Source organism: Somniosus microcephalus, unplaced genomic scaffold (genome assembly GCF_052327205.1).
Source record: "Somniosus microcephalus isolate GS21.2 unplaced genomic scaffold, FLI_Smic_1.0 unresolved_chr9, whole genome shotgun sequence".
Lineage (NCBI taxonomy): Eukaryota > Metazoa > Chordata > Chondrichthyes > Squaliformes > Somniosidae > Somniosus > Somniosus microcephalus.
Window position 1 is genome coordinate 34,631,702 of NW_028225187.1, and position 72,089 is coordinate 34,703,790.

A 72,089-nucleotide genomic window follows, 5' to 3' on the forward strand; every position below is an offset into this window, starting at 1 on the left:
GATGTGCATGTACATAGATCCCTGAAGTCAGCAGGAAAGGCAGATGAGGTGTTTGAAAAGGCATATGGGATACTTGCCTTCATTAGCCGAGGCATAGAATATAAGAGCAGGGAGGTTATGATGGAGCTGTATAAAATGCTAGTTAGGCCACAGCTAGAATACTGTGTGCAGTTCTGGTCGCCAAACTATAGGAGGGATGTGATTGCATTGGAGAGGGTGCAGAGGACATTCACCAGGATGTTACCTGGGCTGGAGCACTTCAGCTATGAAGAGAGACTGGACAGGCTGGGGTTGTTTTCCTGAGAGCAGAAAAGGCTGACGGGGGACCTGATTGAGGTGTACAAATTTATGAGGGGCATAGATAGGGTAGATAGAAAGGAACTTTTCCCATAGTGGAGGGGCCAATAACCAGGGGGCATAGATTCAAGGTAAGGGGCAGGAAGTTTAGAGGGGATATGAGGAAAAACTTTTTCACCCACAGGGTGGTTGGAATCTGGAACTCACTGCCTGAAAGGAAGGTAGAGGCAGGAACCCTTACAACATTCAAGAAGCATTTAGATGAGCACTTGAAACGCCATAGCTTGCAAGGCTACGGACCAAGTGCTGGAAAATGGGATTAGAATAGACAGGGCTTGATGGCCGTCGTGGACACGATGGGCCGAAGGGCCTCTTTCTGTGCTGTACACTCTATGACTCTATAACAGAAACAGCTTCCGGGTTCGAAACGTTCATCACAAAGACTGGATTTTAATGTTAATATTGATGGAGTTGTTACTCACTGAATAACAGGAACAATCAATAAACTCTGTTACTTCTAGGCTTGATTATTCCAACGCACAGCTGGCCAACCTGCCACGTTCTACCCTCTGTAAACTTGAGGTCATTCGGCCTGTCTCCTGACTCGCACCAAGTCCCGTTCACCTCTGTGCTCGCTGATTTAATTTGGCTCCCGCTTAACCAACACATCGATTTAAAAATTCTCATCCTTTTATTGGAATCCCTCAATTGCCTTGCCTATATCGATCTTTGTAATCTGCTTCAGCCCCACAAACCCCCCGAGATATTTGCGCTCCTCTAATTCTGGCCTCTTGAGCATCCCTGATTTTAATCGCTCCACCATTGGTGGCCGTGCTTTCAGCTGCCTGGGCCCTAAGCTCTGGAATTCCCTGCCTAACCATCTCTGCCTCTCTACCACACTTACCCCCTTGAAGACGCTCTTTATAAACTATCTATTTGACCAAGATTTTTGATCATCTGTCCTAATATCACCTCATGTGGCTCGGTGTCAATTTTTGTTTGATAATGCTCCTGTGAAGCACCTTAGGATGTTTAACAAAGTGAAAGGGATTATATAATTCCTTCCTGTTTTCCTTGTAGAAATAAATGATGCGATCATGGTTGCTAAAGTTGAACACATGTCGTTTGACATAAGAAAACTACTAGGCACTTGGTCTGATTATTAAACAAGGCTTTAATCAACCGTTTTTCAACATGGAGATCTAGTTGTGTCCTTCACTAGTTCCTGTTAAAGAATGTCCTGCACAAGCTGGGCCCATGCCCGAGTATTTATCCTCTCCCTGGACAGCGCCACAAGCAGGCCGCCCAGTATTATTACATCAGTAATTTTCACCTGAATGACAAGGTTCATGTCATCCTTTATGAGAAAGAGCGAATGAGCTCATGAACAGAGTCTAGCTCGCAGTGCCAACAGTTACAGTGATGGACAAACACAAGATGTCTCTTGTTGCGTGTTCGTTCTTGAACCCCGTTGTTTTGCGAGATCACGTGGATATTTTCCTGCAGACTTTCAACTTACTGCCACATAGAGTAGTTGAAGCGAATAGCATAGTTGCATTTAAGGGGAGGCTGGAGAAGTACATGAGAGAGAAAGGATTTGTAGGATATGCTGATAGAGTTGGATGAAGTCGGGTGGAAGGAGCTTCATGCGGATCATAAGCACTGCCAGAGACCATTTGGAGCGAATGGTCTATTTCTGTGCTATTAAATCTATGTAAGTTTAGGTAATTTTTCACTGAGGTTAGTTCTTAGATTTTAATTGCTAAAGTCCGCAAGCTTGCCCAATGTCCATTAAGGAGGGAAGCTTGCTGTCCATTCCCGGTTTGGCCTACATGTAAATCCATTGATGTAGTTGGTTCTGACCTTCAATCTGAAGCCGCAGAGCAAACAACGCCGTTGTACCAAATCGCTGGAAAGGAAAACAAATAACTGTACATGACGGATCCCTCCACTGTGACACACATCAAAGCAAGATACTACAAAGGGCATACCCAGCCCAGTCTGATCCTGCAAAGGCCTCCTTACTACCTGATGCCAAAGGTGTGAGAGCTGTCTCTAAACATAGTCAGGTATCAGTCTGATACAATGATACTTACAGAATCATACCTTCAGCCAACGTCCCAGATTCCTCCCTCAACATCCTTGGTTATGTCCTTTCCCCCGACAGGGCAGTCGCCCCCAGTGATGTGTGGCACAGTAAAATAGAGTTGTGGGGAGTTCCCCTAGGAGTCATCAACATTGACCATATCCCCGTGAAGTTTCAAGACTTCTGGTCAAACATAGGAAAGGAGTCAACCTGTTCATTACCACCTACCGCCTTCCATCAGCTGGTGGATCAATATTCCACCAAGCTGATCGCCAGCTCTGAGGGGAGCAAGGACAAAGAATGTCCTCTGGTGGTGGGACTTGATTGTCCATTAGCATGTGTGGCTCATACATCCATCACCGTCCAAGCTGGCAAAATCCTGAAGTACATAGCTGTCAGTGAGATAAGCAACATGAGGAAATAGATAACTTGACCTCGTCCTCTACAATATCCCTGACACAAATGCACCAGTCCATGATGATTTTGTCACAGATAACAACCTCACATTACTCGTGAAGGTTAATTCCCGTTTTTGCACTGAGGAGACCCACCAGCGTGTCGTGGGGCACTATCACTTTTATGAATGGGACAGGTTAAGAACAGAGCCAGCAGCTCAGAATGTGGAAACCATGAGGTGTTCCAGCACAAGCTGTTGCCTCATGTCCCACCATATCCCTCACTCCTCCAACGCCCTCCAGCCAGATCAACAAACCTGGTTCAATAACGAGTGTAGAAGATGGTGGGAGGGGCAGCGTCACGCGTACCTGAACATGAGGTGACAACCAATTGACGCTACAACACAGGAAAATGTTGACCTTAAACAGTGGATGCAGCATGCTTCACATGGAGCCCAGCGAGCCCACATCCAACGGATCAGGGTAACACTTTGCAGTCCTCCAGCACCCAGTCGTGAATGGTGAGTTGTTTTTGTACACTATGAATCTATTTATGAAGCCCCTAGGGACACCGGCTCACATATGATAGCTGAATTAGCGATGGGATTTGGGTGTTTTGCTGGTCAATTGGGCTGTGATTAATTGCATTCCTCTGATCAGATTATTGCCTCATTACTGATCAGCTCTTGTGATCTATCGATGGGGATTCTGTTTTTATTTTGTGGGACTAGACTTGATTGGGGTGGGTGGGAAGAATTCCTTCCCCCAAAGACAGTCGTTAACCAGTTGGATTTATTCAACAATCCAGCAGCTTGGATGATTACTTTTGCAGCTGGTGACGAAATAATAGCAGTGACGAGAACATGACATCCAGGTTGATCGGTCAGTACCCTCAGCAGTAGTACACCAACCTTTTCCATCTCGTTGTATGGTCGGATGGTGCAGTAACTGGACAACCTTCTAATGAGACTGCTTGATGGAACTGATATGGATGGGATATTATTTGATTATTTTGACTTTATTTCGGTAACTACGAAGATAGCAGCTGCTGGTTTAATTCCGTACACTGGGAGAGACATTCCATAACTTTGGATGATCAGCCAGGATCTCATTGAATGGCGGAGCAGGCTCGAGGGGCCGAATGGCCTACTCCTGCACCTATCTTCTATGTTTCTATGTTAAGTCGGGAGTGGAAAAGCTAAAGGGCTGGAAAACTTATTTTAATTGAGGCAAACAGAAGCATGTCAGCGTTAGAATCATCAACACTGTTTAACCGCGTTGACCACAATATGTCCTTTCTGGAATGATTGAGTGCAGGTCTGTTGTGTCACCAGCCAGATAACTCCACTAACAGCAGGATGTAAAATAGAAGCGTTATAAGATTGGAACCTGCAACTGGGGAAGTAGTGACATGGCAGTTACCCAGGAGGTGATTTATAATGCTGTGATCTTGACATTGTTTAGTGCACTTTCTGTTTGGAGATTTAACCCTTCCTTTGGCCACTGCTCATTCATTGCAAAGCTGGGTGGTCGTGTGTGCTGTGAGGAGGATGCCGAGAAACTCCAGTATGATTTGGACAGGTTGGGCGATTAGGCAGAAGCATGGCAGATGCAATATAACCTGGAAAAATGCGAGGTTATCTACTTTGGTGTCAAAAACAAGGCGGCAGATTATTATTTGAATGACAATAGATTGGGAGAAGCGGAAGTGCAACGAGACCTGGGCGTCCTTGTGCACCAGTCACTGAAGGTAAGCATGCAGGTGCAGCAGGCGGTTAAGAAGGCAAATGGTATGTTGGCCTTCGTAGCGAGAGGGTTTGAGTACAGGAACAAGGATGTGTTGCTGCAGTTGTACAGGGCTTTGGTGAGACCACATCTTGAGTATTGTGTGCAGCTTTGATCGCCTTATCTGAGGAAGGATCTTCTTGCCATTTGGAAGGAGTGCAGCAAAGATTCACCAGGCTGATACATGGGATGTCAGGAATGACGTATGAGGAGAGATTGGGACGATTGTGTTTGTACTCGCTGGAGTTTAGAAGAATGAGAGGTGATCTGATCGAAACTTATAATATTCTAACAGGACAAGACATACTAAATGCTGGAAGGATGTTCCTGATGGTCGGGGAGTCCAGATCCAGGGGGTCACAATCTAAAAATAAGGGGTGAGCCATTTAGGACAGAGAGGAGGAGGAATTTCTACACCCAGAGAGTGGTGAACCTGTGGAATTCTCTACCAAAGAAGGCAGTAGAGGCCAATTCATTAATTATATTCAAGAAGGAGTTAGATATATCTCTTAAGGCTAAAGGGATCAAGGGATATGGGGAGAAGGCAGGGACAGGGTGCTGAATTTGGATGATCAGTCATGATCTCATTGAATGGCGGAGCAGGCTCGAGGGGCCCAATGGCCTACTCCTGCTCCTATCTTCTGTGTTTCAATGTAAATATTGACTGTAATTCCTACTTCAAACAGAAGATGATGATCGAATGGGTGTAGTGCCACCCGTTCATGTGACTCGCACTGTAGCCTCAGCTTAATCATTATCGCTGCTCATTAACGGTGAGCTTTCGAGACAGTTGCTTCGGCTGGAGTTCAGTCTGAAGACAAAATTGCGATGCCAAGATTTTGTGTGTCAATGGGAAAGGAACAGAAAATATTTGAGCAGTTGTCAATGGAAGGGTTAAATCTCCAAGGTATCAGAGAGGCTAGAATCATTTATCGAGTGGCGGTGGTCTAGAGGGAGGAGAAGGATATTAAAGGTCAGGAGCCGAAAGCTATAACATGGTGGATGAAGAAGTTCACAGTCCGTTGTGTAGGTTCTACAAACACAAGAGGAGAAGGTGAGTGGCAGTGCCAACGAAACCATTTATTCGGGGTAATATATATCAGTTAAAATTCTGCCAGTAGTACAGCATTCATCTGTGCCAGGTGTAGTGAATGGTATGTGCTGTTTGACGTGGATACTCTTTAATGCTGTTCGCCTTTATTCCCTTCACTGCACGCTAATGAGTGACAAATGGAAAGCAAAGACACAAACCCGTAAGCAGAGTAAATTTCATGCATTAAACTTTCACAAGATAAGAGGTATAACATATATTAATGAAGCTGAGATCAAAACCTCTCCCAGCTAGCCACCTATCCTGTGAAATGAAAGAAGGATTTGCATTTATATAGCGCCTTTCACGGCCACCGGACGTCCCAAAACGCTATACAGCCAATGAAGTACTTTTTGAAAATTAGTGACATGCATTATAGAAAACTTGGCAGCTAATTTGTGCACAGCAAGCTCCCACAAGCAGCAATGTGGTAATGACCAGATAATCTGTTTCTGTAATGTTGAATGCGGAATAAATATTGGCCAGGTCATTCGGGAATAAATTCCATGCTCCTTTTCTGAAATTCTGCCATGGGATCATTTACGTCCAACTGAGAGAGCAGAAAAATCTGTAAGGCGGCACCTTCGACAGTACAGCACTCCCTCAGCACTGTACTGGAGTGTCAGCCCCAGATTTTTGTGCCCAGCTCTCTGGAGTAGGGACTTGATCCCATCAGCTTGTGTGAGAGTGCGACCCATTGAACCACGGTTAACAGTACAACAGGAAGAAGACATTCAAATATTTTCTAAAGCTATCATTTCCTGTTGCTGTACTGTTCCCTCTCGCTCTCTATGTGAACCATGTGACTGCACAGTATCAAAGTTGGGAAAGCACCTTAACAGAAGCTGGCCGCTTCAGAAATGCTTTTAATTTTCTCGGCTGGTCAGTTTCCACATTTCTTGTTGCTTGTGACCGTTTAGTATTAACATGTTCAAACAGCAGGTTATTGCTCCTTCCGAGTAACGAGACGTCTGCCTTGTTGGCTTTGGCTCATTGTTGTCCACCCTGTTGTATTAGAATTTGATAGTAATATTCTGCACATTACAGAGTGTAGCCGAGCTGATGTTTAATTGAAGTTAAAGGCAAATATGACAGCTGCAAATTAGGCCTGGGGCTCAATTATCAGGCCAAAAATATGATATTTTATGGTGCCCAACTCATGTCAAATGTGTACAAACACTGGATGTAATGTTATTGAATTGGCACAATAGCATCAATGTCCTTCCATATTTAGTTGATGAGGTTGCCTGTGATGTTGTTTCATTGCTGCATCATTTGAATCAATGGGGCAGATCTTCCACTTCATATCTCAGGGAATCTTTGAACCTAAATTATTCCATTTTGAAGGAATATAGAAAAAGCGCTGGCCTAAGATTTATTTCTACAGACACAGTGATTTCCTTCTTGGCATTATCAATGCCATCCTCACTTTGACATCCCCCGCCATACCTATCCCGAGCCCTTTTCCCGAGGCAGCACCCAATTCCTTATCAGCAAGTCAGGAACGCTTACACAGAAGGTGCTATACGGACCTGGTCCTTTGTTAATATAAGAACATAAGAACATTAGAAGTAGGAGCAGGAGTAGGCTATATGGCCCTTAGGTCCTGCTCCGCCATTCCATAGGATCATGGATGATCCAAACTTAGACTCACGTCCACTTCCCTGCCCTCTCCCCGTAACCCCTAATTCCCTTATCTGCTAGGAAACTGTCTATCTCCATTTTAAACTTGTTTAATTTTGCAGCTTCCACAGCTCTCTGGGGTAGCAAATTCCATAGATTTACTACCCTCTGAGTGAAGAAGATTCTCCTCATCTCAATTTTGAAAGGGCAGCCCCTTATTCTTAGATTATGCCCCCTAGTTCTAGTCTCACCCATCAGTGGAAACATCCTCCCCGCATCCACCCGACAAGCCCCCTCACAATCTTATATGTTTCGACAAGTTCGCCTCTCATTCTTCTGAACTCCATTGAGTAGAGTCCCAAACTACTCAACCTTTCCTCATACGTCAACCCCCTCATTTCCGGAATCAACCGAGTGAACCTTCTCTGAACCGCCACGAGAGCAAGTATATCTTTTCTTAAATATGGAAACCAAAACTGCACCTAGTATTCCAGGTGTGGCCTCACCAATACCCTGTATAACTGCAGCAAGACTTCCCTGTTTTTATACTCCATCCCCCTTGCAATAAAAGCCAAGATTCCATTGGCCTTCCTGATCACCTGCTGCACCTGCATACTAACTTTTTGTGTTTCATGCACCAGGACCCCCAGATCCCTTTGTACTGTAGCACTTTGCAGTTTCTCTCCATTTAGATAATAACTTGCTGTTTGATTTTTTCTGCAAAGTGCATAACCTCACACTTTCCAAAATTATATTGCATCTGCCAAATCTCTGCCCACTCACTTAGCCTGTCTATGTCCTTTTGCAGGTTTTTTATGTCATCCTCACTCATTGCTTTCCCTCCCATCTTTGTATCATCGGCAAACTTGGATATGTTGCACTCGGTCCCTTCCTCCAAATCGTTAATATAGATTGTAAAGAGTTGGGGTCCCAGCACTGACCCCTGTGGAACACCACTAGTTACTGATTGCCAGCCCGAGAATGAAGCATTTATCCCAACTCTTTGTTTTCTGTTAGATAGCCAATCTTCCACCCATGCCAGTATATTACACCCAATCCCGTGATTTCTTATCTTGATCAGTAATCTTTTGTGTGGAACCTTGTCAAATGCCTTTTGGAAGTCCAAATACACCACATCCACTGGTTCCCCTTTATCCACCCTTTAACAACTCTAATCACTGATCACATACAGTATCTTATCTCCGAGTCACCCAGAAATCCCCTTTTTCTGCAGAATAATTTTGGAGAACCGAGAAATTCCTCGACTCCACCTTTCAATCTCTAACTGATTACTTACAGAGTCTTTCCCTCCCTTGGGAAAGAACGGTTCAGATTCACTCAGTGAAATTGCTGACAAATATCCTGTAGATTACACCATTGCACAAATCAAATAAAGAACTATCACTCAAATACTGGATTCAGGTCCAGAAAATGCTCCAATATTGTGCATTTCTGTCATCTTTGAACAGACCAAAAATACATTTTAAAGTGAAGCCTATGCTATACAGTACTACAATATCATATCAGTTACTCATATTCTCTTTTATGTTAATTGTATTACAATATCTACTCACCTATATTTTAAAACTACCCATGCATGGAATACTATCGTGTTTTGATTAAATAAAGTCTTTCATAACCTGTATAACTTTCTGACAACACGTTTATACAGTCTGTGCATATTAGTGACGGACACCACCGCATCATCATCAACCGACCCCCTCCCACCCCACCAGCATGTCGCTCTGTTTTTTTTAGACTTGTTTTATCTTGAGTACAGTCACCATTCAATCATGTTATGCTGTTTTCTCTTTCGCTTGAATTGCGTCTTTTGTCGTTTTCTGAAACTTTAGGATTTTGCAGATGCTCATGACACCATTCAGACCTCCCTCTCGCTCTGTCTCTGTCTCTCTCTCTCGCTCTGTTTGTCTCTCTGTCTTTCTCTCTGTCTTTCTCTCTCTCTCTCTCATGGCAGGTGCAGTACAATGTGGATAAATGTGAGGTTATCCACTTTGGTGGCCAAAATGGGAAGGCAGATTATTATCTGAACGGCAATAGATTGGGAGAAGGGAAATTGCAACGAGACCTGGGTGCCCTTATGCACAAGTCGGAGAAGGTAAGCATGTAGATCAAGCAGGCGGTTAAGAAGGCAAATGGTATGTTGGCCTTTGTAGCGAGAGGATTCGAGTACAGGATCAAGGATGTCTTGCTGCAGTCGTATAGGGCCTTCGTGAGACCACACCTTGTGTATTGTGTGCAGTTTTGTTTGCCTTATCTGAGGAAGGATGTTCTTGCCATGGAAGGAGTGCAGCAAAGATTCACCAGGCTGATACCTGGGTTGGCAGGAATGACGTATGAGGAGAGATTGGGTCGACTGGGCTTATAATCGCTGGAGTTTAGAAGAATGAGAGGGGATCTCATTGAAACTAATAACATTCTAACAGGACGAGACAGACTAGATGCAGGAAGGATGTTCCAGATGGTGGGGGAGTCCAGAACCAGGGGTCACAGTCTAATGATAAGGGGTAAGCCATTTAGGACAGAGATGAGGAGGAATTTCTTCACCCAGAGAGTGGTGAACCTGTGGAATTCTCTACCACAGAAGGCACTTGAGGCCAATTCATTAAATATATTCAAGAAGGAGTTAGATATATTTCTTAAAGCTAAAGGGATCAAGGGATATTTGGAGAAGGCAGGGACAGGGTACTGAATTTCCATGATCTCAATGAATGGCAGAACAGGCTCGAGGGGCCAAATGGCCTACTCCTATCTTCTATGTTTGTATGTTTTTCTGTTTCTGTCTGTCTTTCTCTCTCTCACTCACTCTCACGCACTCTCTCTCTCTCTTTCTCTCTCTGTTTCTCTCTCTGTCTCAGTCTCTGTGTCTGTCTGTCTGTCTGCCTGCCTCGCTCTCTCTCTCTCTGTCTCTCTCACTCTCTCTGTCTCTCTCCCTCTATCTCTGTGTGTGTCTCTCTCTCTGTCTCTGTCTGTCTGTCTCTCTCTCTGCTGGCTGTTTGCTGCAGCAACCCTGATGAAATTCCAATATCCTGCCGTTTCGCCATAGCCCTGTATTTGCCTCTGCTTCAAACATGTTTACTCTTACACCTTAAACAATCAATACAACCTGCCTGTAGTTGCTGCTGGTGTTGCTACTGTATCCGGGTCCCTCCTTTTAATCCTCGACTTTCAATTAAAAACTATTGAATGTTAATTGCCCACTTATTGCTGCTTATTGTCCTTTTCTCAATTATATTAATTAAGAGTCAGTGGCAGCGTGGATATAAAATCAGCTCAGGGTCAGAAAGAAATGAGTGTTGCTGAAGGCTTGTTTTTCAGACTGGAGAGAAGTATGTAGTGGGGTTCCCCATGGGTCGCTTATTGAGACCCCTGCTCTTGTTCCTATATATTAACGACCTGGACTTGGGGTTAAAGGGCATCATTTCAAATGTGCAGAGACCTGGCTGCTGAAATGTAATGCAGGGAAGTGATGCCTGTTGGAGGGAAGAATGAGGTGAGACAATATAAATAGCTTGGTGTAATTTTAAAGGGGGTGCAGGAGCAGATAGACCTGGAGGTTCACGTACACACATCTTTGAAGTTGGCAGGCCAATTGTAAAGGCTGTTAAAAAGTATATCGTATCATGTGATTTATAAATAGAGCCATAAAGTAGTGATGAATAATTATGAGGTAATGCTAAATCATTACACATCATTTTTGGGGGCTCAGATGGAACATTGTCATAGAGTCATAGAGTCATAAAGTTATACAGCACGGATAGAGTCCCTTCGGCCCATCGTGTCCGCGCCGGCCATCACACCCTGTCTAATCTAATCCCATATTCCAGCATTTGGTCCGTAGCCTTGTATGCTATGGTATTTCAAGTGCTCATCCAAATGCATCTTGAATGTTGTGAGGGTTCCAGCCTCCACAACCCTTCCGGGCAGTGAGTTCCAGACGCCAACCACCCTCTGGGTGAAAAAGTTCTTTCTCAAATCCCCTCTAAACCTCCCGCCCTTTACCTTGAATCTGTGCCCACTAGTTATTGACCCTTCTACTAAGGGAAAAAGCTCCTTAGTATCCATCCTATCTATGCCCCTCATAATTTTGTACACCTCAATCATGTCCCCCCTCAGCCTCCTCTGCTCCAAGGAAAACAAACCCAATCTGCCCAGTCTCTCTCCGGAGCTGAAGCGTTCCAGCCCTGGTAGCATCCTGGTGAATCTCCTCTGCAACCTCTCCAAAGCTATCACATCCTTCCTGCAGTGTGGCGACCAGAACTGCACACATTATTCCAGCTGTGGCCTAACCAGTGTTTTATACAGCTCCATCATGTCCAGTTCTGGCCATCACATTATACAAAGGATGTAAAAGCCTTGGAAAGAATGCAGAGAAAATTGAACAGAATGGAAACAGATGAGGAACTTCGATTATGTGGACAGAGTAGAGAAGCAGGGTGTTGTTCTCTGTGCAGCAGGGAAGGTCAAGGGGTTTTAATAGAGTTGTTCATAATTAGAAATTATTTTGATAATGCAAATAAAAAAAAACGATTCACTGCCCAGAGATCAGCAACCAGAGGGTGCACATTTAGGGCAGATGTTAAAATCGCCAGAGGTAGCGCTGCACTGTCGGAGGTGCCCTCTTTAGTATGAGACGGTAAACTGAGGCACCTTCCTCCTCCCTCAGGTGGATGTAAGTTATCCCACACCATGATTCAATGAAGAGCAGGGCAGCTGCACTGGTGTCCTGGTCATTATTCCTCACTCAGCCAACCCAAAATAGCATTTGGAAAATTCACCCGTTTGGGAAGTTGGTGCAAATTGGAGGACAAATGACTATAAGATGAAACGCATTGGAGAATAAATTATCAATATGAATATCTTGGGTACAGGTCTGAGAATAAAACGTGAAATAAGATAATTAACTGAGCATTTCTGGCACCGGCAGTTATAGAAACAGAATAATTAGTCAAAGTCCTCCCTGGGCTGACTCACAAGCTGCCTGCAGTTAGAGCAAACTTGCTTCAGGCATTGCTCAATTTAACCAGTTTCCTTTGAAAACTGATATCTCTGCTGCAAACTGCTGCTGGCATTTTCACAGCAACACCCTCAGTTGAGGAAGATGCCTTTAATACACGCTGTTTTGTGCAGAGCAGTGTAGAGAGGGAAGTGTAACTTCTTGACTCACTGCCCTGTGAACTGTGGCTCAGTTGCTAGCACACTCGCCTCTGAGTCAGAAGGTTGTGGGTTCAGAGTCTCACTCTAGGGTCTTGAGCACATAAAGCCATGCTTGACGCTCTGAAGCAAAGCTGAGGGAGAGCTACACTGACGGAGGTGCCGTCTTTCGGAAGAGGCGTTAAACAGAGGGCCTGTCTTCTTTCTCAGGTGGACGTAAAACGGCCCCAAAACCACTATTTCGAAGAAGAGCAGGGGAGTTATCCCCGGTGTCCTGGGGCCAATATTTATCCCTCAACCAACATAACAAAAGCAGATTACCTGGTCATTATCACATTGCTGTTTGTGGGAGCTTGCTGTGCACAAAATGGCAGCGGCATTTCCCACAATACAACAGTGATTTCACTTCAAAAGTTCTTCTTTGGCTGTAAAGCGCTTTGTGAAGTCCGATGGTCGTGAAAGACGCAATATAAATGCAAGTCTTTCCTTATTTTCAATTTTCCTGCTGTCTTCTTTGCAGATAGATCAGTGCCGCTGAAGCGATACATTAATAATACAGCTCCCTTCTAATCAATCAGCGCAGGAATTCAGTTGCTCAGACAAGGTGCCTTTATATGTATTCTGGATATCAATCATTACATGTTCAGCAATGTATTCATTTTCGGTTTAATTTTATGCTTGTCCTGTATATATGTAAGCTTGTATAAATGCCTCTCTCGCTATCTCTTTTTCTCTATATATATATAGTGAGAGAGAGTGATAGAGAGAGAGAGATACCACAATCTGCATCGTGTATCTGAGAAGAACCTAAAGTGATCATAATTATAAAGTCATATCGAGTTCAACAATTTCAGATCATATCCTTCGCCCCATTACACATTTTTTCTTGTAATTTTTGCACTCCTTTCCACCGCCCCCCCCCTTTCCTTCTGTTTCTCTCTCACACCTGGCAGCTATCTCTTGCCCTGCCAGTACACTTCACACCTAATCTCAGCCTATTACCATCTTGTCTAGCTCTTTTGTTTCTTTCACTTCTTTTGTCCTATCGCAGCCCTGCCTTCGATCTATTTTCTTTTCTTTCCAGTTTTGAAGAAGGGTTCGACCCGAAACGTAAACTCAAACTTCTCTCCACGGATGTTGCCTGACCTGCTGAGTTTTTCCAGCATTTTCTGTTGTTATTTCGGATTTCCAACATCTGCAGTATTTTGCTATCATCATAATTATAAAGGGTTTTGATCGGTTGAAAATACAAACGGTTCCCACTGGCTAGCGATCGGTGACCAGAGGATGCAGATTTATGGTAATTGGCAAAAAAAGAAGGGAGTTGCGGATATTTTTTTAATACCCTATTAATCACTACCTGGAATTCATTGCTTGAAAGGAAAATAGAAACAGATTTCAGAGTTAATTTAAGGTAAGTGATTTTATAGTTGAAAATGAAACATTTACAGGGCTTTGGTGAAAGAACAGGGGAGTGGGTCAAATAAAAAGTTCTTTCAAAGATACTGCCCCGGCGCGATGACCACATTCTGTGCTGTTTTATATATATATATATATATAAACACAATAATTTGTAATATGTCTCTGAAGAGTACACAAAATACTTCTGATTAACCAAATTGTTTGCTGCCTGTCTTTGGAATAATACAGGGTATCATTATCAGAGATGAAATATGTGTGAAGTGATTTGTTCACTATCTATGGGTATTAAACATTGCTTCCTCCTAAATATTGCAGTGGCTGCAGATAGGCTAAAGTAGGTGAAGCTAATATTTAAACAAATCTGCACTTTGAATAATGTAGCGAGTAATCTTATTGTTGTACTGAAAATTAAACAGGATTGTTGTGTGTTTAGCAATTATATGTAATAAAATGTACATATATATGCAAATATATTAAGATAACGTCAACAAACACTTAACATAATCTGTAAAAGAAATTAATCCTTCTGAACTTCTCTCTGTGATCCTAAAACAGTCTCTTTTTTTTAAATTAGGGTTTTCACTACTTTATCATTGAAACAAGATGTTTAATATTGAAATATTTTTTGTCTGTTTTTTGTTTTTCATACAGGCCCCAGCATCTGCAACATTTGCCCCCTTGTGACCCCTCCTCATTGTTCTTTGATGTAATGTTTTCCTGACTAACCTGTTTGGACACCATTCACACCTTTGATTGCTGTGATTATCTCTCTGCCGAGGTGTGATAAATGGCAATTAGAAAGATTACCTGTAAACATCTGGCATTATTCTCTGACTATATAACCTTTGTCTTTATGCATCTCTCCACTTCACCTGACGAAGGAGCAGTGCTCCGAAAGCTTGTGATTTCAAATAAAACTGCTGGACTATAACCTGGTGTTGTGTAACTTCTTACATTTGTCCACCCCAGTCCAACACCGGCATCTCCACACCTTGAAATATCTTCAGAGAGGCGCTGGTAAGTTATATGTGATTCCCTAAAACACACTGCCATTATAGGTGATTGTTTCAAAACATTGTTTAATGTATGCTACAGGCTTATATGTACATATATAGGACAAGGAGGAGGCCATTCCGCCCCTCGAGCCGGTTCTGCCATTCTTTGAGATCATGGTTAATTTGCGATTTATTTCCACAAACACGCCTTTGGCCCATATCCCTTAATTCCTTTGGTTAACGGAAAGCTATCAATCTCCGAATTAAAATTAACAATTGATCTAGCAACAATTGCCGTTTGCAAGAGAGAGTTTCAAACTTCGATCAGCATTTGTGTGTATAATTTTGGAATTTCATACTTTCACTCCTGATATGTCTGGCTCTCATTTTAAGACTATGCCACCTAGTCCAGGAATCCCTAACCAGTGGAAATCGTTTATCTCTATCTATTCTATCTGTTCCCCTTACTATCTTGAAAACATCGAACAGATCACCTTCTAAATTTTAGGAAATACATGCCTTGTTTGTGTAATCTCTCCTCGTAACTCAATATATTATATACACACACACACACAGGTGTAACATGTCAAATTCATGTTCAGAATGAGTGTGTAGTAATTGCTTGTGCTGACAGGTCAGGAAGAGAGTGTTTGAAGACCAGGACCACAAACCCGGCACTAGGCTCCTGGTCTACAGAGCAGCAATGATACCCGCCCTGCTGTACGCAACAGAGACATTGACCATGTACAGGAGGCACCTCAAAGCACTGGAGAGGTAACACCAATGCTGCCTCCGCAAGATCCTGCAAATCCTTTGGCAGGATAGGCGCACCAATGTCAGTATTCCCGCTCAGGCCAACATCCCCAGCATCGAAGCCTTGACCACGCTCGATCAGCTCCGATGGATGGGTCACATTGTCCGCATGCCCGATACGAGACTTTCAAAACAAGCACTCTACTCGGAGCTCCGGCACGGCCAGAGAGCCCCAGGTGGGCAGAGGAAATGCTTCAAGGACACCCTCAAAGCCTCCTTGAGAAAGTGTAACATCCCCACCGACACCTGGGAATCCCTGGCCCAAGACCAGAGCACAAAGTGGAGGAGAAGCATCCGGGAAGGCACCGAACACCTCGAGTCTCTTCGCCGGGAGCAAGTGGAAGCCAAGCGCAAGCAGCGCACATCAACCGAAGCACCCCACCCTCCCGCCCCTTCAACCACCGTTTGCCCCATGTGTGGCAGAGACTGTAGGTCCTGCATTGGACTCATCAGTCACCTGCGAACACATTTTTAATGTGGAAGAAAGTCATCCTCGGTTCCGAGGAACTGCCTATGAGGATGAAGAAGATTATTCGTTCCTTTAGTAACAACTTGATTAACGTGATATCTGTGTTGCAATCTTGGTTACTACAGCAACAGCCACGTCATATCCATTATGCCCAAACCAAAGACTAAGGAAGTTAAGAAAGAAAACTATCTCGGTCCTTTGGAGGCTCCGAAAATTGTGCGCGAATCGAATTAGAACATGTATACTCTCTCAGTTCTTCTTGGGATCAGTGAGTATGATTCTAGTGTCTGGTAATTTCAAATCCTTGAAGATTTTTATTTCAATGTAAAGTTGAACTAGAGAGTTACGCAAACTGTTTGAATTGAGGAACAGTCTACACAGGGCGTTGCTCGCTGCTGTATTTCTTTCTAATGAGCATAGTCGGTGATACTCGACCTGTATTTGTAATTGTTAAAAGGTGGGCGAGCAATTCACAGGGTACAAACTGGATGATGTGCTCTGGTACCTTAAGGAATAAATCATGCAGAGGTTTCTCAAGATCTGGACACTGTTCTCGTACAGTTTTGAAAGCGGATTAAAGGAAGTAAGGAAAGGGTATGTGTGGCTGCTATATAACTAATTCAAAGACACATTGTCTGTCTAACTTACTTCAAACGGTAAGTGCTGGACACACTCAAATTGTCAGGCATCATCTGTGGAGAGAGAGTAGAGTTATTGTTTCAGTTCAACGAACTTTCATTAGAACTGGAAGTTGTTAGAGATGAGCAGCTTTTAAGAATATAAAGTGCCAGGATAAAGGGGACAGGAAATTAATAAAAGGAGGCAGTCTTTGATAGGTTGGAGGACGTGAGTGATTCAGTGACAAAATGGATGATGGTGTAAGGCAAATGGGAGTGCTAATGTTGCAAGTCTAGAGACACATATTGGGTGCAGAGGATTTTTAATGGTTACAGTAGAACAGCGGGAGGTAAGGGAATCGTGGATAATCTAACAAAGTGGAGACGCTTGCCCTGGTTCGGGAATGAGGTGGAAGACAGTAGGTAGACAGGCAGGGGTGGGGTTGATGGTTGGAAATAGTTTCTGGGAGGGAAGTGGCGATGTTGGAAGTGTGGGAAAGAGGTTTCTGGGAGTGGTTCCCAGTTCCTGCACTTATTTTAAAAGCACTTCATCGCTAATATCTTCTAGATCTCATTTCATTTATCAACCTGTATCGTTAACTGTGTTTCACTCTCCACAGATACTGCCTGACCTGCTGAGTGTTTCCTGAATTTCCTGTTTGCATTTCAGGATTCCAGGATCCACAGTGTTTTGTTTTATCGACTTGCCTCACTATCTCTTTGTTTTTCTTTCTTACTATCTCACTTTTTTCTTTCTTTCCATCTTTCTTTCAATCTTTCTTTCAATCTTTCATTCTTTTAACCTTTCATTCTTTCAATCTTTCTTTCTTTCAATCTTTCTTTCTTTCAATCTTTCTTTCTTTCAATCTCTCTTTCTCTCTGTTTATTTATTGCTCCGTGTCTATATCGATGTGTGCATCTATCACCTTTTGCACTATTCCACAGGTTGTTCCCCTGTGTCTATTCCGGTGAGCACATTGACTGGCAGTCCGGACCCGAGCCTTTCATTTCATTATCCACTTTCTCTCCCCTTTTACTTTTCTCACTCTCCCTCCATGACCGCGCCCTCCTGTTGTTCTGCCTCTTTCGCTCTCTCCATTTTCGGATAGTCTGCCCTCCCAAATCCCCAGTACAATCCAACATAATGAATAAGGGATGTTATCCATTCCTTTTTGTGACAACTTGACTAATGTTAACCCAGTGCCCTAATTAGTGGCTTCAGCTAACGTGACATCTGTGTTGCAATCTCGGTTACTACAGCAACATTCACGTCATATCCGTTACCCCAAATCAATGACCAAGGCAATTAACAAAACAAAATATCTCGGTATTTTGCAGGATCCGCACAGTGTGCACGAATCTAATTAGAACATGTTTACTCTCTCAGTTGTTCTTGGAATCAGTGGGCATGGGTGTACTGTCTGGTAACATTAACTACTCGAAGATCTTTACGTCAATGAAAAGTTCAAATAGAGAGTTCCGCAAACTGCTTGAATTGAGGAACTGCCGACACAGGGGTCAGCACACAGCTGTTTTTTACTAATGTGCATATTTGATCATAATCGACATTTCTTTGACATTTTAAATACATGAAATAGCAATTCACAGGATACAAACTGGATGATGTGCTCTAGTAGCTTAAACAAAATCACACAGATGTTTCTCATGATCTGAACAATCTTCTCGTACAATCTAAAAGCCTATTAAAGGATGAAAGGAGAAGGTATGTGAGGCTGTTATAAACATAAGCCAAAGACACATTGGCCCTGTATTTCCGATCGGAGGCTTCGTGCGTGCGGATGTCTCCGATCAGGAAAAATCTCCGCATTAACCTGTTGGCACTGTCGGTGCCGAGCATTGCGATCCTGGGTCTCTCCACTATGAAATGCAAGGAGGACCATGTATCCCAGGGACACATGTGGTTCGGAGGCTTGCCCTGTTCAAAGTGCAGAGGCTTGTCCTTGATCGGCAATGTGGCAGACGGAAGGTAGTTAGATTCCCAAGGGGGCCGGATATTTATTATAAATGCTCTTCATCTCTAGCATCTACTACTTCTCATTACATTTATATACCTATAAGTGTAACTCTCTCGCTCTCTTTCTCTCTTTCTTTCTTTCTTTCTCTCTCTCTTCACAAATGTTTGAGCAGGTTGGGCCTATACCCATTGGAGTTTAGAAGAATGAGAGGTGATCTTATTGAAACATATAAGATTCTGAGGGGAATTGACAGGTTGGATGCTGAGAGGATGTTTCCCCTCCTGGGGGTATCTAGAACTAGGGGGCATAGTTTCAGAATAAGCGATCACCATTTAAGATGGAGATGGGAAGGAATTTATTCTCAGAGGATCGGAATTCTTTGGAATTCTCTACCCCAGAGAGCTGTGGAGGCGGAGTCATTGATTATATTCAAGGCGGAGATTGACAGACATTTAAACTACAGGGGAGCCAAGGGGAATGGGGAGAGGGCGGGAAAGTGTTGTTGAGTCCAAGATTGGATCAGCCATGATCTTATTGAATGGCGGAGCCGGCTCCAGGGGCCAATTGGCCGACTCCTGCTCCTGGTTCGTATGTTCTTATGTTTTTATGATCTTTAACTCGCTCCTTCTTTCCTTCCATCTGATTCTTTCTTTCTTTCTTTCTTTCTTTCTTTCTTTCTTTCTATCTTTCTTTCCACATGAACATAACAAATAGGCTCAGGAATAGGCCACTTGGCCCCTCGAGCCTGCTCCGCCATTCAATAAGATCATGGCTGATATTTGGCTCCACGAGTTTCTGTAATCTCTCCTCATAACTCAATATATTGTGTATATACATATATAAACACACACACTGGTGTAACATGAGAAATTTATGTTCAGAAAGTGTTTGCAGTAGTTTTATGGGCTGACAGGTCAGCGATAACGTGAACTCTATTTCTCTCCCCACAGATACTGCCTGACCTGTTCAGTTTTTCCTGCATTTTCTGTTTGTATTTCAGATTTCCAAGTGTATTTCTTTTCTCCAGCTGACTTACTATCTTTCTTTCTTTCTTTCTCTCTTTCTTTCTTTCTGCTTCTTTGTTTTACTTTCTTTCCTTCTTTCCATCTTTATCTCTGTCGTCATTCCCTCGTTCCTTGTTTCTTTTTTCTTTCTATTTTTTTCATTCTTTTTTTCATTCTTTCCTTCTTTCTCTCTTTCTTTCTTTCCAACAGTTTAGACCAAAATGTATTAACATTTATATCCACTATGAAACACAAATTGACATTTCAAAAAGTTTTTCTCGGTGTATACGATCTGTTTAATTGTGTAGTAATATAATTATGCTTGTTATGTTTGATAATTTAGATTCAATTTGAATGTTGTACCTTACCTGTACTGAATTATAAAGGTACACATAAATCTGGGAAAGAAAATCTGATGGCAATTCCGGAAGTGATATCATGCGAGCTCTGGGAGCTGTTGGTTAATGCGACAGGTCAACCGGTTATTGATGGGCAAAAACTTTTCATTAATTCATTTTTTTCTCTTTCAGTTCATTTCCAGGCGTTGTTCGGACAGATAATAATATGTAAGTATGTGACATTAAAATTAATAGTCAATTCATTAATATAGCCATTGTTAGCCGAAATTAATATTGATATTTGGGATTTTGTTTAGCTCCAGGGCGCATTAATCTATTGCAGGAATTATTGGGCAAATTCCCACAATATTTTCTTAAATTTTGATATTCCAAAAAAAATGCACTTATTTATAAGGCGATCATGGCTTGTACGCATTTTGTAAAATTGTATTTATTAACACTGTCCATCACTACTATTTTGGGCTAGACATTCATCTCGGGCAGGGTGCAAAACGGGCGGCATCGGATCAGCCGCCCGTTATACGCAGTGCCTGATATTCAGTAATTGGGTGGATCAATTGGTTGGCGACCATTTCAGAATGCCAAAGCTGCCGGTGCTAATTTTAGCGCCCCGTAAAAGTTAGCGCCCCTCTGCTGGAAATTCATTAGTAGTGTCCCAAGCAGAATGTGGCGAGCGACTGGAAGTGCCCCACACCCTTCTTGAGCCGCCATAACTGATGATCGGGGGGCTATGTGCAACAGTGCCAAGTGCGTTGGAGCATACCGCTGCCTCATTGTAAGACTCCTCCCCTGATTAATAGGGTGGAACCTAGCGCCGCGTGCATCGGGGCACTGCTAGACCACCAGGGACCGGGGTGCAATAAAACCAACCTGGTCTGCCCCTGTGGGCGCTAACGGGAGGCTCAAATCAACCTAATTTACCCGTTTTTAAAATGACTGCAGTTGCACTTTCCTGTTATGTTGTTTGAAACATCATGTTACTGTTACAGCAATTTAAAAAATGCACATTAATTCCAATGATCTAGAAAGCGGAGGGCAAGCTATCTCCTGACACTTTTACCATTTCAGTGCGGGGGCATGCACAGGTAAAGGACAGGTTGAACTTAGCTTATTACAATGATATCGATGTTAATTGATTGAAGCTTTTCGGTGTTTAAACTCTTTTGACTGTGCTTTCCTCAGCTGATTTACCGAAGCCAATCTTCTCTGTGAATCCACCATATGAAGTCATTGTGTACGGAGAGACAGTAACTATGACTTGTCGCTGTCAGTGTCCCCTCACACTGAACCGTTATGTCCAAAGTCAGAATCAATTCTACGATGTGACTGCTCCTAAAGGACAATGTTATACCTGTTATAATTTCACTGCAGAATATGGCTATGATGACATTTACACATGTGAATGTCTACTTTTGGAGAATGGACAATGGAGATATTCAGAACGGAGCGACCCTGTTCAGTTAATTATTCGAGGTATGTTAACAAAGTCTATTCTCCCAATGGGATTAGAACAATTTGTGCTTACTCAGCAATGAAACGATCCAGTGGAACAGAAGGACACTTGGGCTGCAGTTACATTGGACCTTGGATGTTAGATTTCAAACCCAACCTCCTTACATGGTGTGAGCGGATTTCTTAATGGTTGCCGTCACGACAAAGGGTTGTCCAGCGACAATAACTCCGCTTACGATTCACACCCGATTTTTTCTTTTTTTAACAGGTATTGTACATTCACTAATAACATCATTTTTTATGACTGTTCTACAAGATTATATTATTTAACAATAGAACCTTAGAATGGTTACAGCACAGACAGAGGTCATTCGGCCCGTTGAGCCTGTGCCAGCTCTCTTCAAGAGCATTTCATCTATTCCCACTCCTCCCGCCCTTTCCCCGTAGCCCTGCCATCTTTTTTCCTTCACTTACTTATCCAATTCCATTTTGAAAGTCACGTCATTTTGAAAGCCATTTTGAGTCTGCTTCCACCACACTTTCAGGCAGTGATTTTCAGATCTTAACCAGTCATGGCGTAAAAAAAAGCTTTTCCTCATTTCGCCTCCGGTTCCTCTGCCAATCACCTTAAATCTGGTTCTCGAGCATTCCACCAATGGGAAAAGTTTCTCTCTATCTACTCTGTCTAGATCCCTCCTGATTTTGAACATCACTATCAAATCTCCTCTCAAAGTTCCGTGCTCTACGGAGAACAACCCATGCTTCTCCAGTCTATCCACGTAATTGAAATCCCTCATCCTTTGAACAATTTTGTAAATCTTTCCTGCACCCTCTCTAATATCTTCACATCCTTCCTAAAGTGTGGGGCCCAGATGTGGACACAATACTCGAATTGAGGCCGAACCAGTGCTTTATAAATGTTCATCATAACTTGTTTAATTTTGTACTATTATGCCTCTCTTTATAAAGCTCAGGACCCGTAAGCCTTTTTAAATGCTTTCTTAACCTGATAATCTACATCCTAGGGTACATAAGGAAGAGACCCTAGAAATAATAGATGCATTGCAGATCATCTTCCAACATTCGATGGAATCTGGAACAATACCCATGGATTGGAGGGTAGCTAATGTTACCCCACTATTCAAAAAAGATGGTAGAGAGAAAATGGGGAATTACAGACCGGTAAGCCTGACATCGGTTGTAGGGAAAATGCTAGAGTCCATTATAAAAGATGTAATCGCAGAGCACTTGGAAAACAGTGACAGGATCGGACAAAGTCAACATGGATTTACAAAAGGTAAATCGTGCTAGACTAATCTACTGGAATATTTTGAGGATGTAACTGGTAAAATAGATAAGGGAGAAGCAATGGATGTGGTGTTTTTGGGCTTTCAGAACACTTTTGATAAGGTCCCGCGTAAGAGATTAGCGTGTAAATTTAAGGCACATGGGATTGTGGGCAAGGTATTGACTTGGATAGAGAACTGGTTGGCAGACAGAAAGCAAAGATTTGGAATAAACAGGTCTTTTTCCAAGTGGCAGGCAGTGACTAGTGGGGAACCGCAGGGATCGGTGCTAGGGCTCCCGCTATTCACAATATATATTAATGATCTAGACGAGGGAACTAGATGTAATAACTCCAAATTTGCAGATGACACAGAGCTGGGTGGGCATGTGTGCTGTGAGGAGGATACAGAGAAACTCCAGTATGATTTGGACAGGTTGGGTGATTGGTCAAAAGCATGGCAGATGCAATATAACGTGAGGCTATCCACTTTGGTGGCAAAAACAGGAAGGCAGATTATTATCTGAATGGCAATAGATTGGGAGAAGGGGAAGTTCGACGAGACCTGGGTGTCCTTGTGCACCAGTCGCTGAAGGTATGCATGCAGGTGCTGCAGGTGGTTAAGAAGGCAAATGGTATTTTGGCCTTTGTAGCGAGAGGGTTTGAGTACAGGAACAAAGATGTCTTGCTGCAACTGCACAGGGCCTTGGTGAGACCGCACCTTGAGTATTGTGTGCAGTTTTGGTCGCCTTATCTGAGGAAGGATGTTCTTGCCATGGAAGGTGTTCAGCTGATACCTGTGATGGCAGGAATGATGTATGAGGAGAGATTGGGACAATCGTGCTTTTACTCGCTGGAGTTTAGAAGCATGAGAGGAGATCTCATTGAAACTTATAAAATTCTAACAGGACTAGACAGACTAGATGCAGGAAGGATGTTCCCGATGGTCGTGGAGTCCAGAACCAGGGTTCACAGTCTAAGTATAAGGGGTAAGCCATTTAGGACAGAAATGAGGAGGAATTTTTCGCCTAGAGAGTGGTGAACCTGTGGAATTCTCTACTGTGGTGTATGTAACCTGTTCCACCTTAAGAGAACTTAAGCCTGTTCCACCTGTTCCGCTGCTGTATACGTAATACCGGTGGTGACCACCGGTATATAAGCACTGTGTAGTAATATTGTATTTTAGTATAGTCCTGACCTCCAACCAGTAAAGACCTGTTGAACTTTAATCTTGTAGTCTGTGTTAGTAATTACAACTAGAACACCCCGACTTAACATCTACCACAGAAGGCAGTTGAGGCCAATTCATTAAATATATTCAAGAAGGAGTTGGATATATTTCTTAAGGCTAAAGGGATCAAGTGGTATGGGGAGAAAGCAGGGACAGGGTACTGAATTTGTATGATCAGCCATGATCTCATTGAATGGAGGAGCAGCTCGAGGGGCCGAATGGCCTACTCCTGCTCCTATCTTCTATGTTTCTATGTTTCTGACCTGCCATCTTCAACGATAAGTGCACATAGACCCCAGGTCTCTCTGTTCCTGAGCCCTCTTTAGAATTGTACCCATTTGTTTAAATTGCCTCTCCTTGTTATTCACACCAAAATGTATCAGTTCGCACTTTGCTGCATTAAATTTAATCTGCCACGTGACTGTCCATTCCACCAGCCTGTCTATGTCGTCTTGAAGTCTATCACTATCCTCCTCACTGTTCACTATACTTCCAAGTTTTGTGTCATCTGCAAAGTTTGAAATTGTGCCCTGTACACAAGTCCTAGTCATTAATATATATCAAGAAAAGCAATGGTCCTTACAGCAATAACCTCGTGAACAACAATATATACCTCCCTCCATCCCGGAGACAACTGTTCACCACTACGCTCTTTTTCCTGTCACTTAGCCAACTTCGTGTCCATGCTGCCTCTGTCCCTTATATTCCATGGGCTTCAACTTTGTTGGCAAGCCTTTTATTTGGCACATTAACAAACGCCTTTTGTAAGTCCATGTACACTACATCCACCGCATTGCCCTAATCAACCCTCTCTGTTACCTCATCAAAATCACAATCAAATTAATTAAGCACGATTTGCCTTTAACAAATCCATGCTGGCTTTCCTTAGTTAATCCACACTTGTCCAAATGACTGTTAGTTTTGTCCCTAATGATCATTTCTAAAAGTTTCCCCACCACCGAGGTTAAACTTACTGTCCTGTAGTTGCTGGGTTTATCCTTACACCCTAATTTGCTTTTTTAATTCTCCAGTCCTCTGGCACAACCCCCGGAGCTAAGGAGGATTGGAAAATTATGGCCAGTGCCTCCTCAATTTCCACCTTTACTTCCCTCAGCATCCTAAGCTACATCCCATCTGGTCCTCGTGTCTTATCTACATTAAGCACAGCCAGCCATTCTAGTCCCATCTTCGCAGAATCACAGAAACCCCACAGTGCAGACAGAGGCCATTTCGGCCCATCGAGCCTGCACCGACACATATCCCACCCGATCCCCGTAACCCCTATAACAACATATATCCCACCCTATCCCCGTAACCCCACGTATTTAATCCCCCTAACACGAAGGGTCAATTTATCATAGCCAATCAACCTAACCCGGACATCTTTGGACTTTGGGAGGAAACCGGAGCACCCGGAGGAAACCCACGCAAACACGGGGAGAATGTGCAAACTCCACACAGACAGTCACCCGCGGCCGGATTCGAACCCGGGCAACAGTGCTAACCACTATGCCACTATGCCACCTTCTTATCAATTTTTAGCACATCCAGTACCTCAACTACCTCCGCTTTCACTATGACAAGAGGAAATTCAAGATGATATGCAATTAATAAGACTTGCTTCCCAGGCCCGGAATGGTCCCTTTTGGCTTTCGCAGCTGCTGGCGTGGCTGTGGGTTTACGACTGCACAAGAAATGTTTATCTAAATAATAGTTCAAAAATGTCCCATTCTTACATTTTTCGGCTAGCTGGATCTACCTCTGTATCAACATAATTGCGCAGAACCCACATTTTAAAATTGTAACCCAGTTTATAATCTATTTAGCCTTTGCCACTGTGCTAGAATCTTTGTTTGTAGTAAAGTGCATAGCTTATGGTACATGACAATAGGTTGCCCCAAGTTGACCACATATCTGTTTTACGCTTAATGCTGTTTTTACCTGGGAGAAATTTTAATTGTATTTTGAGAGGCTGCTGTGCAAACCAAGCCCTCTACTGGATACCACTAGCACCATTGTGCATGTTGGTCATTTACAACCTATTTAAAATTTAACTATGCCTGTTAGAAAACGAATACCAGCACGAAATGTGTGTTTTTTAACTAGGCAGTATCGTTTAGGAAACGCTGGAGACCTATAGGGTGTAGGAATGCTGATATCAATGCTCGGATTACTGAGAGTATTTGCACTGTGAGTATCAGGGAACATAAATGAGAGCCTGAACTATTAAGGTATACAGGCATCTGTTGTTCATAAAGCCTTCTGTTTTTCAGTCGAGTAGTAAAGGCTTATTTATTTTGTTATAATTATTTATCACTTTATTTTTTTCTACATTAAATTAAAACTCAATCTAAACACGGAGTATAATTTCCTCAGAGTGTAACATAGTTCACAAGCAGAGATTTGTCAGCAGTTCCGAGAGTAGGCGTGCACTCAAATAGGTTTCTCTCTTTTTCTCAAAATTTAACACAAATCCTTCCTTTTTTATACACTATTCATTGTATCAAATTAGAAGTGGTCTGGGCTTATTTGGTAGCCTCCAGTCAATGCATTTTCCTTCAGCCGAATCATACCCACACACGTTGTCATTTCTCATACATCAACATTCAGTAGTTACTGGTCTTTGCACTGTACTTCAGACGTCTTGCATGCATACAACTTTACAATTCTCGTACATCAACATCCCATTGCTCAGTTTGCAATGGCCAGAAATTCGGGTCGGAGGCTTCCCGCAGGTGCAAGCCCCCGACCTGCACTCACCTAGCGCGCCGGCCATTGTGCTGTGGGCCCGCGTGGGATTGCAATCCTGGGCCTCCTCCAGCTGCCGGCGCGCAGTCCTTGCTTATCCCAGGGGCACAGTTAGTTCGAAGCGTCCTCTGGGATCACATGGGCCATGGAGAGCCAATCGTAGCAGGGAATCTGTATTCTTAAATTTGACAGGAAGACCTGTCAAATCTATGAATAGAGATCGGCCCCAAAACCTAACTAAAATTTCAAATAAATATTTAAAAAACATCACATTTTTAAAATAACTATAAATTACATAAAATAACTATATTAAACAATAATTTATATATTAGAAAAAAGTAATTGCAGTTTTTAACGGGGCTAAAAATAAACTTACCTTTCGTTAAAGTATTTAGAAATTATAAACCTGTGGAAAAATGTTTTAATTTTACTTAATTCACCACTTAACCTTGTTAAAAGCAAGCCTTGTGACTGCTTGTTATAAGCGTAGCTGCTGGAGACTTACCCTCCCGAGAAACCTGGAAAAAACGGAATTTCCAGGCATACGCACTGCCTCTCTGGCACATGCGTTTGACCTCCGAACTCCTTCCTTCAAGGGAATGGAAGTTCTGGTTCCGGTGCATGCACAAAACTGGCACTTTCGTTGGGCCTACGCGTGAGTACCCAGCGCATACTCACCTGTGGGCACCCGAATTTCTGGCCCAATGTTAGGTGATTGGATGTTTATATTATGGCAATACAATAAACATCAATCTTGAACACTGGCTGTTGCTAAGTGAAATCTCCCTCTCGCTCTCTCTCTCATTCTCTCTCCAATGATGCCAACAACATTTATTTGCTGTGTACTGAATGAACTAAACATGAAAACCTTTCAGAAGCCGATTAATCCGAGTTCCAACAGAATCAGATAAATGGAACATCGGCCTGGGAATGGGAGGTCATTTAAAGCGTTGAGCCAAAAGAAGGTCGGGTTTTGCAGATTGAATGGAGATGTTCAGTAAGCGGCTACCCAAAGGTCATTATTGAAAGCAGAAAAAAACAGACTGAATCAAATACCTTGCATAATAGAAAAAATCAGCACATTCTGGTTCACCCTGTGTCCCATCTGTCCTTTCTTGAAGTAGTAATAAAAAGCGAAGTATGCATTGGAATGAAGGTGACAGATTTTGTTCCATTTTCACAAAAGTGGCCTCATATGTTATTGAGTAGACTTTTGACACACAATTTCATGCGGTATTTTTCATACAGGTGAACTCCCGCAGCCGACTTTCTACATGGACCCAGATTCTGGTGCAGTTTCAAACGGGGAAAATGTTGGCATTTCCTGCAAAGGTGACATTCGTTCCAGAGGGGGTACGTTTCTCTTGTACAAAGATCAGAAGCAAAATCCTGTACAGTCTCGTACTGTGACTGGCGATGAGCGGAGTGTGACCTTCAACATAAACACCCGAAGCAAAGGCTCTGAGGGAAATTACAGTTGTCGATATCAAACAAAGGTCGCAGGACATTTGAGGCATTCACCATTCAGTAAAGATGTCCCGATTACGGAGACAGGTAGGGGCCAACACATTTCAAAACGCGGTTGTGTGTTCTTGTATCTCAATGTCTGTCTCCTTCGCTCGTATCTTGTTAATATAGGTGACCAATACCTTTTAAATCAAACTGAGATATAAATATTTCGCTGCAAAAGTTAACTGGAGATCGTTTTTTTATCTGCAGGCTTAAGGTTCCCATTTGTTATGCATAGTCTGCAGAGGCTGAACCGCCCCGCCTGTTATCCAAAAATAATGGTCACGAATTAAAAGCTGGAAGCGTTATTTAATGCTCTTTCTTTATAAGCGTTGAAACGCCAGAGAGCTCCCGAATTTAACTTCCATTCGCTGAGAAATTCCCCAGGGCAGAGATCTGAAAGCGGCGGAATCGGATATGCCGCCCGCCTAAATCAGCAGTCGAATTTCTTGCCCATTTTAACTTGGGCAATCCTCCATTTTCTGCATGGTCTGGTGGGCGTGGAAGGCTAACTCGGAGTATCTGAGCCATCTCCATTCAAGTAAGGAGATCACACATTGAATGAAATTGACACGTTAAAGATGGCGCAATGCAAATTCACTGTGATGCTGCCTGGTACGATGAGATAGAGATATGAAAAAATCCTTCAAATAGACAGGCTAGTTTTATTGGCCCAGATATTCCGATTCCTACGGGTGGGTATGCGCTGTGTACCCACAGGAGTAAGACCTGCTTTTACCAGGATAAGAGTTCAAAAAAGAAAAAAACATTTCACTGATTTATCATTTTAAAATACTTTTAAAAAAAGATAAGTTTATTTGTAGCCCCATAAATAACTTGAATTATTTTTCTCAAAAAATTAACTTTTGTTTAAAATACTTAATTTATTGTAATTTCAAGTCATTTTAAAAATGTGTTTTTAAAAAATATATATTTAAAGTTTTGCCATGATTTTTCATTAATCTCCATTCATATATTTGACAGGTCTTCCTGTCAAATGTATGAATGGAGATTCCCTTCTGTGATTGGCTCCCCAAGGCCCAAAAAATCCCAGGGACACTGCGATTGGAAAATGCGGGCCATTATAAAAATGACAATTACAATGGCCCAGAAATTCGGGTCGGGGACTTCCCGCGGGTGCAAGTCCCCGACCTGCACTTACCTAGCGCGCCAGCCATTGAGCTGTGGGCCCGCGTGGGATTCTGATCCTGGGCCTCCTCCAACTGCCAGTGTGCAGTGCTTGCGTATGTCAGGGGCGCAGTTAGTTTGATGCGTCCCCTGGGATCATGTGGGCCATGGAGAGCCAATGGTAGCAGGGAATGCTTCATTCATAAGTTTGACAGGAAGAGCTGTCAAACCTATAAATACCATAAGCCCCAAAACATCACTAAAACTTCAAATATTTTGTTTTTAAATCACACTTTTAAAATAACAATAAATTACATAAAATAACTGTGCTGTCTCTCTGTAGCAATTTATGTTAGTTTTCCAGTTAATTCAGGGGTTTGAGTAAGTTGGGTCGATTCCCATTGTGTGCTGCCACCTAGTGGCTATTTGGTACCTAGCAACTGCAGTAAAAGTGCAGTAAAGTGCTGTAAAGCACAGTAAGTGCAGTAATGTAAACTACAGACCTACAGCGGCACATGCTCTGGGAAGTTGTATTGTTCCCATGCCTGAGTCTTGGATATTATTTGTCTGTAAGTACTTGAGAATGTTATGGATGATTAGTGTATACTGTATGTTGCAGAAAATGTTTAGTTTGTAACTTTTCTCTGTAAGCAAACTTACACAGCTAGCCGTGAAGTGCTCGCTCTCTGTCTAGCTGGTTAACTAGTAGCTGTATTTTGATGCACTATGTACAGGGCTAATTTAAAGAGAATGCCTTCCAGTTTGCTAAATGTATATTCACAGTAAGCTGTGTTTCCACGTGTTTGGTAATTTACATGCCAAATGTACTGTGTTGCTCAGGCGTACCTAAATTTGTGTATGCATATCAGTTATGCGCTTGTATACTAATGTGTGCTTCCATTTCTGTGTTGTATTTCAGTTTTACAATAAGAATCTTTCAGTAAAGCTTTACAAGAAAAGTCAAGCCTTGTGATTTTTATGGGAAGATATCAAGTTGTTAGCTATCTGTCTAGCTCTGCATAGGAACGCGCTGCGAGGGCAGAAAAGTAAAAAGACAACAGCACAGCGGGCTCAAGCACAAGAAGATACCACTCAGCTACCATGAGTCTACGCTCAGGAAGACAATATACCATAGAGAACGTCGACCAGCCAATCGAGAAGCATGAGCCTCTCCGAGCAAATGATGCCAAGTCACAGCCTTCTAAAGCATCCTCTAGATCATCTCGGTGGTCCAGCAGACCGTCGTCATCGACAGCTTCTGCAGCCGCCAAAGCACGTGCCAAGGCAAAAGCTGCCCAGGCTCAATTGTCCTTCGCTGAAAACGAAGCTAGTGTGATGAATCAGAGAGCTGACCTCGACACTTGTGTGATGAAGCAGAGAGCTGACCTCGACGCCAGTCTCCACATTCTCCAAAGCCAGAGAGCTGCCGCTGCCGCTGAAGCTGAAGCCGCAGCTTATGAAGAAGGTGAGGAGAATGAAGGTGGGGAGCCCAGCCATGAAGCATATGTTCTAGAACAGCCCTCAGTCCAGTGCAACGTACAAGTGAGTATGCCCAACAACACTCCAAATTGTTCTTCAAGGAAACATCCAGGTATCTCGATGCAAAACCAGCTACTCACCACAGTAGCAAACAGCCTGTTTTTGGAGACACTGAGCTTAAAGGAGAAGAAACAAGTAAGACTTACTTGCAGAGACCTCCACAGCACTCGGCCAATCCAGCCAAGCAGTCCTCACCCGAGCCACAAGGTGCACAAGACCTCGCTAGGTACCTTATCCACTGAGAATTGTTAAGTTCAGGCCTTCTAGAATTTGATGACCGTCCTGAAAATTATTGGTCATGGAAAGCGTCCTTCCTGAGTACCACCAAGGACTTGAATCTGTCAGCCAGAGAAGAACTAGACTTGATGTCAAAGTGGCTCGGAGCTGAGTCGTCAGAACAGGTGAAGAGAATTCGCTCAGTGCACGTCCGCAATCTCACAGCAGGCCTCAACCTGGTTTGGCAACGTCTCGAAGACTGTTATGGGACACCAGAAGTCATTGAACACGCACTGCTCAAGAAGATTGAGGACTTTCCGAAGCTAACCAACAAAGATAACATCGAGCTGCGAGAACTGGGCGACATTCTCCTCGAACTGGAGTGTGCCAAGGGAGAAGGTTACCTGACCGGCCTCTCGTATTTGGATACAGCTCGTGGGGTAAACCCAATCGTGGAAAAGCTCCCCTACAACCTTCAAGAGAAATGGATAGCTAAGGGATCCAAGTACAAGGAGGACAATGGCGTGGCATTTCCCCCCTTCTCTCTCTTCTCCAGGTTCGTCCAACAACAGGCAAAGGTGAGGAATGATCCAAGTTTCACTTTCTCCACCTCCAGCAGTTACGCTCCTTCGAGAACAGAGAAACACACAAAGTACAGCAATAAAGCCTCTGTGAGCGTGCACAAAACAGATGTTCCAGCCGAACCCTCAGTCAACCAATCCAGTTCTGCTGGGAATAAAGTGGATGACCCAGATCGTCAGTGTCCAATACACAAGAAGCCCCACCCACTCAAAAAGTCTCGAAGCTTTAGAGACAAGCCTATTGATGAGCGCAAATCATACCTGAAAGAGAATCGCATCTGCTTCAGGTGTTGTGGGTCGACTCTGCACATGGCAAAAGACTGCAAGGCGACAATCAAGTGCTTTGAGTGCAACAGTGAAAAACACATCGCAGCCCTTCATCCAGGTCCTCCTCCTTCAACCACCGAGAGTGCTGCGGTTGACAAAAGGATAGCGGGGAGCAAAGCAAAAGCACATCTTCTTCAGTCACCTCCAAGTGTACAGAGGTTTGTGGAAATGCAAGCAGCCCACGCTCATGCTCCAAAATCTGCTTCGTTAAAGCATATCCTGCAGGGAGAAAGGAGAAGGCAATCAAAATGTACGCAGTGCTTGATGAGCAAAGTAACTAGTCTCTAGCGAAGAAAGAATTCTTCAATCTCTTTGAAGTCAAGGCCAGCGCAGCTCCGTACATGCTAAAAACCTGTGCAGGGACAGCAGAGACTACGGGTAGGAGAGTTGGGAACTTCATGATCGAGTCCATGGATGGGAAACTACAGCTTCCCCTCCCCACCTTAATTGAGTGTGACATGATGCCAGATGATAGGACGGAAATCCCCTCCCCAGAGGTCGCACGCCATCAGCCCCACCTGCAGCCAGTTGCCAACAAGATTCCAGCTGTGGACCCGGACGCTCCAATCCTCCTGCTCTTGGGAAGAGACATCTTAAGGGTGCACAAGGTGCGTGAGCAAATCAACGGGCCCCACAACGCTCCTTATGCGCAGTGGCTTGGCCTGGGATGGGTCCTCGTGGGTGAAGTTTGCCTGGGAACAGTCCACAAACCAGCGGGTTTCAACGTCTATAAAGCAAACGTGTTGCTCAATGGTCGCACATCCTTTCTCAGCCCATGCCCAAACAGGATCCAGGTAAAGGAAGATTACGATGGCATGACGCAGCATCATAGGTCAACCTCCTCTGCCTGTGAGGAAGAGGCAGGCCTCACCGTGAGCACAGACAGCCTAGGATGCTCAGTGTTTGAAAGGTCCAAGGATGATGACAAGCCAGCACTATCCATGGACGACAAAGCTTTCCTAACCATCATGGATGAGGAGGTTTACCAGGACGATGGACACAGCTGGGTGGCACCCTTACCATTTCACTCTCCCAGATGCCGTCTTCCGAGTAACAGGGAACAAGCTATGAAGCGCCTCTGCTCACTCAGGAGAACACTGGAGAAAAGGCTAGAAATGAAGGGCCATTACATAGAGTTCATGCAGAAGATGCTGGACAACGACCAAGCCGAGCCTGCTCCACCTCTGGAGGAAGGTAAAGAACACTGGTACCTGCCAACATTCGGTGTGTATCACCCACAAAAGCCAGACCAGTTACGAGTTGTGTTTGATTCAAGTGCTGAATGTAAAGGAGTGTCTCTGAACGATGTACTCCTCAGCGGCCCAGACTTGAACAACACCTTGTTGGGAGTTCTTCTGCGGTTCAGGAAAGAACCTGTAGCCCTGACAGCAGATGTGCAGCAAATGTTTTATTGCTTCGTCGTCCGAGAAGACCACAGGGACTATCTCCGCTACCTGTGGCATGAGGACAACGACATCAACAAGAATGTGGTGGAGTACAGGATGAAGGTCCACGTGTTTGGAAACAGCCCTTCACCTGCTGTGGCTATCTACTGCATGAGGCGAGCCGCTCAGAAAGATGAGCAAGAATATGGCTCCGATGCAAAGCATTATGTTGAGAGACAGTTCTATGTTGACTATGGTCTTACCTCGGTTACCACACCTGAAGAAGCAATAGACCTCCTGACAAGAACCAGAGCGATGTTGGCAGAGTCCAACCTGAGACTACACAAGGTAGCATCGAACAGTGGACAGGTGATGGAAGCCTTCCCTGCAGAGGACCGTGCCAAGGATCTGAAGGATTTGCACCTTGGAGTGGATCCTCTCCCCCTTCAAGGGAGCCTGGGGCTCTCCTGGAACCTGGAAACAGACAGCTTCACATTCCTGGAGTCCCGTGAAGAAAGGCCATTTACACGGAGAGGTGTCCTGTCTACAGTCAACAGTTTGTACGACCCTTTGGTGTTCGTAGCTCCCATAACAATGCAAGGAAAAGCATTAGCACGGGAACTCTCATCGGATCAGAGTGAGTGGGATGCTCCACTCCTCCCAGAAAAAGTAGCAAAATGGAACCTATGGAAGGAGTCCTTGAAGGCTCTCGAAGACCAGCACATAGAGAGGTGCTACATTCCAGGCTCGCTGTCTTCAACACAGAGAAGAGAGCTGTGCATCTTCTCAGACGCTTCCACAGTAGCAATAGGAGCTGTGGCCTACTTGAGAGCAGCTGACGCCGATGGGAAATACCATGTGGGATTCGTTATGGGGAAGTCCAAGTTGGCCCCTCGGCCTGCCCACACCATTCCACGTCTCGAGCTTTGTGCAGCTGTGTTGGCTGTTCAACTGTACGAGTTGATCAGAGACGAGATTGACATCGATGTGGGCGCCATCAAGTTCTTCACGGACAGCAAGATTGTACTTGGTTACATCCACAACTCCACAAGAAGGTTTTATGTGTATGTTTCCAACCGGGTGACTCGTATCAGACGATCCACTCACCCTGACCAGTGGTGCTATGTCTCCACAGACCTGAACCCTGCAGACCATGCTACCAGGTCTATACCAGCAGCACACCTACAGCAAAGCAGTTGGTTCTCGGGCCCCTCTTTCCTGTTTAATGTCAACACAGAGGAGACTCCTGAGTCCAATCCCTTCACCCTTGTTTAGTCTGAAGCTGATACTGAGATTCGGCCTGAAGTTACGACCCTGGTCACCAAAGCCTCAGAAGCTCAGTTGGGCTCACAACGCTTCGAGCGATTCTCAAGCTGGAGAACACTCTGCCAAACCACAGCCCGACTCATTCATGTAGCAGCATCCTTCAAGGGGAATTCGGACAACATAGAACACAAAGGATGGAAATGTTCTAAAGAAGTATGAAGCACAAGTGAGCTTTCACAAGCCAAAGGTATGATCATTCGCTCGGTCCAGCATGATGCCTTCAAGGAGGAATTCAAATGTCTTGAAGAGGGACAGACATTCCCCAAGCAAAGCCCACTTAAAAAGCTCAACCCAGTTACAGATGAAGATGGTTTGCTCCGGGTCGGAGGGCGCATATCATCCGCAGACTTGTCAAGAGAAGAAAAGCACCCTCTGATCATCCCGCACACCCATCACATTGCCACACTACTCGTGAGATACTATCATGAGCAGGTGGCTCACCAAGGACGACACATAACAGAAGGAGCTATCCGAGCAGCCGGATACTGGATAATCGGGAGCAAGCGTCTGGTTTCTTCCGTTATCCACAAGTGTGTTACCTGCCGCAAGCTATGAGGGAGGTTAGAGGACCAAAAGATGGCAGACTTGCCCGCTGACAGACTCACTCCAGAGCCTCCATTCACCAGCGTGGGCCTTGACGTCTTTGGGCCATGGACCATCATGACGCATTGCACAAGAGGAGGTAGTGCAGGCAGCAAGTGCTGGGCGGTGCTCTTTACGTGCATGTCTACCAGAGCTGTGCACATTGAGCTGATCGAATCCATGTCAACAGACAGCTTTATCAATGCACTGAGGAGGTTTTTCTCAATCCGTGATCCAGACAAACTTCTCCGCTCTGACAGAGGGACTAACTTCGTGGGTGCCTGTAAGGAGTTGGAGATCCACACGGACGATGCAGCGGTAGGAAGCTACCTCCAAAAGAAAGGGTGCACGTGGGTGTTTACTCCCCCCCCGCATTCATCCCACATGGGTGGTTCATGGGAGAGGCTCATCGGTGTTGCCAGGCATATTCTGGATGCTATGCTGCTTCGGACGGGACCAACTTGTCTCACACACGACGTCTTAAGCACTTTCATGGATGAAGTCATGGCGATCATGAATGCAAGACCCCTGGTGCCGGTGTCCACCGACCCAGACATGCCTGCAGTCCTCACCCCAACGATGCTCCTGACTCAAAAGATGAGTGCTATTTCAGCCCCCTCTGGAAACTTTGACATGGCTGAGCTGCACAGGAAGTAGTGGAAGTAAGTCCAGTGTCTTGCAGACACTTTTTGGAAGAGATGGAGAGGAGAGTATTTGTCCACCCTACAGAGCCGTAGGAAATGGACAGAAGACAAGCCAAATGTCAAAGTGAGAGATGTTGTCTTGCTGAAAGACAGCCAAGCACACAGAAATGAATGGCCAGTGGGACTGGTTGTCAAAACTCTGCCGAGCAGGGACAAGAGGGTCCATAAGGTGGAGGTGAAGATTGTCAAGGAGGGGACTGTCAAAGTGCTTCTGAGGCCAGTCTCAGAGATCGTAGTCCTCCTTTCTGAAGAAACCTAGAGAACGGATTCTGAGTATGTTTGCAGCCAAAGGACGTTTTCTTTAGGTTTATTTTGTATCTGTAGTGGTACAATGGAATTGTACCAAGCGGGGAGTGTGCTGTCTCTCTGTAGCAATTTATGTTAGTTTTCCAGTTAATTCAGGGGTTTGAGTAAGTTGGGTCGATTCCCGTTGTGTGCTGCCACCTAGTGGCTATTTGGTACCTAGCAACTGCAGTACAAGTGCAGTAAAGTGCTGTAAAGCACAGTAAGTGCAGTAAAGTAAACTACAGACCTACAGCAGCACATGCTCTGGGAAGTTGTATTGTTCCCATGCCTGAGTCTTGGATATTATTTGTCTGTAAGTACTTGAGAATGTTATAGATGATTAGTGTATACTGTATGTTGCAGAAAATGTTTAGTTTGTAACTTTTCTCTGTAAGCAAACTTACACAGCTAGCCGTGAAGTGCTCGCTCTCTGTCTAGCTGGTTAACTAGTAGCTGCATTTTGGTGCACTATGTACAGGGCTAATATAAAGAGAATGCCTTCCAGTTTGCTAAATGTGTATTCACAGTAAGCTGTGTTTCCACGTGTTTGGTAATTTACATGCCAAATGTACTGTGTTGCTCAGGCGTACCTAAATTTGTGTATGCATATCAGTTATGCGCTTGTATACTAATGTGTGCTTCCATTTCTGTGTTGTTTTTCAGTTTTACAATAAGAATCTTTCAGTAAAGCTTTACAAGAAAAGTCAAGCCTTGTGATTTTTATGGGAAGATATCAAGTTGTTAGCTATCTGTCTAGCTCTGCATAGGAACGCGCTGCAAGGGCAGAAAAATAACTGTTTTAAACAATAATTTAATTTTCGAAAAAATTAATTACATTTTCTAACGGGGCTAAAAATAAACTTACCTTTCTTTAAAGTATTTAAAAATAATAAGCCTGTTGAAAAAATATTTTAATTGTAATTAATTCACCACTTACCTTGTTAAAATCAGGCCTTGCATCTGTTTTTAAAAGTTTAACTTCTGGAGACTTACCCTCCCGGAGAAACCTGCAAAAAAAAATGTAAGTTCGATCCGCACGCGCTGCCTCTCCGGCGCAGGCGTTCCACCTGTGAACCCTTTCCTTCAAGGGAACGGAAGTTCCGGTTTCTCGTGCATGCGCAGTGCATGAACGAAATCGGCACTTCCATTGGGCCTATGGGTGAGTACCCCGTGCGTACTCATCCGTGGGGACCCGAATTTCTGGGCCTATGTTTTTTAAATTATGAAAGCACGGAAGTTGGCTTCTATGATAATTTAAAATTATGATAGAAGCAAACTAGTGTCAATAGTTAGGGGTCTATAAGGAAGTGTAGTAAATACAATATTAGAGGGGAGACAGCAGGAAAAGTCCCTCTATACAGAGAGATGTGAGGATATGGGGCTTAGAAATATGATTCGGTCATTGGCGCAGGACGGGCGCCATATTGACTGTATTGGTCAGCAATGGAATTGAATATCAGGAGCTTCATATAAACGATGGCCCATCTGATATCGCCGATCCTGCGCCACCGCCCACATGGAATTTCGAGTGCAATGTAACTGGATCTCAAACGGGGCGTAAAATAATCGAACAGTGCAATACTGACGTTTTCTTTGAATTTTCTTCCCATGTTCAATTTCACCCCCATATAATCATACTCATGTCAAATGAACTTAATTTCGGGCGTGAGGTAGAAGGTGTCACTGACGCAAAGCAGTCAGTCAAGCAGAGAATATCATCTAGTGCCCTTTTATGCACTGGACATTCAGCTGGAAGTAAATGCTGACATTTCTTGTGTGCTGATGAAATCTTAGCAATCTTCCATCTTTCTATCTCTGTATAGATGCAGATAACAGTTTATTGCTCAACATTGGTCTGGGATGTACTGCTGGGTCCATCGTTTTACTGGTTGTGGCGTTGACCTGGTTCTTGCTTGCAAAGAGAAGTAAGTGATCGTGGGGGAAAAAAAGTGCAAATTTTCACGTGAACTAAGATCATCGAAAAACTGGTCGGGCCTTGCAAACAGCCTGCAAACCCAGTCCAGCATTAACAGTGTGAAAGGTGACGGTAAGGCAAATGTAGAAGAGTTCTGACTGCATGCTTTGGAAAGGCTTCTCTGCCTAGTCGGATCATTGGAAAATATTGGGCCGGATATTGTGGGGCCGATGACGGCATATGCACAGTGTACACACCATCGGGAAGCCCCCAGAATGGCCCCGCAAGTTCCAGGTTTCGGCATAACGCTGCCCGTGCACGATAAACTGGAATTTGGTACCTGTCCAGGTGATCATCGCATGCGCCATAAAAAAAACTCTATTGCTGGAGCAGATTTGGATTTGACTATCTCGGGATTAAAAAGAAACTGTGCACACAGCGGGTCCAGAATTGCTCTCTTTTTTTTCAAATATTTATTACGTGCCCTTGCAATATAAAACAAAATCCCATTGCTGATCTACAGTCCTGTCTGTCAAGCTCTGTCTTTCCACCTTGCCTCAACCTGCTCACTCATCTTTGCATAAACCTTTTCTCTTTCTATTTGGACCTGGAACCGTGTCATTTGGTGGTCACTACTCCTGAGGTGACTCATCTACTTCAGTGAGTGCCCAGGAAAACACTGACGCCTGCTTTGAGCACTGGGCCTGCTTTAACCAGCATAAGGGTAAAAATAGATGTTAAATTACATTTTCTAAATGATAAAAATATACAAAAACCTTTAAAGTTAGTTCATCCAAATTTTGGCCTGGATTAAAATTATTTTTCGGACAATTCAATATTTATTTTAAATGCTTAATTTGGAGCTTTTAATTAATTTTGAACATGAGAATATTTATTTTTATTAGAATTGTGTAAATTACTTATTTATTTGGGGATTTCTCATTTGCTTATGGAGATTCTCCCTTCTAATGTGTTTACATATGATTACATAGGATATACGGCAAAGTAACAGGCCATTCGGCCCAACCAGTCCATGCCGGCGTTTATGCTCCACTCGAGCCTCCTCCCATCTTTCCTCATCTAGATCTCTCAGCGTAACCCTCTATTCCCTTCTCCCTCATATGTTTGTCCAGACTCCCTGAAATACATCTATACTATTCACTTCAACCACTCCCTGTGGTAGCGAGTTCCACATTCTCACCACTCTTTTGGTAAAGAAGTTTCTCCTGACTTCCCAATTGGATTTCTTGGTGACTACCTTATATTGATGGCCTCTAGTTATGCTCTTCCCCACAAGTGGAAACATTCTCTCTATATCCACTCTATCGAAACATTTCATAATTTTAAAGATCTTTATTCGGTCACCCCTCAGCCTTCTTTTTTCAAGAGAAAAGAGACCCAGCCTGTTCATCCTTTCGTGATAGGTATACCCTCACATTTCTGGTATCATCCTTGTAAATCTTCTCTGCGCCCTCTCCAGTGCCTCTGTACCCTTTTTATAATATGGCGAAAGAACTGTACACAGTACTCCAAGTGGGAGTGGGCCTTTGGCGTAGCGGTAGCATCCCCGCCGCTGGGCCAGAAGGTGTAGGGTTTCGAACCCCGCTCCAGACAGTCCCGGCAAGTGGAGTCGGAGCTCCGGCTCTAAATTCTGGGTTGACATCCAGTGGGATACTTGCATCCGTGGGTGTGGGTGGCCCCCCCCTCATATGGGTTGTGGGAGCCCGTAAAACCCTCCCGCCATAGGACTAACCACTCTAATGGCTGGTACGAAGATGGTTACGGTCATGGAAGGAGCGTTAATTGAGGCCAGAAATCCTTCCACCATTTCATACTGTTCCCCAAAGGGAACAGTGTGAAGACACGTACGACGACGACTCCAAGTGTGGTCTAACCAATGTTCAATACAGGTTTAGCATAACTTCCCTACATTTCAATTCTATCCCTCTAGAAATAAACCGTAGTGCTTGGGTTGCTTTTTTTATTGCCTTGCTAACCTGTGTCGCAACTTTTACAGATTTGTGTATTTGTACTCCTAGCTCCCGTTATTCCTCTACATGACCTAGCCTCACATCCTCCAAGTGATCAGTGACCTCCCTCCCAAAATGTAATACATCACATTTTTCCGTGTTGAAATTCATGTGCCAATTACATGCCCATTCTCCAAGTTTTTTAATGTCCTCCTGTAACTTGTTGCAGTCACAGAAATCACAGTCCTCCTCAGTATTGACTTTCCCCCCAAATTTGGTGTCGTCCACAAACTTAGAAATTGTGTTTCTGATTCCAAAGTCTAATTCGTTAATGTAAATTGTGAACAGCAGTGGTCCCAGCACTGATCCGTGTGGAACACCACTACCCAGCTTTTGCCACTGTGAATAGCTACCCTTTACCCTTCATAGTGTCAGCTGTGGTTCAGTTCGCCTGAGTCCGAAGTTTGTGGGTTCAAGTCCCACTCCAGAAGCTTGAGCACAAAAATCCATGCTGACAGTCCTCAGTGCAGTGCTGAAGAAGTGCTGCACTGTCGGAGGTGCCGTCTTTCAGATGAGATATTAAACCAAGTCTGCCCTCTCAGGTGGACGGAAAAAATCCCGTAGCCTCTATAGAGACATAGAAACATGGAGTAGGCCATTCAGCCTTTCGAGCCTTCTCCACCATTCAATATGATCATAGCTGATCCTCTATCTCAATACCATATTCCCATACCGCTTGATGCCTTTTGTGTATAGAAATCTATCTATCTCCTTCTTAAATAGAGTCAGTGACTTGTCCTCCACAGCCTTCTGTGGTAGAGAATTCCACAGGTTCACCACCCTCTGTGTGAAGAAATTTCTCCTCATCTCAGTCCTAAACGTCCTACTCCGTATCCTGAGACTGTGACCCCTCGTTCTAGACACACCTGCCATTCTCAGCAGCTACACGTTACTCCTGCTCCAAGCTTTCTGTCCTGAAGACAGCCAGCAATCCAGTCTGCTGCTTGTCCCCTGACTCCGCATTCTCTGACCTTGTTCATCAGTCTATTATGGGGTGTTGATCTGGCTCACGTGTACCGAGGGACGCTTCCTAACCGCTTGCCTAACTGGGATCCGTGGGCCTTTATGCAGCCCAAGGACGCAACAACTCCGATGCCCGTGACAGAAGAACATAATAAGTAAGAGCAGGAGTAAGCCATACAGCCCCTAGAGCCTTCTCCCCCATTCAAAAAGATCATGGCTGATCATCGACCTCTACTCCACTTTCCCGCCCAATCTCCACATCCCTTGATTCCACTAGAGTCCAAAAATCTATCGATCTCGGCCTTGAATATACTCAAAGACTCAACATTCACAGCCCTCTGGGGCAGAGAATTCCAAAGATTCACAACCCTCTGAGTGAAGAAATTCCTCCTCATCTCAGTCTTAAATGGCCAACCCATTATCCTGAGACTATGACCCCTAGCTCTAGACTCCCCAGCCAGGGGAAACAACCTCTCAGAATCTATCCTGTCAATCCCCCTCAGTATCTTGAATGTTTCAATGAGATCACCTCTCATTCTTCTAAACTCCAGAGAGTACAGGCCCATTCTACACAATCTCTCACCATAGGACAGCCCTCTCATCCCAGGAATCAATCTAGTGAACCTTCGATCCACCACCTCCAAGGCAAGTATATCCTTCCTGAGAGCCAGCAGGTACTTTTGGATTTATTTTTCGGGTCGGAGGCGTACTCTGGAGGTACACTTCCAACGCAAATTTAGGCCCAATACTATTTAAGGTGGTAATAGCTTCCGACTTGCTGTCAATATTTTGGGGTAGGAAGAGACGAATTTCTAGACCTATAACAGCAAGCAGTTCGCGTTGTTGCTGAGGTAACCAAGTAGAGGAAACTGTTTTTTTCTTTCTCATTCCATATTTTCTTGCACCTTTTGTGCGTATGCACGTCTCCATTCCTTGATTTCTTCTGGGAAGGGTGCATATTAAACAATTGAATCTACTTCACTTGTATTAATATTGAACAGTGGAAATTTTGATAGTTTGGGTCACTTTATTGCGAAATTTAACATAGTGATTTATATGTTCCCATTGTTACCTTGCAGGACAATTAAGAAGGCAAAATATTGAGAGGTGAGAACACCATGAGACACGCTTTATTTTGATACTCATAGTTTTATGCAAATTATGCAATTATACTTTAATCACTCAAGTTCATTGCATCTTAGGTAATGGTGCAGAGACTAAACATTAATTTGGGGCTATATTTAGGATAATATAACATGTTTGTGTATGTTACAGTAGGGCAGCCTCTGCAGGTGGAGTTACGAGTCACGAAGACGCTGATAACACGTGTAAGTGCAGTGTTGCTTTAATGAAAAAGGTTAATTATAATGGGCCAGAATTTGCCATGGAAATGTGCAGCACGTTCGGAATTTCCACATGCGAATGCAGGTGCACATCATCCCGAAATTGCTCTCTGTTCCGTTCCGACTTGACAGATGATTTGCACCGATGGGGATATTCTAATTGCTGGCCAAAGATTAGGGCTAATTGCTCAGCAACATTACAATTTTAACAGCTTATGCAAACAGGCGCAGGGCGTGACACATACCGCCTGTCAATTCCAAGAATTTCTAAAAGCTATATGCGGCCGGAAAGGGAAGCATTTTCAGATTTTGCTCAGGCAATTTTTGTAGTTTCCGTGTAAAGCTCGGAGGAAGTGCTTGGCACATTGAGCTAAGTGCGCATTGCGTTTGGAGTAGTTACGCTGCCGACCGTAAGATCCAGGTCAATATGATTCTATGCGACGCTAACAGTGACAGATATCTTAATGGCTTAATTTGTAATACTTGTAGCTGGATCGGCTTTTAGTTATTAATGCACTGGTGTAAATAATATGGAATGAAAAATGCAAAATAATACCCTGCATACGATTGAATTAGATACAATGCGGGTGAAATTTGACACGGGCCTGTAAACAAACAGGCGGATTCACATTTTTAAAAATTAATTTATGGGATCAGGGCATCGCTGGCAATGCCAGCATTTATTGCCCATCCCTAGTTGCCCTTGAGAAGGTGGGGCTGAGCCGCATTCTTGAACCGCTGCAGTCCGTGTGGTGAAGGTGCTCCCACAGAGCTGTTAGGGAGGGCGTTCCAGGATTTTGACCAGTGACGTTGAATGATCGGCGATATACTTCTAAGTCAGGATGGTGTGTGACTTGGAGGGGAATTTGAAGGTGGTGGTGTTCCCGTGCGCCTGCTGCCCTTGTCCTTCGAGGTGGAAGAGGTCGCGGGTCTGGGAGGTGCTGCCAAAGAAGCCTTGGCGAGTTGCTGCAGTGCATCTTGTAGATGGTACACACTGCAGCCATGGTACACCGGTGGTGGAGGGAGTGAATGTTTAAGGTGGTGGATGGGGTGCCAATCAAAGGGGTTGCTTTGTCTTGGATGGTGTCGAGCTCCTTGAGTGTTGTTGGAGCTGCACTCATCCAGGCAAGTGGAGAGAATTCCATCACACTCCTGACTTGTGCCTTGTCGATGGTGGAAAGGCTTTGGGGAGTCAGGAGTTGAGACACTCGCCGCAGAATATCTAGCCTCTGACCTGCTCTTGTTGCCACAGTATTTATGTGGCTGGTCCAGTTAAGTTTTCGGTTAATGGTGACCCCCAGGATGTTGATAGTGGGGGATTCAGCGATGGTAATGCCTTTGAATGTGAACAGTTGTACGACACGTCTGATATTCCAATCTATTCAAGTTAATGGAACTGATTGAAGACTTGAGCGGATTACAGATGACAGGAGCGATAATGCCTTTATTGCGTCACACCCATGTACAAATTTGTCCCCCAAATATGTGAATCAATTAATAATGTCGTGGATTCAAATTTAGCTCTTTGGAGCCTGGCTACCTGGCACCATCTGAACGGGGTGGAAAAGGTACTAGCTCCATCGAAGGGACGCATGCCTACATAAGAACACAATAACATAATAAACAGGAGCGGGTTTAGGCAATTCGGCCCCTCGTGCCTTCTCCGCCTGTCCATGAGATCATGGCTGATCATCGACCTCAACTCCACTTTCCCGCCAGATCTCCATATCCCTTGATTGTCCTAGATTCCAAAAATGTATCTATTTCAGCCTTGATTATACTCTACGACTGAGCATCTGCAGCCCTCTGGGGTAGAGAATTCATAGATTCAAAACCGTCAGAGTGAAGATTTCCTCCGTATTTTGTCTTAAATGGCCGACCCCTTATCCTGAGTCTATGCCCCCTAGTTCCAGACACTCCAGCCAGGCAAAACATCCTCTCAGCATCTACCCTGTCAATCCCCTTCAGAATCTTGTATGTTTCAATGAGATCACCTCTCATTCTTCTAAACTCCAGAAATATCGGCCCATTCTAAACAATCCTTCATCATAGGACAGCCCTCTCATCCCAGTAATCAATCTAATGAACCTTCGTTGCACCGCCTCCAAGGCAAGTATATCCTTCCTCAGATAAGGAGACCAAAACTGTGCACAATACTCCAGGTGTGGTCTCACCAAGGCTCTGTACAATTGTAGCAAGACGTCCTTACTCTTATACTCCAACCCGCCTTGCAATAAAGGCCGACATGCCATTTCCATTACATATTGCTTGCTGTACCTTTATGCTAGTTCTCTGTGTTCCTTGCACGTGGACACCCAAATCTTTCTGAACACCAACATTTGAAAGTTTCTCATCGTTAATAAAATATTCTGTTTTTCTATTCTTTCTACCAAAGTAAATAACCTCACATTTCCCTACATTACAGTTGGTCTGCCACCTTAATGCCCACTGACTTAATCTATCTGCATCCCTCTGCAGACTCTTTTAGTTCTCCTCACAGTTTACTGTCCCACTTTGCATTGTATTGTGATCAATTTTGGATACATTTAAGAACATAAGAACATAAGAAATAGGAGCAGGAGTAGGCCAATCGGCCCCTCGAGCCTGCTCCATCATTGAATAAGATCATGGCTGATCTGATCCTAACATCAAATCTACTATCACTCGCCATCGCACCCGAACCCATGTGATCTCCTGGGAGAGGCGAAGAACCAGATAAAAAACCCAATGGCCAATTTGGGGAATAAAATCTGGGAAATTCCTCTCCGCCCCATCTAGGCGATCGAAACTCGTCCAGGAGATCACTCTGTCCCTATATTTCCTACAGTACTTACCTTCTGTAAAAGGTGATCTCCACCCCAGCCAGGAACAGGCCCAATTTACTCTTAAAGGACACCTAGCTGGCAGCCTGTTCGATGTCTCCACTAATCCCTGTGAATAGAACCATCTCCTGAAATCTAACACAGAATTAGAACACAAGAAGTAGGAGCAGGACCAGGCTACACGGCCCCTGGGCCCGCTTCGCTACACACAGGGCCATGACCGTTCCGGACCTCGTCTCATGTCCAATTTCCTGCCCGCTCCCCATAACCCCTAATTCCCTTTGCTTCTAGGAAACTGTCTATTTCTGTTTTAAATTTATTTAATGATGTAGCTTCCAAAGCTTTCTCGGGCAGCAAATTCCACAGACCTACTACCCTCTGAGTGAAGATGTGTCTCTCATCATGGTTTTGAAAGAGCAGCCCCTTATTCGAAGATTATGCCCCCTAGTTCTAGTTTCACCCATCATTGCGAAACTCCTCACTGCATGCACCCGATCAAGCCCCTTCACAATCTTATATGTTTCAATTAGATCTCCTCTCATTCTTCTGAACTCCAATGAGTAGAGTCCAAATCTACTCAACATCTCCTCATATGTCCACCCCCTCATCCCCGGGATTAACCGAGTGAGCAAGTATGTCTTTTCTTAAGTAAGGACACCAAAACTGTATGCAGTATTCCAGGTGCGGTCTCACCAATACCTTGTACAACTGCAGCAATACCTCCCTGTTTTTATATTCTATCCCCCTAGCAATAAAAGCCAACATTCCATTTGCCTTCTTGATCAGTTGCTGCACCTGCATACTAACTTTTTGAGTTTCGTGCACCAGGACCCCCAGATCCCTTTGTACTACAGCACTTTCCAGTTTCTTGCCATTAAGATAATAACTTGCTCTATGATTTTTCCTGCCAAAGTGCATAACCTCACACATTCCAGTATTGTATTCCAACTGCCAAATCTCTGCCCACTTACTTAGCCTGTCTATGTCCCCTTGCAGGTTTTTTATTTCCTCCTCACTCACTACTTTCCCTCCCATCTTTGTATCATCTGCAAACTTTAATATGTTACACTCGGCCCCCTCCTCCAAATCGTTAATATAGATTGTAAAGGGTTGGGGACCCAGCACGGACCCCTGCGGAACACCACTAGTTACTGATTGCCAGTCTGAGAATGAACCATTTATCCCAACTCTCTGCTTTCTGTTAAATAGCCAATTCTCCACCCATGCCAGAATATTACCCCCAATCCCGTGATTTTTTATCTTGAGCAATAATCTTTTGTATGGCACCTTGTCAAATGCCTTTTGGAAGTCTAAATACAATGCGTCCACTGGTTCCCCTTTATCCACCCTGTATGTTACTTCCTCAAAGAACTCAAGCAAATTTGTCAGACATGACTTCCCCTTCATAAAAACATGCAGACTTTGTCCGATTAAATTATGTTCATCCAAATATCTCATTACTGTCTCCTTAATAATGGACTCTAAAATTTTACCAACCACAGATGTTAGGCTAACAGGTCTATAGTTTCCAGCCTTCTGCCTACTACCCTTTTTAAATAAGGGTGTTACATTAGCAGTTTTCCAATCTGCCAGGACCTTTGCTGAGTCCAGGGAGTTTTGGAAAATTATTACCAATGCATCCAGAATCTCTACCGCCACTTCCCTCAAGACCCTAGAATGTAAGCCATCAGGTCCAGGGGATTTATCCGCCTTGAGTCCCATTATTTTACCGAGTACCACTTCCTTAGTGATTTTAATCATATTTAGCTCCTCCCCCACTAGAGCCCCCTGTTTGTCCAGTGTTGGGATATTCTTAGTGTCCTCTACCTTAAAGACTGATACAAAATATTTGTTCAGTGTTTTTGCCATCTCCATGTTTCCCACCATTAATTTCCCAGTCTCATCCTCTAAGGGTCCATCATTTACTATAGCCACCCTTTTACTTTTTATATAACTATAGAAACTTTTGCTACCTGTTTTTATATTTTTTGCTAATTTACATTCATAATCTATCTTCCATTTCTTAATCAATCTTTTAGTTATTTTTTGTTGTCTTTTAAAGACTTCCCAATCTTCTATCCTCCCACTAGATTTGGCTAACTTATATGCCCTTATTTTTAGTCGGATACTATCCTTAATTACCTTACTTTGCCAGGGATGGCTATCTTTTCTTTTACGCCCTTTTTTCCTAAGTGGAATATATATTTTTTGGAAGTTTTAAAATAACTCCTTAAATGTACACCACTGATCATGTACCGTCTTACCCTTTAATCTATTTTCCCAGTCCACTCTAATCAATTCCGCTCTCATACCTGCATAGTCTCCTTTATTCAAGCTCAGCACGCTTGTTTGAGATCCAACCTTCTCACCCTCTAATTGAATATGGAGGATCCTTTTCTAGGACATTTCTAATTAATCCTGTCTCATTACACACTGCTCAAGAAACCCATCCCTAATACACCCAATGAACTCCTCCTCAAGGCTGTCCTGCCCAATTTGATTTGTCCAGTTAATATGATAGTTAAAATCCCCCATAATTATATCTGTTCCCTTATTATAAGCCTCAACTATTTCCTGATTGATACTCCGTCCAACAGAGTTGCAACTGTTCGGAGGCCTATAGACAAGCCCACTAGTGTTTTTTCCCCTTATTATTCCTTATCTCCACCCAAACTGTTGCACTATCCTGATCCTTTGACCCAATATCATTTCTCTGTATTACAGTGATTCCATCCTTAATTAACATAGCCATCCCACCTCCCCTTCCTTTTTGCCTGTCCTTTCTGATTGTTAAATAGCCTGGTATGTTTAATTCCCAGTCATGGTCACCCTGCAGCCATGTTTCTGTAATGGCCACAAGATCATACCCATATGTAGTTATTTGTGCCATTAACTCGTCCATTTTGTTACAAATGCTACGTGCATTCAGATAAAGAAATTTCAAATACGTTTTGTGACACTTAGTTCCTGCTTTTTCCCCTTTTGCTACTGTATCTTTTACTCCATACCTTCTGTCCCTTTCTGACACGCTCTGGTTTTTAATTCCCCCACTGCTACCTAAGTCTATAACCTTCCCCGTTGTCATTTTTATTATTTGCTCTCTAGAAACCTTCCCCCCACTAATTAGTTTAAAGCCCTCTCTACAGCTCTAGTTATATGATTCGCTAGGATTCTAGTCCCAGCACTGGCCAAGTGAAGTCCGTCCCAATGGAACAGCTCCCTGCTGTCCCAGTACTGGTGCCAGTGTCCCAAGAAGCAAAACCCATTTTTCCCACACCAGTCTTCGAGCTATACATTTAACTCTCTAATTTTATTTATCCTAGCCAAATTCGCTGGTGGCTCAGTTAATAATCCAGAGATTATTATCCTTGAGGTCTTGTTTTTTAATTTGACCCCTAGCTGCTCATACTCCTTTAACAGAACCTTCTTCCTTGTCCTATCTACGTCATTTGTACCAACATGGACCACGACAACTGGATCCTCCCCCTCCCACTCCAAGTTTCTTTCCAGCCCAGAAGAGATGTCCTTAACCCTGGCACCGGGCAGGCAACACAGCCTTCAGGACTCCCGCCCTCGACTGCAGAGAACCCTATCTATCCCCCTAATGATACTATCCCCTACCACTACAACATTTCTTTTTACTCCCCTCACTTGAATGGCCCCCTGTTCCACGGTGCTGTGGCCAGGTAGCTCATCCTTCCTGCAGTCCCCGTTCCGTCCCTCACAGGGAGTAAGTACCTCGAACCTGTTTGACAAGAGCATGGGCTGCGGCTCCTTCAACACTACCTCCTGGATCCCCGTACCTGCCTCACTTATAGTCACACCATCCTGTCCCTGACCACGGACTCCATCTGAATTAATTAATTTCATAGTTGTGACTACCTCCTGAAACATAGAGTCCAGGTACTTCTCCCCCTCCCTGTTTTCTGTTGGTCCCTTCACCTCGCCCATTAATATAGATTGTAAATAGCTGAGGCCCCAACACTGATCCCTGCTTGTAAAGTAACCCGCCAGATTTCCCTTCCTTTGAAATGAAGTGCCATGTTATACTTGTTGCGATATTTTGCTTTCTGAAATGTGGCCTTGTGATTGTTATTACCCATTTGGTAAAGACAAATATCTAAACATGATTTTAATTTTGCGCTAAATTTGTGGTAATGAGTGATTACTGAGGATATTTTTTAATATCGGGGAAGATTTTCAGTGCGGGCATGAACTGCCCATCAACTGATTTTAAAGGAATTTAGTAACTAGGCATTTGCTATAAAGCATGGCAACGGCAGTTGTCTGCCCGAGCAGCCAGTTGGCATTCTAGCCCTTTGAAACTCACTGGAAAAACAGGCAGAGACTTCACAAAATAAATGTCCTTCTTTTCAGATGAGATTGCGAATCTTCCTTTAGATCCTGACAAAAACGTAAGTTCAATTTTTCTCAAATACCAATCATTATGCCTCTTGCTTTGCAAACACCGATAAGCTGGCTCCTGTAGAGAGAGTCGGAAACTTACAGAATAGTGAGCGAGGGAGAGTGAGAGAGTGAAAGAACGAGATAGAGAGTGAGTGAGAGAGAAGGAGAGAGAAAGACAAGACCGAGAGAAGAACAGATGGACACAGAGATAGAGATCGATACATTTATAGATAGATAGACAGACAGACAGACAGATAGATATATAGATAGAAATATATATAGGTAGACAGAGAGGCAGAACAACAGGCAGAACGACAGGCAGAATGAATGACAGACAGAACGACAGAGAACGACAGACAGAGAACGAAAGACAGAGAACGACAGACAGACAGAACGACAGACAGACAGAACGACAGACAGACAGAATGATAGACAGACAGAAACACAGACAGACAGAACGACAGACACACAGACAGAATGACAGACAGATAAACAGACAGACAGACAGACAGAACGAACAGACAGACAGACAGACTGACCAGACAAAATGAACAGACAGACAGAATGAACAGACAGACGAATGAACGAGAGTCAGAGGTGTGAGATACAAAAGAGACAGACAGACAGACTCTGAGAGAGACAGACACAGAAACAGAGAGTGAGAGAAAGAGAGAGAGAAAGCTGCAGTGAGACACAGCACACAGAGAAAGATAGACAGTCAAAGGCAGAGAGCTAGATGGAGAGTAAGATAGCTGAGAGCGAGAGAGAGAGAGAGCGAGGCAGAGTAAGTGAGACAGAGAGAAAAATATTGATATTGCGAGGCGACGAGAGTTGGAGAGGAGTAAAGAAACACATTATCCGTATATTATTTACTTCTGCCATTTCTTCATGTTATTCATCGCAGGGAGCGTCTGCTGATGTACCAGAGAGTGACCACCAGGAACTCACCTATGTTACTTTGAATATGGAAGCTCTGAATCAGAAAGAAGCTGCCTTGGCCACTGCTGCGGACAGCATTGTGTATGCCGAAGTGAAAAAGAAATAAAAGTTCTCAGCAGCTTTGATATATGTTACTCACCAAGACCTGTGGAGACAACTGCTTTCTCGGGACGGATGGTGGGAGTAGGGACGCGATTTTCGTAATTAACGCTTGGAGATTAAGCATTACCAGGGCGAACGGCAGGCTCGAAATTCCGGCAGTATATTATGCACAACTCTAACAGAACTGGCCAGAGTTCCTTTCCATTAATATCAAAATAGAAAATGAGGTGGTTTCTATTACAGGCGATTCATCCCGCCGGATTTTCAATTTTCTGCTTTGCCCAGAACATGCTTAATGCCCTAGTGGTAAACACAAAAATCTACAACTATATAGCCTCCTTTTTTTTTAGCTCAGCATGTTTTTTTTTAGTTGGTATAAAGGATTGCATGCTTTTCACATGCAAGCTGTTACACGTAGCAACATGTTTTATACTAATTGCTTCAATCATAACATGGAATGTATGTTGTGAGGATGATGTATGGAGGTACCAAGGGGATATACACAGGCGAATGAGTGGGCAGGAATATGGCAAATGCAATATAACGTGGAAATTTGTGAAGTTATTCCTTTTGGTAGGAAAAATAGAAAAGCAGAGTATTGTTTAAATGGCGGGAGAATGGGAAATGTGGGTGTCCTTGTACAATAATCACTGCAAGTCAACATGCAGGTACAGCAAGCAATTAGGAAAGCAAATTGTATGAGGGCCTTTATTACAAGAGGATTTGAGTTTAAGAGTAAAGACGTCTTACTGCAATTATATAGGGCCCCGGTGAGACCACACCTGGAGCATTGTGTACAGTGTTGGTCTCCTTCCAGGAGGAAGGATATACTTCCCTTAGAGGGGGTGCAACGGAGTTTCACCAGGCTGTTTCCAGGGATGGGGGGATTGTCCTATGAGGAGAGATTGAGTAGATTCGTCCAATATTATCTAGAGTATAGAAAAAATGAAAGGTGATCTCATTGAAGCATACACATTTCTTACAGGACTTGACATGGTTGATGCAGGGAGGAGGTTTCCCCTGGCTGGCGAGTCTACAACCAGGGGTCAAAGTCTCAGAATAAGGGGTCGGCCATTCAGGACTGAGATGAGGAGACATTTCTTCACTCAGGAAGTGGTGAATCTTTGGAATTCGCTAACCCAGACGGCTGTGGAGGTTCAGTCTTTGAGTATATTCAAGACAGAGATCGATAGATTTTTGAATATTAAATTAATCAAGTGATATGGGGATATTGCAGGAAAATGGAGGTAAGGTAGAAGATCAGCCATGCTTTTATTGAATGGCAGAGCAGGCTCCAAGAGCCAAATGTCCTACTCCTGCTCCTATTCCTTTTGTTCTAATGCTGTGGGCATCTCTTATCATTTGTGACATTTACGATGCGAAGCAGTTGATTAAAAAAGTTTGAAAGCAATGTCTTAATTTCGATTTGCATGAAGCTGGAACAATAAACAATATTTACGCTTGAAAATGCCTATTTATTAGATGTAGGAAGGATATACATTTGTAGAAGTGTCCTCGGGACCGAGAACGTTTTAAGGATTCGGCCATCAGTCGTCTATTTCCTGGGACAAGAAGCTATATACCGTTTTAAATTATCGAATCAGTCATATCCCCTCTAATCAATTACAGACAACATAATTAATCTGTTGCTCAGAGAATGTGCCTGTTAATCAATTCTGGATATCAATGATAATACATTTTCAACAATGCAGTCATTCAAGGATTAATTAAGATAAGAGAGAGAGAGAGAGAGACAGGGAGAGATTTAGCAAAATGTATTATTGCTCTGAGAAGGGCACAATGTACTTCGGATTAACTGAATTGCTTGCTGCACTTTTTTGGAATAATGCAGTGGCTCATTTTCGGAGATGAGAGATTTGTCAAATGGTGTGTTAACTATCTACGGGTGTTCAAAATATCTTCCTCTTAAATACCTCACTGGCTGCATATAGTTTTCAATAAGTGAAGGAAAGAGTTTATCAAATCTGTAACATGAATAATGTAGCGAGTAAACTTTTTGTCGTCTTGAAAGTTTCTTTCTGTTTTTGCAAAGTCAGATTTAATTAAATATGCAAATACAATAAGATGACGTCAGTATTGTATTAGCATAATACAGTATAGAAAAATTGTAGACTTGGAAGATAAGTGTCAAATTCACTTTAAAATAAATAAATGTGATGTGATGCATTGATAGAAATGTCACCTATTCCGTGTAATATAAGAACTTGAATGTGGCGAAGAGTACAATGAACTAATGGTAAAGGTGAACATATAATTAAATGCAGCATCACAGATCAGCAAAAAAATTAAAACTGCTAACAGAGCACTTGGATTTATTTCAGGGGAGTAGTGTTCCAAATTAGTGAAGTTATGTTGAACCTGTATAGGACCTTGTTCACGCTGCACAGATCAGACCTCCACATTATGAAAAGGCCACAGAATCAGTGGAAAAAATGAACAAAATATTTACAAGATGCTAACATAAATGAGATTACAGCATTCGGGAAAGATTGAACAGCTTTAGACTCTTTTCTTTAGAACAGAGAAGTTTTAAAGGTGATCTGATCGAGGTCAATCTAATTATGAATCATTTGTCCAGGGTAAATGTGAAATTAGGTTTCCACTTGCGGGAGATCAAAAACAAAATAGATTATAATAACAATAATAATAATAATCATCTTTATTGTCATTGTTAGTGCATAAGTGCAGTACAACGAAATGTAGTCTTGCGGCTCCCGAGAGTGTATATTTAGATTAAGACATTTAACATTCGACATTCATTTGGCTTGTAATACATAAACATAAACATAATAAAGTGCATTGGCAGATGTGCAGGCTTTAGAGTTTATTTGCAGAGTTCAGTAGGATGAAAGCCCTGGGAAAGAAGCTGTTCCTAAATCTGGTTGTTCGGGTGCGAATGCACCTGTAGCGTCTCCCAGATGGCAGCGGGGTGAACAAACTGTGGCTGGGGTGTGTAGGGTGTTTGATGATGGTCAGCGACCTCCGTAAACAGCGTTTCTGATAAATGTTCCCTATGGTCGGCAGCCGGGTGCCGGTAATGCGTTGGGCAGTTTTGACTACCCGCTGCAGGGCTTTCCGATCATAGGAACTACAGCTGCCATACCACATTGTGATACAGTTCATCAGGATCCTCTCTATTGTGCAGCGGTAAAAGTTAGAGAGGATCAGGTGTGACAGGTTACATCCCTTCAGCCTCCTTAGGAAATATAGGCGCTGCTGGGCCTTCTTTACCAAAGAGGAGGTACTGAGGGACCAGGAGATGTCTTCAGTGATGTGGACTCCGAGGAACTTAAAGCTGTCCACCCTTTCCACCACAGCCCCATGGATGTGGATGGGGGTGTGACTTCTGCCTTTAGACTTCCTGAAGTCCACAATGATTTCCTTGGTTTTCTTGATGTTAAGGGCCAGTTTGTAATTGGCACACCACTTCACGAGATGCTGGACCTCCTCCCTGTAGGCTGACTCATCCTTGTTGGTGATCTGGCCTACTACCGTGGTATCATCTGCAAACTTGATGATGGTGTTGAAAATATAGAAAACATAGAAAACATAGAGATAGGAACAGGAGTAGGCCATTCGGCCCTTCGAGCCTGCTCCGCCATTCAATGAGATCATGGCTGATCTTGGTCTGAGATCATAGCTGATCTTACCAGTTCAGTACCCCGTCCCCGCCTTTTCTCCGTAACCCTTAATCCCCTTAGCCTTCAGAAATATATCCAATTCTCTCTTGAAAATATTTATTGAATTAGCCTTCACAGCCCTCTGTGGCAGGGAATTCCACAGGCTCACCACTCTTTGAGTGAAGAAATTCTTCCTCATCTCTGTTTTAAATGATTTGCCCGCTATTTTTAGACTGTGGCCCCTGGTTCTGTGCTCCCCGGCCATTGGAAACATTCTCTCTGAATTCAGCCTGTCCAGGCCTGCCATAATTTTATATGTTTCGATGAGATCCCCTCTCAATCTTCTAAACTCCAGTGAGTACAAGCCCAAACTATTTAATCTCTCTTCGTAGGTCATTCCCGCCATTCCAGGTATCAGCCTGGTGAATCGCCGTTGCACTCTTTCCATGGCAAGAACATCCTTCCGCAGATGGGGCGACCAAAACTGTACACAATACTCCAGATGCGGTCTCACCAGCACCTTGTACAGCTGTAGTAAGGTATCCCTATTCCTATACTCGAACCCCCTTGATATGAAGGCCAACATACCATTTGCCTTCTTAATCGCCTGTTGCACCTGCATGCTCTCCTTCAGTGACTGGTGCACAAGAACACCCAGGTCCCTCTGCACTTCCCCATCTCCCAATCTATTGCCATTTAGATAATAATCTGCCCTCCTGTTTTTACCCCCAAAGTGGATAACCTCGCATTTATCCACATTATAGTGCATCTGCCACGTATCCGCCCATTCCCCCAACCTGTCCAAATCGCACTGTAGCCTCCTGACATCCTCATCAGAGCCCACCCCTCCTCCTAGTTTAGTGTCATCAGCGAATTTGGAAATATTGCATCCAATTCCCTGATCCAGATCATTTATATATATTGTGAACAGCTGGGGTCCCAGGACAGATCCTTGCAGCACCCCGCTGGTCACTGCCTGCCACTCCGAAAACGAGCCGTTTATTCCAACTCTCTGTTCTCTATCCGCCAGCCAGTTCTCTATCCACGTTAATACTTTGCCCCCAATCCCATGAGCCTTAATTTTGCATGATAATCTTTTGTGTGGAACCTTATCGAAGGCTTTCTGGAAGTCAAGGTACACCACATCCACTGGCTCTCCCCCATCTATTTTACCAGTTACTTCCTCAAAAAATTCCAGCAGATTAGTCAAACACGATTTACCCTTTGTAAATCCATGTTGACTCTGTCCGATCCTTTCCCCATTTGTCAAGTGCTCCGCTATTTTATCCTTAATAATGGACTCTAGCATTTTGCCCACAACCGATGTAAGGCTTACTGGTCTATAATTCCCTGCTTTCTCTCTACCCCCCTTTTTAAATATTGGGGTAACATTAGCTACCCTCCAATCCACGGGTACTGTTCCCGAGCCAATGGAGTTCCGGAAGTTGATCCTTAGAGCATCTGCTATCTCCAGGGCCACCTCCTTAAGTACCCTAGGATGTAGTTTATCAGGCCCCGGGGATTTGTCGGCCTTCAGTCCCCTCAACTTACCCAACACCATATCCCTGGAGATACTAATTTCTGTCAGCTCCTCCCTCTCATTAGTCCCTATGTTTGCCGATATTCCTGGGAGGTTATTTGTGTCCTCCTTTGTGAATACAGAACCAAAGTATGAGTTTAATTGGTCTGTCATTTCCTTATTCTCCATTATATATTCTCCCGAATCGGACTGCAAGGGACCGACTTGGGATTTTACCAGTCTTTTCCTCCTGATATACCGATAAAAGCTTTTGCAGTCTGTCTTTATGTTTGCTGCAAGTTTACTTTCGTATTCTATTTTCCCCTTCCTGATTAATCCCTTTGTCCTCTTTTGCTGTATCCTGTACTGCCCCCAATCTTCCGGTCTGGTGCTTTTTTTGCCAGTTGATATGCCCTTTTTTTTGATTTTATGCTGTCCCTAATTTCCCTCGTTATCCACGGTTGAGTCACCTTTTTAGGTTTATTTTTATGCCAAACCGGTATAAACATGTTCTGGAATTCTTCCATTCTATCTTTGAATGCTTGCCATTGTCTATCCACTGTCAATCCCCCCAGAAACACCACCCAATCAATCTTACCCAATTCCCGTCTAATACCCTCGTTATTCCCTTTATTTAAGTTCTGGACCTTAGTCTCTGATTCAATTTCCTCACTCTCCATCTCGACTGAGAGCTCGATCATATTATGATCGCTCTGACCCAAGGGGCCTCGTAGAAGAAGATTGCTGATAAGTCCCTTCTCATTGCACAATACCCAGTCTAAAACGGCCTGATCTCGAGTCGGCTCCTCGACATATTGGTCCAGATAACCGTCCCGAAAACATTCCAGGAATTCCTCCTCCTCAGAATTATTACTAATTTGGGTAGTCCAATCAATATGTAAATTAAAGTCACCCATGATGACAGCTGTTCTCTTATCGCACGCTTCTCTAATTTCCCTTTTTATGCCTTCCCTCACCTCCATATTACTATTTGGAGGCCTATATATCACACCCACTAACGTTTTCCTCCCCTTGCTATTTCTCATTTCTACCCATACAGATTCCGTTTCATCCGAGTTAATATCCTTCCTTTCCATTGCATTAATCCCTTCCTTTACCAGCAATGCTACCCCACCTCCCCTACCTTTTTGCCGATCCTTCCTAAATATTGTATATCCCTGAACAGCCACACAGTCGTGGGTGAAGAGGGAGTAGAGGAGAGGGCTTAGCACACATCCTTGTGGGGCCCCCGTGTTCAGGGTCGGGGGGGGAGGTGTGGTTACCTAATTTGTCAGACTGGAGTCTGTTAGTTAGGAAGTCCATGGTCCAGTTGCAAAGGGAAGTGTTCAGGCCAAGAGTGTGGAGTAATACATCCAACAGCGAAACAAGGAGACATTCCTATACTCAAAAATGGATAGAATGTATGTCTCGCTACAACAGGAGGTGGTTGAAGCAAATAGCTTAGATGTAAAGAGGAGAGGCATTGAAGGAAGATGCATTAACTGGAGGAGCGTAGGATGGTGTGAAATGAAGTGGGAAAAGGGAGAGGAGAAAGGGACAGCAAATGAAGGTGGAGGCGGAGTACAGATTGCTGGTGGGAGAGGAGGATGGTAGCTAGATAAGTAAGGGAGGGGAGCAATGTGAGAGAATAAGGATAGAGGGAGGGTGAAGATGGGAATCTAGGAGTCGTGGGAGTGGTAGGAGGTGAGTGCAAGGGGAGAGGAATAAGCAAGGAGCTGGAGAAAGGGGAGAACAAGGGGCAGAGGAGGGGTTCAGAGGGATGAAGGATAATTAGAGAGAACGAAAGAGGATGAAATGAATGTTTTAGCGAAGGGCGAGGTTGCAGGACCAAGCGCGAAGGAAAGGAAACTGCAGCACAAAAGTGCGGTGAAGATGTTTTTTTCCCATGTGAAGACCTCTAAAAAATATACAGCTCAGGGAATACATCTAAAAGAACATTCATACATCAGTAGGCTTATATGCAACAACTAATGAAAGCATTTCTACACTCACATCTTCAAAGGTTGCAGAAGCTCGGGCTAATATTTAAAAAGATAGTTGAAGGAAATGCCCCCTCTTTCTGACACCATGATAGGTGGACACGCTGTGCACATCCACCGTGGTACCTTTGCACCTTCAAATTAAAAACATCTAATGAATAACTCAGTACTTGTATCAATAGAAACGTAGAAACATAGAAGATAGGAGCAGGAGTAGGCCATTCGGCCCCTTGAGTCTCCTCTGCCATTCAATGCGATCATGGCTGATCATCCAAATTCAGTACCCGGTCCCTGCTTTCTCCCCATACCCCTTGATCCCTTTAGCCTTAAGAAATATATCCAACTCCGTCTTGAATATATTTAATGTATTGGTCTCTACTGTCTTTTGTGGTAGAGAATTCCACAGGTTCACCACTCTCTGGGTGAAGAAATTCCTCCTCATTTCTGTCCTAAATGGCCTACCCCTTATCCTTAGACTGTGACCCCTGGTTCTGGACTCCCTGGCCATCGGGAACATCCTTCCTGCATCTAGTCTGTCCAGTTCCATCAGAATTTTAAAAGTTTCAAAGAGATCCCCTCTCGTTCTTCTAAACTCCAGCGAGTACAAGCCCAATCGACCCAATCTCTCCTCATACGTCATTCCTGCCACCCCAGGTATCAGCCTGGTGAATCTTCGCTGAGATGCTTCCATGGCAAGAACATCCTTCCTCAGATAAGGCGACCAAAACTGCACACAATACTCAAGATGTGGTCTCACCAAGGCCCTGTACAATTGCAGCAAGACATCCTTGTTCCTGTACTCAAACCCTCTCACTACGAAGGCAAACATACCATTTGCCTTCTTAACCGCCTGCTGCACCTGCATAATTACCTTCAGCGATGGGTGCACAAGGACACCAAGGTCTCGTTGCACTTCCCCTTCTCCCAATCTATTGCCATTCAGATAATAATCTGTCTTCCAGTTTTTGCCACCAAAGTGGATAACCGCATATTTATCCACGTTATATTGCATCTGCCATGCTTCTGCCCATTCACCCAACCTGTCCAAATCATCCTGTAGTTTCTCAGCATCCTCCTCAAAGCACACATGCCCACCCAGCTTTGTGTCATCTGTAATGAAATCAAGGACTCAGTACCGCACTTCAGAAGCTCCGCCTGGTTCAACAGAAATGGCAAAGACTCATCTCATTTGAAATGCTTAAATATGTTAACAGTCAAAAAATGCGCAAACAAAACCAAATTCAACTGAAGCAAACAGTAAAAATGTAAAGTAAAGCATCCGACTGCAAGAGCCTACGAGTATGTGGCGGGTTTGATTGATATTTGTAACTTAAAATGGACTTGCAATCGACGAGAGAATTGGTCCGTATTTTCCGATCGGAGGCTTCCTGCGTGCGGAGGCCTCCGATTTGGAAAAAATCTATCGACTTACCTGAGGGCTCCCAAGGTGCATACACTTCCATTCCTGGGTCTCTACAAACTCGAAATGTGCAGGGTCCACGTAGCCCAGAGGTGCATGCGGTTCGCAAACGTCCCTGGGATCACTTGGGCCATGGGGAGCCAATAGAAGAAGGGACTCTCCCTTCATGCACTTGACAGATGGACCCGTCAAATAAATGAATGGAGATCACCCCATAAACACGGTAAAACATTAAATACATTCTTTTTAAATCACATTTTTAAAATGAGTTGAAATTACAATAAATTAAATACTTTAAACAAAATTTAAATTTTTTGCAAAAATAATTAGTTTTTTACGGGACTGTTAAATAAACTTACCTGTTTTAAAAGTTTTCAAAAATTCTCTTTGTGGAAGCTTGCTGTGTGCAAATTGTCTGCCGCGTTTCCTACATTATAACAGTGGCTACACTGCAAAAGTACTTCATTTGCTGTAATACGCTTTAGTACGTCCTGAAGTCATGAAAGGCGCTATGCAAGTGCAAGTCTTTATTTGACCAAAATTAGTATATTTTTGTTTATTTTAAATCATTCTGAAGTCAAGTTGCTCTTTACTCTCCAATTAATAAAGTTATGATGCATGGCTGTAGGTCAAAATCCTAACGAGCATATAAGGGATGGAGCGATAAAAAAACCCTGAAAATGCATTGCTGCCGTGTCTGCGGAAAATAGCAAGGCCTAGAAATTCCATGGGCTGCGCCACCCGTTAGTGCCTTAAGAGGGCGCGAAGTGGGTCGTAAGCCACTGGCCGTGCCTCCCGCTAATTTCAGCGTGATGCTAATGGCGGCACTCGCCGTTAGCGTGGCGCCACTACCGATGACGTCATCGGTGTTCGCAGCGCCCAGCTGACGCCCCGATCGCGATATTTAGATGCGCCACCTGCTTTAACGCCGGACGCTATGTGCGACCAGTTCAGGGGGGCCTACCTGTGGCGGTAGAGGTGCTAATTGAAGGAGAGGTGCGGGGCGGCCGTTTTTGTTGCTGGCCGCCTGCCAGCACCTCTCCGCTATGCCATCCCTGGCTTCCTGAGCCCCCCCGCCCCCGCGGAGTGCCGACTGCATTTCAAGAGCCCAGCACTTCTCCTCGGTGCCGGGCTCTTTTGCCGGCACTTGCGATCCTCGGGGGTCCAGCTGGGCCCAAGATCGCGCTGCACAAGGCCCCTCCCCTTTAAGAAGGGGAGGAAGGCCTGCAGTAATGCAGCGCGATGTGCCGCAGCGATATTCAGCTGCAGCGCCCCAAGAGGGATGCGGGGCGCCTCTAGTAGCATCGCGCTTCCCTCTGGGGTGCGCCAACTGAATTTCCAGTGGGCGGCCGCGACGGCTTCCGGGGCGCTACTTTTAGCACCCTGGCGAGGCTGGCACCCCAAACGGGGCTATAGTCAATTTCTATGCCCAAAACTCTTACTGGATAAGTTTAATTACACTACCAGCAAAGATTAATTCTACCCCCTAGACTTTGCACCCTTATTAAGTCGGAACAATAACCGGCTCGGAGCACTGTTTAGAACTTAGCACTCTCTGCATAACTCACCCAAGCCCTGATCGTCCACAGCTGTTGCGGTGAGAGCCAGGATTGCGCAAGGCTGCCATCAATGTGTTTCTGCTCACCATCTACAATGATGAACACATATCCCTGCTGTCCCACTACCTCATGTGAACATCAAAAATATTATTGGGGGAAACTATATGCTTATTTGTGCCCATAAACTCATCTGCTCACTCCCCTGCTGCCCCTTCGTGGGTGCCATCTTTCGGATGAGACATTAAACCAATGCCCAATCTGCTCTGTCACGTGGATGTAAATGATCCCAAGGCACTATTTCAAAGAATAGCAGGGAATTCTCCCCGGTGTACTGGGGCCAATATTTATCCCTCAATCAACATCACTAAAAAAAAATTCAGATTATCAGGTCATTGTCACATTTCTGTTTGTGGGAGCTTCCTGTGCGCACATTGGCTGACGCATTTCCTACATTGATGATGAAGCACTTTTGGACGTGATCGTGAAAGCCGTTATAGGAATGCAAGTTTTTCTTTGTTTCATAACAACAAATGTGTTACCTATCAAGAATATAAACTGAACCACTCCAAGACCCTAAACATCATATTCACAAATGAGAAAAACTTTGCTAGTTCTCCATGTGAACCAACTGAGGGTAAACATCTGCAACATAACGATAAACGAACAAAGATGTTTCGTAATCGTCAGCAACTAGTTTCGCAAGTAAATTAGGAAACCATAGCAAACACAATAATAATTTCATCATTTGCATCCATGCCATTTAAAAAAAAACTCCACATAATATGCTGTTATTAAAGTGGGTTTCATCTGGATCCTCACATTAGTTTGCAAAGCAAAGGCAGGCGAGAAACAGATGGATATTGCCCAGACAGACATTTGAATTTGCAGCGTTCAGTACACTGATGATTTCAACTGTCACATTTAGGTTATGGAAGCATAGTGGTTATGTTACTGGACTAGTTATCCAGGGTCTTGGACCAGTAGACTAAGAGTTCAAATCCCAGCATGGCAGCTGGGGAATGTTAATTCAATAAATCTGAATAAAGAACTAGTAGCAGTAATGATGATCATGAAAGGCAGCTTATTATCTGAATGGCAACAGATTGGGAGAAGGGGAAGTGCAACGAGACCTGGGTGACCTTGTGCACCAGTCGCGGAAGGTAAGCATGCAGGTGCAGCAGGCGGTTAAGAAGGCAAATGGTATGTTGGCCTTCGTAGTGAGAGGGTTCGAGTACAGGAACAAGGATGTCTTGCTGCAGTTGTACAGGGTCTTGGTGAGACCACACCTTGAGTATTGTGTGCAGCTTTGGTCGCCTTATCTGAGGAAGGATGTTCTTGCCATGGAAGGAGTTCAGCGCAGATTCAACAGTCTGCTACCTGGGATGGCAGGAATGATGTATGAGGAGAGATTGGGTCGATTGGGCTTATACTCGCTGGAGTTTAGAAGAATGAGAGGGGATCGCATTGAAACTTATAAAATTCTGACAGGACTGGACAGACTAGATGCAGGAAGGATGTTCCTGATGGATGGGGAGTTCAGAACCAGGGGTCACAGTCTAAGGATAAGGGGCAAGCCATTTAGGACAGAAACGAGAAAAAATTTCTTCACCCAGAGTGGTGAACCTGTGGAATTCTCTACCACAGAGCGCAGTAGAGGCCAATTCATTAAACATATTCAAGAAGGAGTTGGATATGTTTCTTAAGGCTAAAGTGATGAAGGGATATGGGGAGAAGGCAGGGACAGGGTACTGAATTTGGATGATCAGCCATGATCGCATTGAATTGCGGAGCAGGCTGGAGGGGCAGAATGGCCAAAGCCTGCTCCTATCTTCTATATTTCTATGAAACTACCAGATTGTTGTAAAAAAAAGCATCTGCTTCACTAATGTCCTTTCGTAAAGGAAATCTGCCGTCCTTTCCTGGTCTGGCCTATATGTGACTCCAGACCAACAAAATCATGTTTGAATCTCACGTGCTTCTCTGAGTATGGCCTAGCAAGCCACTCATTTGTACCAAACCGCATCAAAGAAGTATCGTGGACTGCAGCTTTTCAAGAAGGCGGCTCACCACCACCTTCTCAGTCCAGGATGGCCAGTAAATGCTGGCCCTGTCAGCGATGCCCACAACCCGTGAATGAACAAAAAAAGGAATGTTCAACTTTAATCAGTGCTTTCCGATTTATCTTCGCCATGCCTGCTTCGATGTTAAAGGTGCAGGGAAGATCGCTCAGCCTCTCATCTCACCGAATTGCATTACTCTGCAAGATTCACTGTTCAACCGTGATCCTGTGGGAAGCATAACCCATCGAGTCGCTGATTCTAGTGTTTAATAATTGTGAGGATGTTCAAAGTGTCACAATTCTTTTATGTGGAACAAGGCCAATATTGGAACATCACTGAGGTTCAAACACTTGACATGAAGGCTCACTGACCATATTTCGGGGACAAGGGAAAAATCAGATATTATGGGCTTTATTGAATTAGCTGTCAGAAGAAGCAAACAACAGAACCTTTCTCCTTTTTATCCTTCATCAAAGATGGCTGCAATTTAGAATAGAATGGTCACCACACAGAAGGAGGTCTTTTGGCCCCTCGAGCCCGTGTCGGCTCCCTGCAAGAGCACTTCTGCTCGTCCCACTCTCCTGCCCTTTCCCCATAGCCTTGTATTTTTTTTCCTTCAAGTAATTATCAAATTCCCTTTTGAAAGCCATGGTTCAATTTGCCTCCACCACCCTTTCAATCAGTGCATTCCACATCCTAACATGTCGCCTTTGTCTGTTCTGCCAATCACTTAAATCTGTGTCCTCTGGTTCTCGACTCTTCTGCCAACGGGAACAGTTTAAAGGGCTAAAAATTGAGTAGCGCCTCAATTGGGCCGCTAACTTTGCCGGGGTGCTAAAAGTACCGCCCCGGAAAAATTAGCAACCCCGCACCGGAAATTGAGTGGTTGCGCCCCAAGATGGAAGTAGGGCGCTACTGGAAGCACCCAGCATCCCTCTTGGGGCACTGTGTGTCAATATTGCGGCATTATGTGCCGCAGCGCCACACGCTGTGGCATGTCGCGCCGCAGTTTTGCAGGCCTTCCTCCCCTTCTTTAAGGGGAGGGGCCTTGTGCAGCGTGACCCGGGGCCCAGCTGGGCCCCCGGGGATCAGCTGGGCCCCCGGGGATCGGGAGTGCAGGCAAAAGAGCCCGGCACTCAAGAGAAGTGCCGGGTTCTTGGAGCGCATTTCAGGGGGGGGGGGGTTTCAGGAGGTCTGGGTTGGGAGCGCAGGAAGGTGCTGGCAGGCGGCCAGCAACAAAAATGGCCGCCCCGCACCTCACCTTTAAATTGCGCCTCCCCGGCCGCAGGTACGTCCCCTGACCCCATCGGACTTAGCTTCAAGCGGTAAGTCAGGGGGCGCACCCGAAGTTTGTGGTGGGGGCGTGAGCGGGGCGCTGCGCACACCAATGATGTCATCGCCAGCAGCACAGCGCGGCAGGGCGGTACTGGTTAGCGCCACCAGGAACCGCCCGCTGAATTTTGCGGGAGGCGTGGGCAGTGCCGCGCCCGGGCGCTAGTTGCGTCCCGTTAGCGCCCTCTTAAGGTGCTTACGGGAGCCACAACCAAATGAATTTTTCCCCCAAGGGAAATCTTGAACATTTAAAGTTGATTATCCGTTTCCGTTTAAATATCTGAGAGAAGATTATTTGGACGAACGCATTAAGCATCTGATGCGTTAATATCCATTGATTTTAATGGTGAACCTGGTGATCAGTCGGGCAACACCTCAGTCAGCATAAATCTCAAAGTTATAACCAAATTGGGTGGCACCCATTTGGGCACTGTGCGCGGCGATGACGTCATCACCGGTGGTGCAACGGCGCTGGCTGGTACTGGCTGCCACCGCAATTTACCTCCTGCTGAATTTCACGGGAGGCGTTAGTGGCACCGTGCATGAGCACTAGGGGTTTTGAGCTATGGAGAGGCACAAACCAAACCATTTACCCTCTAAGCCTTCAAGCTAGCAACCCAAACATGCAATTCATATTATTCAACCTTGATGCCAGAATTACATCACAAAGTCTTTACTCCTTTGCTCCGTTTCTTTCTGCCTGCCTCCCTCCCTCTCTAACTTGCTCCATTATGTCTCCCTCCCTTCATTCCTCCTTCCTTCCTTCCTTCGATCATTCTCAATAAAATTACTGACACGAACCAACTCGTCGAATGCAATGCAATGCACGTTCCTACCTCATCTTAATGAGTATGTCCCAGTAAGAGACAGAGAAAACGTCCCCTAGGAATTGATTGGCGTAGGGACTGGAAAACAACGAGTAGGCTTACTGAATATGTTGAGATCCAATGCCGTATTTTACTAACCTACTGTTACCTGCAAATTGACGTTGCCACAAACTGCCCTTTTGGATTAGGAGTCTCACCTATGTGTGAATTATCCAGAACACGTTCATACAGCTTGTTAGCAAACAAGAACTTTGGTAAACTGAACGCGAGCATATGTCCAAAGTGCGGCTTATTAAGCTGTTCGGATGCTGCTCTGCAGGCAAGGAATACAGTAACTTCGCGTTGCTTTGATAGTTAGTTGGTGTGCTACCAAGTCGATTTATGAGCACAAAGAAAGCAACATGCAGATAAAGAATATTACTTGATTTTTAAAACTATTTTTTTTATCTATATGGGGCATCTTCAGGAGTCTCAAATGTTAAGGATTATCGCTGCCTAGGCATACACCTATCAATTGCTATAATTCTGGTGCATTACTCATAATGATTACAGCATAAACAGGGTTCAAGTCGATCTTGCACCGAACCTACGGGAGTTGATATGAAGTACCCAAGAGGAAACACCTTGTAGAATTTATCTCAGTCCAGAAGACCTCACTTCTACGTTATTCTGTGCTCATTGCAAATTGCGTTTCCCCATTCTCTGTTATGAACATTACCTTGGCACTTGCCAAGTGCCATCGCCTCACTGCCACTGAAATTGAAGCATTCTACCGCATAATTCAGATTTCCACCAATGCTAACATCCTGCTATTCTGATGATATGCACATTTCTTTCACTCACGGAGAAAACATGATCCACCAACTCTTTTTGCTTACATTCACAGGACTTTTATCAGTGTTTGGGCGCCGGGCATCAGGAATTAAATCAAACAGAAAATACTGCAGATAATAATAATAATAATAATAATTATCAACTTTTTTGTCATTTTTAGTGCACAAGTGCAGTACAATGAAATGTAGGCTTGCGGCTCCCGATAGTGTACATTTAAATTAAGACATTTAAACATTCAACATTCATTTGGCTTGTAATACATAAACATAAACATAATAAAGTGCATTGGCAGATGTGCAGGCTTTAGAGTTTATTTGCGGAGTTCAGTAGGATGACAGCCCTGGGAAAGAAGCTGTTCCTAAGTCTGGTCGTTCTGGTGCGAATGCATCTGTAGTGTCTCCCAGATGGCAGGGGGGAGGAAAGCTGAATGCTGGAAAGCTGAAATAAAAACAGGAAATGCTGGAGATACGTAGCAGGTCAGCATCTATGAAGAGAGAAATAGAGTTAACCTTTCAGGTGGATGACCTTTCATCAGGAATTAAATATTGGGCTTGGAGGATGATCAGTGCAGATTCACCAGAACGACACCGGTACTGAAAGGTTTAAATTATGAGAAAAGGTTGCAATTGCTATGCTTGTATACCCTTAAGTACTCAAGGTTAACGGGTGATCTAATTGAGGTGTTTTAGATGATGATAGGGGAGATAGAGTGAAACTATTTCCTCTGGCGGGGGCAGTCCAGCACAAAGGGGGCATATCCTTAAATTAGAGCTAGGTCGTTTAGGGGTGATGTCATGATGCACTTCTTCACACTAAAATGGAAATCAGGCGCTCTCTCCACGAGATAGCTGAGGCTTTTTGTATTGAAATTTGAAAACTAGCTTTGATTGATTTTTAATAAGTAATCATATTATGGGATACAGAACCAAGGCGGATAGATGGTGTCCAGGTACAGATCAGCTATGATCTAATAAAATGGCGAAACAGGTGTGTGGGCATCAGTGGACTACTCCTATTCCTACGTTACTATGAAATTAACTGAATTCAGCATGAGAATTGTATAGTTTCATTATAAGATTGGAAATATCCATACATAGATCTGTTGTTAAAGTATCTCATTATATAATTGTCCCAGAAATTCGGGTCTCCACGGGTGAGTATGCACGGGGTACTCACCCGTAAGCCCAATGGAAGTGGTAAACCGGCACATCCATTCCCCTGGACGAAGAGGTTCAGAGGTCAAACGCGCGCGCCGGAGAGGCAGCGCGTGCGCATCGAACTTACGTTTTTTTGGCAGGTTTTCCCAGGAGGGTAAGTCTCCAGAAGTTGCACATAAAAAGCAGGCGCAAGGCCTGCTTTTAACAAGGAAACTGGTGAATTAATTAAAATTAAAACATTTTTTCCACAGGTTTATTATTTTTAAATACTTTAAAGCAAGGTAAGTTTATTTTAAGCCCCGTTAGAAAATAAAATTATATTTTTCAAAAATTTATATTATTGTTTATAATAGTTATTTCATGTAATTTATCTTTTATTTAAAAAATGTGATTTAAAAAAAAAATATTTGAAGATTTAGTGATGTTTTGGGGACCGTAGTATTTATAAGTTTTGACAGCTCTTCCTGTCAAACTTATGAATGGGCATTCCCTGCTCCGATTGGTTCCCCATGGCCCACGTGATCTCAGGGGATGCATCGAACTAACTGCACCCCTGGGATACGCAAGCACTGCATGCCAGCAGTTGGAGGAGGCCGAGGATCGGAATCCCACGGGGGCCCATAGCTCAACGGCCGGCGCGCTAGGTAAGCGCAGGTCGGGGGCTTGCACCCGCGGAAGCCCCTGACCCGAATTTCTGGGCCATTACTGCTGGAGCTCTCAAGAGTGAGACACATGATAGAGTCTGGCACTCACATATAGCTTGGTTCCCGATGGAGAAATTGAAGGTGGTCTTGTCTATTTGCATTATACCATTCTTCCTACTTCCCCATTACCTCATTATCTCCACTGCACTGAGCTTCCATTAAGTAGCATTTAGGCTATTATTTACAAACGTCACACCAGCTGACAGCTGATAAAGTGTCAGCCATCGCCTCTGAGTCAGAAGGTTGTGGGTTCAGGTCCCACTCCAGGGATTTGAGTCCATCATTCTAGGGTGACACTCAAGTGTAGTGCTGAGGGAGCGCTGTTCTGTCAGAGGTGCCATCTTTTGCACGAGACTTTACACCGAGGCCCTGTCTTCTCTCTCAGCTGGCGGTAAAAGACCCCATGGCCACTATTTCGAAAATTAGCAGTTAGCCTCGGTGATCTGGCCAATATCTATCCCTCAATCAACATAACAATAAAACAGTTTATCTGGTCATTATCAAATTGCTGTTTGTGGGAGCTTGCTGGGAGGAAATTGTCGAAAGCGGGAGTCACATTGAAACAGTAACCACACTTCAAAAAGTACATCATTGGCTGTAAAGTGCTTTGAGATGTCCAGTGGTCACGAAAGGCGCTATATAAATGCAAGTCTTTCTTTCTTTCACCAATGCAAAAAATGCAAAAGAATGTAGTTACAATGGAAACTATAGATAACAAGTTATAAAATGGAATAAATGATAATGCAAGATTTGCCGTTAAATATTTATTGATGAATAAATCAATGTATATGCAGCAGTACAATTCCATTCAGAAAACAAACATTCACATCAGAACTATTTAGGCATCCTTTCCCAGGCATGGGGAAGGTTTTGGGTGACGCCTCCAGTGGTTTGGAGTGGGGAGACAGCCCGAAAAGCTTGCAGAATGTGGTTGAAATGACACTGTGGCCCTAGAGCAAAGTAGACGATATAGCATGCATTACACATTACACGATTTTTATATCTATTGAAAAAGAAAATCGGGCGGCTTGTAAAACGGGCACAATTTTTCTCTCTAATGGGGGAAGATTCTTGCTGGGTTGTCTAAAGAGCAGCATGAAGCAATCGCAATCCGTAAACAGCTAACCATGAGAGGGAAAGCACTTTATGAGGCATTGACAGGCACAGGGTGGGGTGACGAGAGGATCCAAGGGGGGATGATCGCTGATGACTGCACAGTGTTCAGTGCCATTCACAACTCCTCAGATAATGAAGAAGTCCATGTCCGCATGCACCAAGAGCTGGATGCCGTTCAGGCTTGGGCTAATAAGTGGCATGAAATATACACACCATACAAGTGCCAGGCAATGTCTAATTTAAAAAAACTGGTGTCGAACCACCGGCCCTTGATATTCATTGGCATTACCATCGCCCAATGCCCCATTATGCTGGGGGTCTCAATTTTAATAAATTTAACTGGATCAGACAATTAAATACTGTGGCATCAGGCGCAGGTCAGAGGCTGGGTATTCTGTGATGAATGTCTCACCTCCTGACTCCTCAAAACCTTTCCACCATCTACAAGGTACAAGTAAGGATTGTGATGGAACGCTCTCCACTTGCCTGGATGAGTGCAGCTCAAATAACACTCAATACACTCGAAACCATGCAGGACAAAGCAGCCCGCTTGATTGGCACCCCATCCACCAGCTTAAACATTCACTCCCTCCACCACTGGTGCACCATGGCTGCAGTGTGTACCATCTACAAGATGCACTGCAGCAACTCGCCAAGGCTTCTTCGGCAGCACCTTCCAAACACGCGACCTCTTCCACCTAGAAGGACAAGGGCAGCAGGCGCATGTGAACACCACCCCACCTAAGTACCCTTCCAAATTCCACACCATCCTGTCTTGGAAATATATCGCCATCCCGTCATCATTGTTGGATCAAAATCATGGAACTCCCTCCCTAACATCACTGTGGGAGTACATTCACCACAAGGACTGCAGCAGTTCAATAAGGCGGCTCACCACCACCTTCTCAAGGGATATTAGGGATTGCCAATAAATGCTGGCCTTGCATAGTTTGAGGGATCTGCTGATTTTGGCTTCACTATGAGCCCCCCTAGTGAAGATCAATTCCACCCCCTGGATTGGCAACGATACTAAGGCAAGTGCAATAACATATTTGAACATTGTTTAGAGCCCAGCAACGTGTTTGTATAACTCACACAAGACCTGCTCGCCCACAAGTGCTATAGTCCGTGCCAAGACTGTGCAAGGCAGCCATCAATGCAACTCTCCTGTGTATCTGCAATGGATTACGTCAATCACTTGTATATAACTGCTACATATGAACATCAAGCACATTACTGGGGATCTTGATGCACATGTGTGCGTTAAACTCTATCTTGAAATGAACGGGCACTTTAATAAATGCAATGAAACAGCTAAAACCATGTTACCAGTTACAACAACAACAGTTTGTTTTTATATACCGCCTTTAACGCAACAAAACGTCCCAAGGCGCTGCACAGTCATATTTTAAGACAAGCAATTTGACACTGAGCCGCTTAATGATAAATTAGGGCAGGTGACTAAAAGCTTGTGCAATGAGATAGGTTTTAAGGAACATCTTAAGGAGGAAATAGAGGCAGCGAAGCGGAGACATTTAGGGAGGGAATTCCAGAGCTTAAGGACTAGTCAACAAGAGGCTCGGCCACCAAATTTGGGCGATTATAATCAGGGATGCTCAAGAGGGTAGAATTAGAGGAGCACAGATATCTCGGTGGGTTGTGGGGATGAGGGAGGTTACAGAGATATGGAGGGGCGAGGCCACGGAGGGATTTGAAAATAAGGGTGAGAATTATGAAATTGAGTCGTTGCTTAACTGGGAGCCAATGCAGGTCAGCGAGCAGAGGGGAGATGGGTGAACTGGACTTGGCGCGAATTAGGAAATGGACAGCCGAGTTTTGGATGACCTCAGGTTAACTTAATGTGGAATGTGGGAGGCCAGCCAGGAGTGTGTTGCAATCGTCAAGTCTAGAGGTAACAAAGGCACAGATGAAGGTTTCAGCAGCGGATGAGCTGAGGCAAGGGCCGAGACGGGCGATGATACAGAGGTGGAAATTAATAATATAAACAGAGCCACGACCTAACCCTGAGCAGTGCATTCACAGATGAGCAAAAATAAAATTCTTCATATCAATCAAGTAAAGATAAAACATCTGCTTCAGAAGGTTAAAGGAAAAAAGACATTGAGCGATCATGAGTAGATATTTTGGCAAGTAAATTAAACAAAAAAGCACGAACACGATAAGAATTTCATCATTTAAACGCAAACCGTTTTTTAAAAATCGCACATGCTATCATTGAAGTCCATTTCATCTGGTCCTTGACCTTAGTTTGCAAAGCAAAAGCAGGTTTGAGAAATAATAGCTGTATATTTCCATGAAGAAATTAGTTAGAACATATTTGAACATCACCGAGATTCAATCACTTGAAAATGAGACTCATTGCTCAAATGGTACAATCAAAAGAATTGGATGGTATCGGCTTGGTTGAGTTACCGATCAGAAGAAGAATACAAAAACACCGTTATTCTGTTTGCCTTTCAGAAAGTGGCTGCAATTTCTACCTTTATTCTAAATGTTAGCCAGCTCCAATCCACATTGGCCGTGAACTTGTCTTTGTGGAATTGCCACCTCACACTTAATATATTGATTTAATCTCCACTTGCCTGGATGAGTGCAGCTCAAACAAAAATCAGGAAGCTCGACAGCATCCAGGACAAAACAGCCCTCTTGATTGGCACCCCACCCTTAAACATTCACTCCCTCCACCACCGGTGCAGCGTGGCTGCAGTGTGCACCATCTACAAGATGCACTGCAGCAACTCGCCAAGGCTTCTTCGATAGCACCTCCCAAACCCGCGATCACTACCACTGAAAAGGACAAGCGCAGCAGGTAAAGGGGAACACATTCAACTCCACATTCCCCTTCAAGTCACACACCATCCTAACTTGGAAATATATCGTCATTCCTTCATCGTCGCTGGGTCAAAATCCTGGAACTCCCTCCCTAACAGCACTGTGGGAGCACCTTCACCACACGGACTGCAGCGGTTCAAGAAGG

At 44.1% G+C, this 72,089-nt stretch overlaps 1 protein-coding gene across 1 annotated transcript; it reads left to right on the forward strand.

Moving 5' to 3' along the window:
• Nucleotides 1-18,735: 18,735 nt before the first annotated feature.
• LOC147085055 (low affinity immunoglobulin gamma Fc region receptor II-like) lies at nucleotides 18,736-53,744 on the forward strand. The gene is made up of 10 exons (XM_085979414.1): nucleotides 18,736-18,751; nucleotides 20,275-20,310; nucleotides 21,286-21,576; nucleotides 25,916-25,929; nucleotides 28,082-28,373; nucleotides 38,225-38,326; nucleotides 42,389-42,416; nucleotides 42,585-42,637; nucleotides 49,852-49,889; nucleotides 50,786-53,744. Exons 1-10 carry the CDS (start codon nucleotides 18,736-18,738, stop codon nucleotides 50,924-50,926), a joined length of 1,011 nt encoding a protein of 336 aa, XP_085835540.1. The 3' UTR covers nucleotides 50,927-53,744.
• The last annotated feature ends 18,345 nt before the right edge of the window (nucleotides 53,745-72,089 follow it).

Coding starts and splice junctions, on each gene's coding strand:
- LOC147085055 (XM_085979414.1), top strand. Junction 42,638..49,851: donor CGAAGACGCTGATAACACGT/GTAAGTGCAGTG, acceptor CCTTCTTTTCAG/ATGAGATTGCGAATCTTCCT. Junction 49,890..50,785: donor CTTTAGATCCTGACAAAAAC/GTAAGTTCAATT, acceptor TATTCATCGCAG/GGAGCGTCTGCTGATGTACC.